This window comes from Sturnira hondurensis, unplaced genomic scaffold (assembly GCF_014824575.4).
Source record: "Sturnira hondurensis isolate 20B ecotype Veracruz unplaced genomic scaffold, ASM1482457v3 Scaffold0015509, whole genome shotgun sequence".
NCBI classification, from domain to species: domain Eukaryota; kingdom Metazoa; phylum Chordata; class Mammalia; order Chiroptera; family Phyllostomidae; genus Sturnira; species Sturnira hondurensis.
The window spans coordinates 690,789-762,877 of NW_028088140.1; the positions used below are offsets into that span (position 1 = coordinate 690,789).

A 72,089-nucleotide genomic window follows, 5' to 3' on the forward strand; every position below is an offset into this window, starting at 1 on the left:
GGTGTTAAATTTTGTAAGTACTTTATAAATTTTTGGATATTAACCCCTTATCAGACATATTGACAAATATGCTCTTCCATTCTTTAGGTTGTTTTTCTATTTTGTTGATAATTTTCTCCACTGTGTAAAATCTCTTTAGTTTGATGTAGTCTTACTTGTTTATTTTTTTTCTTTTGATTCCCTTGACTGGGAAGATATATCTGATAAAAAAATTTCTATGTGCAATGTCCAAGATTTTGCTACCTATATTATCTTCTACAATTTTTTTAAAGATTTCATTTATTTATCTTTAGAGGGGAAGGGAAGGAGAGAGGGAGAGAAATATCAACATATGGTTGCCTCTTGTGCGTCTCCTGCTGGAAATTGGCCTGCATTCCAGGCGTGTGCCCTGACTGGGAATCGAACCGTGATCCTTTGGTTCACAGGCCCACACTCAGTCCACTGAGCTATACCAGCCAGGGCTATCTTCTACAATTTTTGTAGTCACAGGTCTAACATTTAAGTCTTCAATCCATTTTAAAATTATTCTTATGTGGGATGTAAGAAGATGGTCAAGTTTCATTTTTCTACAGTATCTGTAACTTTTTCCAACATTATTGAATAAACTATCTTTAACCCATTGTATGTGCTTGCTTCCTCTCTTTAGTATTAATTGACTATAAAGGCATGGGTTTATTTCTGGGCTCTCTGTTGTGTTCCATTGATTTATTTGCCTGTTTTTGTTTTGCTTTGTTTTTTGTTTATGCCAGTACCATGCTGTTTTGAATACTATAACCTTGTAGTATCATTTTATATTGGGTTGCATAATTTCTTAAATTGTATTCTTCTTTCTCAGGATCATTGTTGTTATATGGGTCTTTTTGTGGCTCTATATAAATAGTTGAAATATTTGCTCTAGTTCTGAGAAATATGTCTTGATACATTGTGTGTTGATACAATAGACAGATTATACCTAATGAAATTGGAGCAATAATCAAATACTTCCAACAAACAAAAGCCCTGGACCTAATGGCTTGACAGGTGAATTTTACCAAACATTCCAAGAAGAACTATCACCTCTCCTTCTCAAACTATTTCATAAAATTCAAGAAGAGGAAACCCTCCCAAATTGTATTTACAAGGCCTGCATTATCCTAATTCCAAAATCAAATAAAGACACTACAAAGAAAGAAAATTTTAGGCCAACAACCCTGATGAACATAAATGTGAAAATCATCAAAAAATATTAGCAAACAAAATACAGCAATGTATCAAGAAGATTGTACACTGTGATAAAGTGGGATTTACTCTGGGAATGCAAGGTTGGTACATTTGCAAATCAATCAGTGTGGTTCACCACATAAACAAAATGAATGATAAAAACCACATGATCATATCAATAGATGCAGAAAAAAACTTTAGATAAAATCCAGCACTGATTTATGATCAAAACTCCGAGCAAAATTGTAATAGAGGGAACATAACTAAACATAACACAGGCCATATGTGACAAACTTACTGCCAACATCATATTTAATGGGTAAAAACTACAAGTGTTCCCCTTGAGATTGTAAACAACACAAGGATGTCTGCTTTCACGTCTCTTTTTCAACATAGTACTGGAAGTCTGAGCCACAGCGATCAGATGAGAAGATAAAATAAAAGATATCCAAATTAGAAGAAAAATAAAATGTCTTGATTTGTAAAAGAGATTGATTTTAAATGATTCTGAAATAAGACATAGTGGCAGATTCTGTTCCAAAAAAAAAATATGCAAACACTCCACGTTAATAATACAAAAAGAGAAAGACTACACATTCCACATGCTGATTTGTGAAGAAGAGAATCAGTGGTTTCCAAGAAGAAGAGAATATGTTCACAACCAGTGCTGCTTTACCTTCTATGTTCTTGAGATTACTGAAAAAAAAGGAATATTTAAAATTGATCAATGACACAATGTTATTTTTCTTAAAAGATGATAAAAAATTACTGACACAACCTCTACCCGACTCTACATTTAGAACCAAGTAGGATGTATCTAATATCACTACACACTAACAGAGAAACTAAAAACTATAAAATTCACTTAAACTAACAAATAAATAAAAATTATTTTAGAAAATAACATACTTTTCTCTAAGTAATTGGAGGCAAGAAAAAAGATTAATTTATTTTGCACATTAAAGCAAAATCTTCTTCTTCCCTAAGACCCATCTGTAAGGTTTTATTGAAAAAATCCATAAGACAAAAACAAGTTTTATTTTTAGTTTTTCTTACTGGCATTTGTTTTTTACCAAATCTATGTATTAAATGAAAACGTTTTAATTAAAAAGTTTACCATTGTCACTTTGTATTGAGTTGACAAGTCCATTTAAAAACCCTGTTTTTCTAAATATCATAGTGTTTTAGAGCAATGCTGAATTGTTTCTTAGTGATTTACAAATAACATAAAAGTGGGAGAGTTTAGAAGTTTTTATGGAAAAGTGAAATTTTTTATCTGTTGCATCTGAAAATAAAACATGTGAGCATGAATTGCACTTCTCTAGCAATTCATTTTTATTGTACTTTATAAAATCTTTGGCCTGCAATAGTTCGGAGGAATAAAAATGGAATGTCCCCATGGGTGTTTTAGAAGCATGGTTAAGGATAATGTTTGGCAGCAAATAGAAGTTGTTTTGAGTTCCATCTCTGCTAAATTCCAAAGTTTAAAGTTATACGATTAGTATTATTACTTTGTTTTAGACAAAAAAAAGAAGTTGTGGAAACTTTATTTTAGATGTCATGGCATTGATGTTGTGTAAGTTATTTCATTTCTCTAGGTTTCAATTTCCTCATCTGAAACATGAGAACCTACGTATGCTTGCTGTGTGTTCCATAACCAGAAACATCAAGATCACTCACATGCTTGTTATAAATGGAGATTCTCAAGTTTGCTTCAGACCTGCTATATTAGAATCAGCATTTTAATTCTTCATATCCATGAGCATGGTATATATTTCCACTCATTTGTATCTTTCTCAATTTCTTTCTTCAGGATTTTATTATTTTCTGAGTAGAGATTTTTGTGTCCTTGGTTAAATTTATTCATAGGTACCTTATTTTTCTGTGATGCAAGTGTAAATGAAACTGTTTTCTTGGTTTCTCTTTCTGATCATTCATTATTGGTGCATAAAAATGTAGCAATCTATAGATTCAACCAATTCCTATCAAAATGCCGACGGCATATTTCACAGAACTAGAACAAATATTTCAAAATTTTATATGAAACCATACAAGACCCTGAAAAGCCTCAGTAATCTTGAAAAAGTTGGAAGTATCATGATATCTGGTTTAAACTATACTAAAAGGCTATAGTAATCAAAACAGCATGGTACTGGCATAAAACCAGATATATCAATCAATGAAACACAATAGGAAGCACAGAAATAAACCCATGTTTTATGTCAATTAATATTTAACAAAGGAAGCAAGAAATAAAATGGGATAAAGACAATCTATTCAATAAATAATGTTGTAAAATTGGACAGACACATGCAAAATGCCACTAGGCCACCTCCTTACACTACACACAACAATAAACCCAAAATGGATTAAAGAATTAAATGTAAAACACAGAACCATAAGAACACTAGAAGAGAACATAGGCAGTAAAATCTTGGACATTTCTCATAGAAATATTTTTTCTAAAACATCTCCTTGGGCAAGGGGAAAAAAGAAAAAATAAATAAATGGGACTACATCAAATTTTTTTAAAAAGCTTTTTCACATAAAATGAAACCATCAATCAAATAAAAAGACAAACCACTGAATGGGCAAACATATTTGCCAATGATATATTTGATAAGGAATTAATATCCAAAATTTATAAACAACTTAACACACACACACACACACACAAATCTAGTCCAGTTAAAAATGGGCAAAGGACCTGAAAAGATACTTCTCCAGAGCGGACATACAGTTGGCCAGTAGACATATGAAAAGATGTTCAACCTCACTAGTCATCAGAGAAACGCAAATTAAAACTACAATGAGATATCACCTCAAACCTGTCAAAATGGATATCATCAATAAATCCACAAACAAGTGTAGGTGAGATTGTGGAGTAAAGGGAACCCTTCTGCACTGCTGGTAATAATGCAGACTCGTGCAGCCACTGTGGAAAGCAGTATGAAGATATCTCAAAAAAAATAAAAATGTACCTGCTGTTTGACCCAGTGACCCCACTTCTTGGAATATACCCCCCAAACCCCAAGACATTGGTTTGAAAGAATATATGCAAGTCTATGCTCATTGCAACATTACTGACAATAGCCAACGTGTGGAAGCAGCCCAAGTGCCCATCAGTAGATGAGTGGATAAAAAACTGTGGTGCATTTACACAATGAAGTATTGCTCAGCCATAGAAAAGAAGGAAATCTTACCTTTCACGACAGCATGGATGTACCTAGAAGGTATTCTAAGTGAAATACGCCAATCAGAGAAAGACAGATACCAAATGATTTCACTTATATGTATACTCTAATTAACAAAAGAAACAAATAGAAACAGAAGCATAGAGAACAGAGTAGGTGGTATTGGGAGACTGGGTGTAATAGATGAAAATATTAAACCCCTCCAAAAATTGCATGGACCTAGACAACAGTGTGGTGATTACAGGAGGGAAGGGGATGGAGACAGGTGGAAGAGGTTAAATGGGGGATAAATGATGGCAGTAGGAGACGAGACTTTGGATGGTGAGCACACAATGCAATGTGGAGATGATGATTTGTTGCAGAATTGTATGCTTGAAACTTATATAATTGTATTGACCAATGTAACCTCAATAAATTCAGTTTAAAAAAGAATCAGCATTTTAACAAGATCTCCAGTCCCCAGGTGATACATGTGTACAAATACAGTGTTTGACATAAAGCATATGATTAGGAACTATAAGCCCTTATTTATTCATAATAAGATATGTAAATATTATTGCTTGAAATAGAGGATGATATTCAGCACTCATGCAAGCACAGAGACATAAAAATCAAACAATTATCTTCCCGATATTTTACAAGTACCAAAAAAGAACAAAATAGAATGTAAATTCTGTGGACATTAGAAACAGAGAACATATACTTCTCATCATCAAAAATCCCATGTGATAAAATATAAGCCAGGTTCAGCCAGTGAGCATAACAAAGTATTCTGATTTGTTTGGATAGCCATAAAAAATTATTTCCAGAGAAAAATGAAGAAATCAAGACAATGCGGGACTTCCGCCAAGATGGAAGCATAGGTGGAAACACTGTGCCTTCTCCCACAACCAAGTTTGAATACAACAAAGGTTTAGTAAACAAAGATGCAGCCAAAAACCAGAAAACTGAACTATACGGAAGTCCCACAACAATGAACCATTCAACTAGGACTGGTAAGAGGGGCGGAGCTACAACCAAGATTGCTCTATCCAGCAAAGCTTTCATTTAGGATGGAAGGACAGATAAAGTGCTCCTCAGATAAGATCAAATTCAAGGAGTTCATCATCACCAAGCCCTTATTATATGAAATGTTAAAGGGACTTATCTAAGAAAAATAAGATGAAAAATATGAACAGTGAAAGGACAGCAAACTCACAGTTATCAACAACTATGCCTAAAACAAAAGCAAACCAAGAGGACAGCTAGATCAGGAATGGAACCATAGAAATGAAGAACACATGGAGGGTTAGCAACAGGGCAGTGGGAGGAGGAGAAGGGAGGAGAAGGCACAGAAAATAGCATAGATGGTAGGTAGAAAATAGATAGGGGGGAGGGCAAGAATAGTAGGGGAAATATAGAATCTAATGAACTTGAGACACGTGGTCATAAACTAAATTATGGGGGGAATTGTGAGGGAGGAGATGTGCAGGGTGGAGGAGAATGAAGGGGAATAGAACAACAACTGTAATGGTATAATCAATAAAAATATATATTTAAAAAAGAACTGCTATAAAGGACACATGGACAAAACCAAGGGGGAGGGTGGAAGCAAGGGAGGGAGGTGGGTTTGGCTGAGGTGGGGGGGAGTGGGGTGGGGGGAAAATTCAGACAACTGTAATTGAACAACAATAAGCTAATTTTTAAAAGTAAATTAATTAATTAATTTTGAAAAAGAAATCAAGACAATGCTACTCTTACACAAAGAATAAATTTTACTTAAAATGAGAAAGGAGAAAAATAATCAGTCTGTGCTCAGCCGATAACACTTGTGTATACTCAGTCACATGTCAAAAATAGCCAGTATGTTCAAGGATTGAAGTGATAGCTCCAGTCAGACTCCTTGTCCTTTAAAGTTACCCTGAGTGACTAGGCAACACAGAGGTCACCTACCATTTCAGCTGCAACAGCAAAGCTCAGTGGGAAATAAAGAATGAAACAGATTGCTACTTTTCTCTAGATCCTCTGTCTAGATTTCTGAGAAACCATACTAAGGAAGCAAATATGACTTAGTCATGATTTTTTAGAATCAACACAGGAAGGTTAAGACAGGTAAGAAAAGCAGCATATTGGCATTTGCCATTTTTACAAAATAAAGGTGCATCCCAATAATTTACATAATTTACAGCTCAGCCTAATGTTACCAGTGATGCTCCAGAGGCCACGGCAGATACCTAATATGATTAGTTTAATATCTAATACACACCTGAGTGTTCTCCTCTGTTAAAACCATGGGCAAGGCTTGCCCAGGGCAAAAAACATAAACACCGGTGAGTCACCATTTCACTTACAAAACTTATATTTTCTTTTCTATTCCATGTACTTTACTTTTGTAAAAGCTGAATATTCACAAATTGGAAACTTCAGTTATTAACAGAAAAGTATTTTTCTACTCTGCCAAATACTACCAACATACTTCCCAGGTATGGACAGAGACCTAGTGTTCCCTCGGGGCCACACATTACACTAGGTATGAAGACATGGATGCAGAAGCAACAAGAGGACATTTCTCTACCTGTGCTACTAACTGGAAGTACTCAAGGGGCCCAATACGTAATACTCTCACCGTGAGTTCAGGAAGCTGGTTCCTCCCCTCATTTTCCATCCACTTTTTGTTTTCTGTCATGTTTCAGCATAGTACAAATGTCAAGTGTCTTCAAAGTCTGAGCCCCACCAAATGTATCCATAGTTTGAAAACTCACATTACACTAAAAACAGTTGATTTATAAGTTTTATAAAATGTATTAAAATTAGATAAAATTCAGTCACTTTTTAAATGTATAAAAATCATATTTTCTTATAACATAAAATTTTTATATATGTTACAAGGGTGAAAATCATTTGAAAACACTGCAAGTCTTTGTAAGCCTGATTTCAAATATATTATCTTTATTATTAAAATGTGAAATAACAGCATATGAATGCATGTAAACAATTCAATAATTAGTTTTATACTCCATTCTTACCCTTAGTAATACAGTATCATTTAAAAAATGGTTCCAAAGTTTAAAGGTATATGATTAGTATTATTACTTTGTTTTAGACAAAAAAAAAAGAAGTTGTGGAAACTTTATTTTAGATGCCATGGCATTGTCTAATTTTCTATGAAAGAATCTTCCTAAAGTACATGTGAATAAATGTATTAAATTATTCATCATGAAAGTTAATTGGACAGTTAATTATAATAAATGAGAGGACTTTCTGAACATAATCCAGGGCTTTAATGCCTAAAGCAGAAACTACCTGACAGAACTAGTCCTTGACTGTGACCTCAGTGCTATATGCTAACCCTCAAATTAACATTTCGTACTTTTATGAACTAAAAAGAGTGATTATGTTTTTGACAACACAGAGCATGCTGATTTTTATCTTGGAGAGGAGCCTGGGATAGTGAAAGCTGAACATGTTTTGGACTGGGCTCCTAATTCCACTTTTCATTAACTGTGTGATTGGGGAAAATTGTTTGACTATCTGAGCTTCATTATTTTTTTTTCTAGCTGTAACATGTTGATTAAGTTATGCAATTTTGACTTTGTTGTGATGATTTTAAAAAGTGAAAAGCTGCTATATCTCTGCCTGAAATATGAAAGGCACTCAATAATTATTAGCTCCTTCTCCTTCTTTCTCTCCCTTCATATTGGAGTGAAGGGAATAATTGTAATACCCTCAGGTCCCTCAATAAAAATTTTAAATTTGTGTTTTATAATATTTATCAGTTAATTTTTTAACATGCATTAGCTCTGTTAATGTTTCCAGTAACCTTATGCTATGGAAAAAGCAGATAATTACTTCTTTCTTGCAGGTAAATAAAAAGATTCATGGAAGTTAAACAAATTAACCAAGTTCACATAGCTATAAAATGACATCAATGGGAAACAAACCCATGTCTGATTTCAAAATGATTCCCTATCCCCTAGATCAGTGGTTTCCAAAACCCAGGCCTCCACATCAGTATTCAATGGTATAAAATCTTTTCTAAACTGTAGAAAAAATAGGAAATTTGGTATAATTAGAGAGCTTTTCTAAAAGTAGAATATATTCATATTTTTTAATTCAGAGGTGATGCCCTTTTTACAAATATTTTATTTTAAAGCAATAGTGAGAGGTGAGAGTAGAAGGTGAATGTCTCTCACTTCTTATTTGAATAAAATGAAATAGTGCCATGCCTGTATGCCTCATTTTTTAAAAGTTTACTAGATTATGAAAAGTAGAAGTGTGGAAACCATATGCTACAGCATGCTACTTTATTACTCTCACTAGTAATAAAAACTGAGATTGCACTGAAATGACATGAGGCTTCCCAATAACGCTGGCTCTGGGGAGTGTAATATGATGATGTGGGTAACCTCTATTCCTGTCATCTATAGACTAGAAGTGCCAAAAAGGGTACTTTAGAGTATGTGATGATTACAATGGTGGTAGTTTCAGCAGAGCTGTGAAGTTTGGCAGTGTCAAAAGATTCAGTAGTAACAAGCTATATACTGGTTGAATAAAAGAGACTCCAGTGACCATGGCTGACTATTACCAGGCCTTCCCCTGACAAAGCCAGTGGACACACAGCTGCCACCGTACCGCAGTGTTTGTGATGACTTCCTGCAATGAAGAGCCAGGGGACATCAGAGTAATCACACCTCATTAGGGTTAGCAAGGCGCTATCATTGTACCACTCTGGTTTTCCAGATTTCTCTCTATATGTCAATTTATCTTTTATAAAAGGTGCTATCATTGTACTACTCTGGTTTTCCAGATTTCTCTCTATATGTCAATTTATCTTTTATAATATGGAATTCTACATCTTCATTCATTCCTAGCCACATCCTTGAAGTATATGGCCATACAAAATAATGTTTTAAGAGTCTGAGATTTAGTAACTTTGTATTAACAGTTTAGTATATATTCAATCTTCCTATCTTCCTCCGAAGCAAGGCTGGGATGCCCTGATACAATCAATGCTGCCTAAATACCCCATGCAAATTATTTTTATTGCACTTCCAATCTACATCACAATTTTCTCTTTATTTTCTGTGTTATTAGTACCTACAAGTTTCCTGGTACATGACTGGCACTCAGAAAGTAAATAGATGGACTAAATAATTAACTACTTAATGCTAGCTTGAGTACAGATACATCAGAGTAACTCTTGTGGCTTTTGTCTATAGAGATGAGATCCAGTGATTCATTTCTTGAGAGTCCTGGCATAGGGTAACCCCAACACATTTCAGCAGAACTTCAGAGCCAATGAAACACCATCAGAATTTGAACCCCCCTACTTCAAATTTGGTCTACATTTATAGAATTCAAGAGATCTTACAGTGATATATGATGTCACTGGTTTTATAATTGCATAATCTTGCAAATTAAGAAGAATACAGAAATATCTCATTTGACATCTTTACCAATAGGTTCTTCAGTAGGTTTCCTTGATGATGTAAAGAGCATTGTATAATCAAGTTTTTAATAAAATGACACTAAACACATTCACAATGAAGGATAAAACGCATACTATTATTTTGGTAACTTTACAAGCAAACCTAGAGATATGAGAGTAGTTGAGAACTCATATGGATGTAGTGTGTACTTTCAAAAGAATTTTTTTCTCAGAGGAAATTATAAACAGGAAATCTAGAAATTTAGGGGGGGTTCTTTGAAATAAAACTATAAATTAAAAACGACTTCACTCTAAGAAGACAACTAACCCAATTAAAAAATGGGGAAAGGACTTGAACAGACACTTCGCCAAGGAGGACATACAGAGGATCCAGAGACACATGAAAAGATGCTCAATATCACTAGCTATCAGAGAGATGCAAATTAAAACTACAATGAGATACCACTTTACACCGGTGAGAATGGCTATCATAAACAAAGCAATAAACAACAAATGTTGGAGAGGGTGTGGGGAAAAGGGGACTCTGGTCCACTGTTGGTGGGATTGCAGACTGGTACAACCATTATGGAAAACAGTATGGAATTTTCTCAGAAAACTAAAATTGGACTTGCCTTTTGACCCAGCAATTCCACTGCTGGGATTGTATCCTAAGAACCCTAAAACACCAATCCCAAAGAACCTATGCACCCCAATGTTCATAGCAGCACAATTTACAATAGCCAAGAGTTGGAAGCAACCTAGGTGCCCGTCAGTAAATGAATGGATCAAAAAACTATGGTACATATACACAATGGAATTTTATGCTGCAGAAAGAAAGAAGGAGCTCCTACCTTTTGCAACAACATGGATGGAACTGGAAAGCATTATGCTGAGTGAAATAAGCCAGGTGTTGAAGGACAAATACCATATGATCTCACCTCTAACAGGAAGCTAAACAACAAAGCAAACAAGCAAGCAAAATATAACCAAAGACACTGAAATAGAGAACAGGCTGACAGTGACCAGAGGGGAGAGGGGAGGGAATTTCAGGGGAAATAAGGGAGGGATTTAGAGGAACCTATATAAAGGATACATGGACAACAACTGAGAAGGGTGGAAATGGGAGGGAGGGGGGAGGATGGGGGTGGGATGGGATGGGAGTAATAGACAGAAAACTGTACTTGAAAAATAATTAAATAAAAAAATTGGAAAAAAAAACAAAATGACATATAAATCCCTGGCTGGTGTAGCTCAGTGGATTGAGTGTGGGCGTGTGAACCAGAGTGTCGCAGTTCGATTTCCAGCTAGGGCACATGCCTGGGTTGCGGGCCAGTTCCCAGCAGGGGACACATGAGAGGCAACCATACATTGATATTTTCTCCCTTTCTCCTTCCCTTCCCCTCTAAAGATAAATAAATAAAATCTTTAAAAAATAAATAAAATAAAATGACATATAAAAATCCAGGGTATAGTTTAAGTCAAAGGAAGTTAAATTGTGTAACCTGTGCTCTCATGACTAGATTAACGGAAGTCCTCGGGACAATGAAATAAGCTGCAATATACCAAAAGGCAGAATTCTAAACTATGATAAGATAAATACTTTTAAAGCAAAAATGCAGTATCAATGTTTATGACACTGAAGCTTTCTCTGACTGAAAAAAAACACACTAGAAACATTTTTTTCATTTAAGCAATGAGTGGAATATGCTTAATGAAATATGTTTATGAGAAAAATATTTCCACTAAGTAAAACATAAATGCCTCAGTGCCTCAAGTCATTTTAAAATTATAATAATTTAAAGGAATTAAGAGACTACAGATAGAAATAGGTACTGTAAGTTATTATAAAATTCACTTAATGGCTGATGCATGAGAAAAGTCAACATTCAGAAGACTTCTTAAGAAGACAGACAAGGAAGTACGTCAAGAGCTATGAATAGGAGGGAAGTCTTTCCACCCTCCTTCCTCCTTTCATTCTCCCAGTGGCAGAACCTACAGGGAAGCTGGTATCAACAAATGCTGTGCAGTTAGTTGGCAGAGTCCCAGTCTTCTGGTCCTAGAAGTATGACATTAGAGCTAAGAGATATTAAATACATCACTGGGAGAGCTGGCAAGGATTGTACGAGAAACTTAATGGATGTATATAGCCACCCTTTGACTTTTGTCTCCTCCATGTTGGTTTCATTCTTAGGTAAAAAGCTCATAGAAGCTTGAGACTCATATTTCAGGCTCAACACACACACAAAAAAGAGAGAATCTCAGGGACTTCTGGGCATGATGGTGGTGTAGGTAAAGTATTTGCCTCCTCCTACAACCACATCAAAATTAGAACAAAGCTATGGAACAACCATCATTCAGAACTGCCTTTAATCTGGCTGAATGGAAGTCTTATAACCAAGGAATTAAACAGAAACTACAACATTACTGGTAGGAGGGAGGGAGATGCAAAACAGGCTGCCCCCACACCATATGTTGCAGATAAAAATTGCGAAAGATATATTGGCTTTGGGGGTACCTCAAGAGGAGTGAGGTGTCCCAACTCTGCAATAGACCCCCAGTCCAAGTTTGCAGTGACAGGAAGAGAAGTCCCTGTAATTTCTGACTATAAAAACCAGCAGGCATTGAGGCTGAGGGAGACAGAGGGCTACTGGAGTCCCAGGCAATTCCTCTTAAACAGCCTGCATACAGGCTTACTTGGACTTACTCTCTGAGCTCCAGCACAGGGGCAACAACTTAGAAGGCATCAGAGACATACAGGGAGAAACTAAATTGCCCACCAACAGTTTGAGGACTCCATAGTAGAGGCAGCTTTCTCCCAGACAGAAGTGCTGGCAAAGGCCATTGTTCCTTTTCTGAGACACCCCTCCACAAAGCCAGCAGGCAGGAACCATATCTAAAACTCTATCGACCTGGCTCACACTGTTTGCCCCACCCTGGTGACTTTCTGAGGCATGTTCCATCTAATTTTCAGGGCCACCCAAGCCATGCCTGGTGGCTTTTCCATACAAATAGCCTGTCTTAGCCCACACTTCATATATTTCTAAAGTCTCCCAAACAAGTAATAGCTGGCTTTGGTTCAAAGCCTCACCTGGGTACCTCCAAGACCAGTGCAAGTAGCAGTCATCTGTAGGTCACTTTGTAGCCCATACCTGGTGGCCCCATAGAGAACACAGGTGGCAGCTGACTTTGGCCCATACCTCCCAGGAGGTCCCAGAGTCAGCACACCCAGTGGGTAGCTTCAGCCCATGTTAAAGCATCAACACCCAACCAAATCCACAAACAACACACTTAAGGGGCAGACTCAGTGGGTAATGGAGCCCTGCTGAAATAAGTCTTATTTTGTGGAGTGGGCCCCTGCACAGCTACCCTCCACAGTAAACAGAGGTGAGAAGTCGATGGTCACAGATAGTTCTTACAGCTGATCTGCCTTGGGATGAACACCTCCCATTGTTGTGCCAATAACAACCAAGGCTCAACTATAAGAGAAAAGTATACACATCCTACATGGGACTGCACCTCAAGCTTGGGTGAAAGGGAGGCTGTGCCACTGAACTCTTTACAACACCTACTACATTAGGCCCCTTTACCAAGCCTGGGAGACAAAGAAGCTCTACTAATACATAGAAGCAAACACAGGGAGGCTGTCAAAATGAGAAGACAAAGAAAAATGTCCCAAATGAAAAAAAAAGAACAAAAATCCAGAAAAAGGACTAAACAAAATGGGGACAAGCAATCTATTAAATTCAGAGTTCAAAACACAAGATAATAAGGATGCTCAAAGAACTTAGTGAGAACCACAACAGCATTAAAAAAAACAGTCAGAAATGAAAGACACACTAACTGAAATCAAGAATAATTTACAAGGAATCAGCAGTAGAAATGAAGTCAAGAATCAAACTAGCAATTTAGAATATAAAGGAGAAGGAAACACCCAATCAGAAAAACGAAAATCAGAAAAAAATCCAGACTTTTGGCCAAGATGGCGGTGTAGGTGGAAATACTGTGCCTCCTTGCACAACCAAAATTAAGGACAATAAAGATTTAGAAACAAAAACACAATCAGAACAGACAGAAAATTGAACTAACTGTATGGAAGTCCAACAACAAACCATTCAACCAGACTGGTAGGAGGGGCAAAGACGGCGGCTGGCGGTGAGGGGTCGAGACAGGAAAAGGTTGTGGCTGCCAGACCTGCAAGCATAGGCAGTGAGAGGCTAGCAGACCCTGGGTGCAGGGAGGAAATGAGTAGACCCAGTGAGGCATATAAGGCAGTTGGCTTACCATGGTCACACATTTGCAGATAAACCAGGCAAAAATGCACAGGGAGACAGACCTCGCAACCCAGGGCCCCAGTGATGGGAAATAAAGCCTAAAAGCATCAATTGAAAAGGTGCCAGAAGAGACTCCCAGTCTGAAAGGAAAATTCGATGGAGAGACCCACAGGGTCCTAGAACACACACAAGTCCACCCACCTGGGAACCAGCACCAGACGGGCCCAATTTGCTCTGGGAAGTGGCAGAGGGGACGAAAATCCCAGAGAGAAGAGAGCAAGCACCATTGTTCCCTCTCTGACCCTTTCTCCATGTACAACATTACAACCCAGAGACTGGATTGCCCACCCTGGTGAACACCTAAGACTTTACCACACACTACATAACAGTCATGACCAGACCAAAAAATTATGGCTTGAACAGAAGAACAAATCAAAGCCCTAGAGCCAATACTTTTAAGCAACCAAGAGATAGCCAACCTATCAGATGCACACTGGTGACCAGGATGCTCACAGAACTGGTTGATTATGTTTGCAAATTAGATGAAAAAAATGAAGGCTACACTAAGTAAAATGAAGCAAAATGCACAGGGAACCAATAGCGATGGAAACAAAACTGGGACTCAAATCAATGGAGTGGACCAGAAGGAAGAAAGAAACATCCAACCAGAAAGGAATGAAGACATGAGAATTCAAAAAAATGAGGAGAGGCTCAGGAACCTCCAGGACATCTTTAAATGTTCCAATATCTGAATTATAGGGGTACCAGAAGGGGAAGAGAAAGAGCAACAAGTGAAAAAGTTATTCGAACAAATAATAAAGGAGAGCTTCCCCAATCTGGCAAAGGAAATGGACTTCCAGGAAATCCAGGAAGCTCAGGGAGTCCCAAAGAAGTTGGACTCAAGGAGTAACACCCCAAGGCACAGCATAATTACACTAGCCAAGATTAAAATGAAGGAGAGAATTCTAGAAGCAGCAAGAGATAAGGGGATAGTCACCTACAAAGGAGTTCCCATCAGACTGTCAGCTGATTTCTCAAAAGAGACCTTACAGGCAAGAAGGGGCTGGAAAGAAGTATTCCAAGTCATGAAATGTAAGGACCTACATCCAAGATTGCTCTATCCAGCAAAGCTTTAATTTAGAATGAAAGAGCAGATAAAGCACTTCTCAGATAAGGTCAAGTTCAAGGAGTTTATCATCACCAAGACCTTATTATATAGAATGTTAAAGGGACTTACCTACAAAAAAAAGAAGATAAAAAATACGAACAGTGAAAGGACAGCAAACTCACAGTTATTAACAACCATACCTAAAACTAAAGTAAACTAAGCAGACAGCTAAAACAGCAGCAAAGCCACAGAAATGGAGATCACATGGAGGGTTAGCAACAGGGGAGTAAGAGGAGAAGAGAGGAGGAGAAGGTGCAGAGAATAAGTGGCATAGATGGTGAAGAGAAAATAGGCAGGGCGAGGGCAAGAGTAGTGTGGGAAATGTAGAAGCTAAAGAACTTATGACACATGGACATGAACTAAAGGCGGGAATGTGGGTGGGAGGAGGTGTGCAGGGTGGAGGAGAATGAAGGGGGGAAATGGGACAACTGTAATGGCATTATCAATAAAAGTTAAAAAAAATTAAAAAAGAAAGAATAAAAAATAGGATAGTTTAAAGAGCCTCTTGGACATCTTCAAGCATACTAACATTTGCAAGAAGGTGGTGCCGAATGAGAAGAGACAGAGCAAAAAATTGAAAACCTATGTGAAAAAGTAATGACAGAAAATTTTCCTAATCCGGTTAAGGAAATAGACAAACATGCCCAGGAACTGCAGAGAATCCCAAACAAGATGAACTCAGAGAGGTCAGCTCAAAGACACACCATAATTAAAATGCAAAAAGTTAAAGATGAATAGAGAATCTTAAAGGCAGCAAGAGAAAAGCAGTTAGTTGCCTACAAGGGAGCTCTCATAAGACTTTTAGCTGATTTCTCAACAGAAATTTTGCAGGCCAAAAGGGATGGGCAAGAAATATTTCAAGTAATAAAAAGCAAGGACCTACAACCCAAATAACTCTACCCAGCAGAGCTACTACTTAGAATCAAGGACAAAGCTTCCCAGAAAAGAAAAAGCTAAAGAAGCTCATCATCACCAAACTAGTATCACATGAAATGTTAAAGAGTCTTCTTTAGGAGAAGAATTTAAAAATAAATAAATAAATAAAATGGCAGTAAACACCTATCTACCAACAAGTGAATCTAAGAACAAAATAAACAAGGAGAACAGAACAGACTCGCAGATATAGAGAACATTTTAACAGATGCCAGAAAGGCGAGGGGTGAGGAAGGAGGGTGAAAAAGCAGAACAGATTAAAACGTACAAATTGGTTGTTACAAAATAGTTATGGGAATGTAAAACAGCATAAGGGATATAGTCAATAATATTCTAATGACTATGTATGGTGTCAAATGGGTGTGATATTTATCAGGATGATCACTTAGTAAGTAATGTAATGTCTAATCACTGGGGAGTACACTTGGAACTAATATAACAATCAATATATATCTATCGTAATAGAAAAAGAAAATAATGGGAAATGGAAAAAAAGACATAGTGTGACTGAATAAATGAGAAAACAAGTCCCATATATATTCTGCTTACAAGAGACCCACCTCAGATCAAAAGACACACACAAACTGAAAGTAAAGAAATGGACAATGTTATTTCATGAAAATGGAAATAAACAACAACAAAAAAAGATTGGATAGCAATATTTATACCACACAAAATAGACTTTAAGACAAAGGCTATATAACAAGAGATAAAGAAGGACCCAGTGATTACACTTCTGGGTATTTATCTGAAGATACCAAAAACACTAATTCAAAAAGACCTGCATCCATGTTTATCACAGCATTATTCATAATAGACAAGGTAGGGACGTAACCTAAGACTCATAGATACAGAGAACATTTTGGTAGTTGCCAAATGGAAGGGGGTTGTGCTGCCACCCTTCAAGGCCAGGCATGTTCATGGTATTTGTGTAGATGGAAAAATATTCACAGAACCATTGGGGTGTCTGACATGCCTTTAGTCACAGGTGGGCGAGCCACGCACATGGCAAACTGCGCGTCTATCTGCATGTCTCCTGTCGTGGCCCCTGCTCCCCAGGTGGCGCCCATCATGGCACCTGTCCCCGCGTGTCTGTCATCATCATCGCCCCCAGCAGGGAGTCCCTACCTGTTTAAGTACTAGAGGGGAACAAAGCCAGAAAACTGACAGAACATTACATAACATACCATAATTCTGCACATGCGAGCTCACTTCATGTTATGGGAACAGTTTATCGGACCCAGTCTCAAGGCTGTGAGAACACTGCTCCCCTTAACTACCCAGACACCTGGGTGAGGAAGCCAGACTGCCTCCACTTACCCTACAGGGGTATAGAGAGAACGTGTAAAAAAGGTGAAGGGATTAAGAGGTACAAACTGGCTGTTAGAAAATATTCATGCAGTGTAAAGTACAGCATTGGGAATACAGCCAACAATATTGTGGTAACTATATATGGTGTCAGATGGTTACTAGACTTATTGGGGTGATCACTTTGTAAGTTATATAAATGTTTAAGCACTATGTTATACACCTGAAACCAATATAACACTGTATGTCAACTATAATTGAGTAACAAAAGATTATTTTACAAATAAAAGAAAAAGAGTGCCTCTGTTTTTGTTCATGCATGCAATATTCCAGAACTAGCTTTTGCTAGATCAGACTGACTTGGATCGTGTGACATGCCTTTCCAATCATGTTGCTTCGAACAAGTTATGATTTGATTGGCCATGTCTAGGTCTCCAGGTAGAGCCAGTTCCATCTAATTCCACCCAAAGTACATGGATTGATAGTGGTACCCAGCTATACACTGGAACATATAAGGCACTGTGATGGATGTAAATGAGAAACTAGCTCCAGAACAGTTTTATATGCCATGCATTTTTCCAGTTTTAACTGTAGTAGATAAGAAACCATTAAGAGGTGTTCAAAAGGTTTCAAATTTGCATGTTAGGATAACTGTGGCAGCATTGTGGAGGATGTTTAAAGAGTTACATTAGACTTGGGGCAATGAGGTAGAAGACAATTCCCCTAATGTAAAATTAAAATGATGAGAGCCCCATCTAGGAGACATGTGTAAGAATGGGGGGGGGGGGGGCGATGATTACAGCCAGAGCAACAGTATTGCATATCAATTGAAAGTGTGAGGCAGAACAAGTGAGGAAAAGATCAAGAATAGGGATTTTAAAACCTAAACTTCACCTAAGTTTAATGATTTCTTGGGAGACTTGTTAACATGCCATCCTCAGATGTTTTGTTAAATCAGTGTAGGATGGGAATTGTGTTTGAAATGTTCATTTTTAATTAGTACGTAGGTTCTAAAGACCAGATTTTAAGAAAACAGGCTTAGACTGATTCTCAGTGTTCTGGCTTGGGTAACAGTTTTCAGGTAGTTACATTAACCAAGATAAAAAAATAACCAAGATAAAAAAAAAGGAAAAGGAAAAAGATAAAACAAAGGTAGGGTGACCAATCATTCCATTTTGTGTGTGATTGTACCAGTATCAGCACTGAAAGTCCTTCATTCTGGGAAATCCCTCAGCCCAGGGCAAAGCCAGATGGTAGTTCATTCAAAATTTGGAAGAGAAAAATGTAGTTAATTGAGCAAGAGCAGCTTGGAGAAAGTCTAAATATAGATGCATAATAGGCAAGTATAAACTTAGAAACTAAGAAAAAAATAGCCGGAAATACACATGTAGTCACTATTATACAGGTCAAATTTAAGTAATAAAATTAAGTGACACCAGTCAGAATAAACTGCATTAAATAATAAAAATGAAGAAGATGAGAATGACGGAGAGAGGAAGAGGACTTTTAAAAATTTTAATGAACGTCAATATTTAAATCAATACCTAAGAAAAGACACATGCAAAGGAGAATAAAAAAATACTTTCAATGATGAAGAGACTGAGAAGTGTGACAGAGGCATCAATGCAGGTGATAACACCTGGGAAAAGGGATGGCCCAGAATATCAAGTGCTACAGAGAGGTAGCCACTGATTTTGGCATTTGGGAAATCACAAGTGAGTTAGGCAGAAGCATTTTTACTTATATGCAGTTTTCTTTACAGTTTAATTTATGTGTCTCTGTATTGTAATGTTTTGAAGAATTAGTAAGAAGAGAGGAAGTACGGACAATCAGACTATTCCAAAGACTGAAAACTAGCCCAAAATAGCAAGTGACAGGCTGAATTCAGCCCACAGAAATCTCTTACCAGACCTGCAAAGTTTTTGGTTTTGGTTTTGGTTTGGCTTTATTCGGTAGTCAGCAGCATTTCACATTTAAGACATTTTAGATAAAATCCAGATGTCCAGATTTTCTCAGAAAATGAGAAGCTCTGGCATCTGAATCAGCATGTCTGCGGGACAGGGACCATCCCTACCAGGGCTGTGCAATATCCCATTGTCTCCCCCGGGTTTCACATCTCTCGTTTCCATCAACAACCAATGGCCTCCAAAGACATTTGAGTGTGAGACCCAGTTACAGCACAGAATTCTAAAAGGAAGAAAAGCAGTATCTATAACAAATGATTGGTCCAGTGAAAGTTTTGACTTTATTGTTCTCTTCAAAGATGGGATTAACTTGAACAGTATCTATAACATGATCCAGAAAACAATTTTATCTGCCAAGTAGAAAAGATGATAATGGACAGTCTTGAATTTTACTTATTTTACTTATGTAAATCAAGCTGTGTTTTGGTTGATCTTGATGTTAGATTGAGAACCTTTATATTAACTGTATAATAATGATGAACTATTTAGAACATGCATTTTTATTTGGAGGAGCCTAGGTGATATACTGATCCCATAAGTGGTTTAGTTTATAGCAATTGCAGATTCAAGCCTACTCTTCAGAATCATGTCACTGTCAACTTTTTCTAACTAATTCATATAAAACTGCAACTTAGGTAATACACTTTGTGGTTTCACTTGGCTCAATTTTCTCAACCAGGACAAAAATAAATTTTAGCTTTATGAGAAGGGTATGTATGTGCAAAAGAATACTCTCAGGCAAGGCTGGGAAATGGATCATTTTGTGCTGTAGCAGTCTTGATTTACAAAGTCTGGATTTATACAAACGTGTTTTCTCCAGTTCTTTGCATGAGGGCACATTATAGCAGTAAAGGGTTGCTGGGTCTAATTCACCAGAAACACAAAAACATGAGCTATGCTTGGAGCCTCTTTGAACACTGAATACTACTTTCCTGGCATGGCTGGAAAATGCTGGGGCTTTTATTTGTTTCTTAGTTGCTGAATTCTCATCAGTATAGGGCTACGATGAAGACTTAATGATTATCTATCTCAAGAGAGTTTAGTTAACATATTCACTATCATATTCTCAAATTATACCTTCATTACATATACAGCTAGGTTTACTGGAGGAATCCTTCTGCTTGTTCAAGGTTGATTTCTCCATCACTGTTCTCCATCACATCCCTTCCACATGTTGACTTTGATTCAGTAATTATTCTCTTGCTTGGAGTTAGCATAGAGATAAGCTCAAGTTAATCCCATCTTTGAAGAGAACAATAAAGTCAAAACTTTCACTGGACCAATCATTTGTTATAGATACTTCTTTTCTTCCTTTTAGAATTCTGTGCTGTAACTGAGTCTCACACTCAAATGTCTTTGGAGACCATTGGTTATTGATGGAAACGAGAGATGTGAAGCCTGGGGGAGACTCATGCTTACTTTGTGGCAGTTGTTCTTTTTCCATAAAAATGATGAGCTCAATGTTTCATTTGCCTTAAAATCTCTGTTGGATCCACATTACGGCAATACTGCATCACTACAGATTTAGACATTGCAAAATTAGGGTTTAGAGGTATAAAAGCTCTCCCAAAGAAAGTAGTATGTAGATGCAAGCATGAATAAAATACTATAATTCTTCCAACTTTAGAGAAACTAACCCTTGATATGTATTTGCACACGTATTTGAAAATGGAAATGCATTATGACCACTGTAGTAATATTAAAAATGATTATATCAAAATGTCAGTTTTCCGTAGAACTATGACCCCTTAATAGAAAGATTTTTACAGCAGAGAAGAAAAGTATATATGTTGAAGGATGTGATGTGAAAGTGAATTGAGAGATTTTTTAATCAATTGTCTACTCATTTTCAAGTAATTCTCTTTAGTCACACTGAAACCATGTAGATCAGCCTAATGTAATCCTACCTGGCAGTTTGCAAACGAATGATCTTAACATTTATCCATTTATCTTGTATGTATGCCTCTGAAGTTTTTCTGAAAAGATTTAGCAAAATTTGGGGCACAGCATGCATTTATTCTTATTCTCTTTCACACTGATTCACAGAGAAGGTTAAATTGTCTCCTGTGACCCAGTGTGCACAGCAGGTCAGAGAGGCTGAGAAAAAACGTGAGATGAGACTAAGTCCCTTGCTCTTCAGTGTACCTTTTTACAATTTCTCTCAGTTCATTTTAATTTAAACAGAATTTCATACCCTCATTCTTTTCTCAGTACAGTAAAATTTCTTTACAAAGGCTTTATAATTCTTTACCAAAGATGAGAGAGCCATGAGAAAGTTATTGAAACTGAGGAAGAGTTATGATCCTTCCTAGCCTAGATAATATTCTATAATTCTCCAGTCAGATATCCTAACACCTACTTCACAAGTGTCATAACTTTCTAGCTTTCTCAGAATCAATAGCATCAGTATATCCATTTCCATCTCAGGAAGACTAACTCAAAAAGAACCCACTGTTATTTATCTACTTCCTTTCTTCCTGTTCAGATTTTGACTGTGTTACAGTTTTCCATTGCTGCTGCAACAAATTATTACAAATATTGTGACTAAAAACAACACCAGTTTATTATCTTACAATTTTAGAAATTTGAAACCTAATGCAAGATCTCCCTGGCTAAAATCAATGTGTTGGGAGGGGTCCTTCTGAGAGCTGTAGGGGACTTTCCTAGCTTCTGGAGACCCATATTTCTTGACTCATGGCAACTTTCAAACATTTTTAAAGGCAGCATGGGCTTCTCAGCTAGCATCATTCTGACCTTGCTTCCATCATTCTCTCTCTAACTCTCTCAGGTCTCCCTCTTCCACTTTTAAGGCCCATGGGTTGGGGGAAGGGGGGGCCAGGGTAATCTCTCTGTTTTAATAGCAACTGATTAGAAATCTTAATCCTATCTTCAATTTTAACTGCCCTTTGCCATACAACCTAACATACTCACAGGTTCTGGGAATTCAAATTTGATCATCCATTGACAACCATTATTCTGCCTACTATAGTCTCTGAAAGTTTTTCCATAATTTCCTCCTGAAAATTCATATAAATGCAACATTTATTCATCAACACACACTCCATTTTTTAAAACTTTCCAAGATTTTAGGTTCTTGGCACCATGCCATTGTAAAAAAGCATTGAGTGGTATTCACAAAGCTTACACCCAAGTCCTGGCTATTCTACTAATTAGATCAAGATAATTAGTATTTTTGAACCTTAACTTATATGCTTATTTAAAAAGTAATAAATGGTTCAGAACTTGACTAGCTCATAAAATGTTGTGATGACAAAATGCATTGGTGATTTGGGTAGTCATTTAAAACTATTAAATTAGACAAATGGCAAGTCAAAGAACAGTGATGTAAACTTTAGAGATACACTGGCCTGTGTTGAAATCTTGGCTGTTGCATGTGATCAAGCACTAGCTTTTTAGAGTTCCAAATTAGTTTGCCACCTACAAAATAAAGCTACCCTCTCAGGGGATCATTATAAATCAGATAAAACATGTAAAAGTGCTTAAAACAGTGCTGAAATTATATTCTAAGAACTTATTAGTTTTTTAAATTTTTATTATATTTATTGGGCTTACATTAGTTAATAAAATTGTATAGGTTTATTGTTGATAATTAATTAAATGATTAAACTAACTTGCTTATTGAGTTTTCTAAAACTTCAGTTTTTAAGGGGAGTGAGATTTCTTATTGTGCAATCTAGTTAGTATGTGGTTAACACATACCCTATGAGTCCTGAAACCAAAAGAACCTATGCACCTCAATGTTCTTAGCAGCACAATTTACAATAGCCAAGTGTTGGAAGCAACCTAAGTACCCATCAGCAAAAGAGTGGATCAAAAACTATGGTACATTTACACAATGGAATTCTATGCAACAGAGAGAAAGAAGGAGCTTATACTCTTTGTGACAACATGGATGAGTGGGAGAGAATTATGCTAAGTGAAATAAGCCAGGTGGTGAGGGACAAATACCATATGATCTCACCTTTAACTGAAACTTAATCAACAACAGAAAAAAACAAACAAAATATAACCAGAGTCATTGAAATTAAGAACACTCTAACAATAGCCAGAGGGGAGGGGGAAGGGACAATTCGGGGGGGAAGGATTTTCAGGAACTACTATAAAGGACACATGGACAAAACCAAGGGAGAGGGTGGAAGCAAGGGAGGGAGGTGGGTTTGGAGCAGGTAAAGGGGAGGCATGGGAGAAAATATAGACAACTGTAATTGAACAACAACAAAATAATTTAAGAATGTGAAAAAAAAGAGAGAAACGTCAATGTGAGACAGAAACAGCAATTAGCCATCTTCTCATACAGAGTCTGACTGGTGATCAAACCCATGACCTGGCTGACCATGTGGACTGGCTGGGAATCAAACCCACAACTCTTCTGTCCATGGGAAGACTCTCCAACTGAATCACACCAGCCAGGTCCCCACTCCTATTTTAATTTAAACAGTATTTTGTTCCCATGTTCTTTTTTCAGCACAATAGTATTTATTTACAGAGGTTTTCTGGTACATCAAAATGCTTTAGGCTCACATTACCACTTTTCTGTCACAAACCTAGAATCACCCATTTCTCCACAAAACTCCTGGCTTATTTTAATGTTAATTATTATTTAGCAATGTAGATCTAGGTACCAAATATTCTCATTGTCAATTACTTGTTATTGATTCTGGTCCAGTTCCATGGATGAAGTTAAAAAATAAACATATATTTATAGTCCACAGGGTTTTCTTCACCTGGGGTTTTCACCTATATTTTTTCCACATAAGAACCCTGATTCTTATTACATCAATATACTTATTTATTTGTTTTATACTTCCAGACACACAGAATACTTCCAGAACTATTGACTATTAAACCAATATCATTATTATCAACAACAAACCTATTAAGTAAAATACAGAATTTGCGGGGGAGTGCATTTTTATCACAAGCCTGTAACTCACTAAGGCTGTTCAGAGAAATTTGTTCAAGTTTCTTGAATAACTCCTATTCCAGTCAGGTCCATTTTCCCTGGACATGTTTAGTGTTCAATTTTCCTTGAGCTTTTCACAAATTATTTTGAAATAATTCTCTTTTATTTTCATTTTTGAAATGATATTTTCCTCTTCATTTCTTGAGTTTAGTTACCTCAGAATGTTTGGTAGTTTTTCTGATATTTTAAGTATTTTTATTTCTGTAGAATTTTAAACTTTTATTGCCTGCTTCCTTCTTTTCTTTCACCAACAAAACTCCAAGGGATACTCCCTTCTCCAAGTCTCCCAACTCTACCCCAAAAGAGGTGTTTTTTCTGAAATTCCACCAGTGATTTGATGCACTTCCGTGTCTTTTCCTTTTTTAATCTTCCAGTAGCTAGAGCTCTGACCAACAAGGTCTCTGACTTGTTCTCAGCATGTCTTCATTATAGTTTTTGACTCTTACTTACTGTGTGTTACTTTATCAACGTTCATCACTGTTAGGTTCCTATCACTTTTCCTGTTTCCTATCGAGTCTCTACTGGACTCTACACAGCTGTGAATCCTGAGAATGAATGTGTTTAACTTGTGTGTTCATTTCACTACCTACACATAGTTTGGGATTTGCAGCAGTCTTGGTGTTCTAATTATGCCATATGTATCCATTATAGCTAATTTTATTTCTTCTTCTCATTAATTTGCATGTGTGGCCTTTGGGAAAATGGTTAGGAATTTTTATTTAGACAGCTGCCATTATCAATAGGTAGCTAGAATTTATAATCATCAATTCTCATTCCTTGCAACTATTTGATAGGACAGATGTAATATTAAGAAAAATAACTGGTTCAGAAGTCTAACGATCTAGCTCTTCTTTAAGAATATATTTTTTAACTATAACATTCCTTATGGTTCCCATCTGGTATGCATTGACCCAAAGCTCATCTGTTACTGCTTTTCTTGCCTCTTACTGATTTCTTTAGCCCTTTAATTTCAGGTGTTCCTTTAACATTTATTTCCTGAATACACCTTTCCTCCATGATCTTAATGTTGCTTGAATCCTTTTATTTGTTATTGAAATTCTGCCACTCAGTTCATCCTTCTCATTACTTGAGAAAGATTATGTACTCCTATAATATTATCACTGATCTGTATTGCTTAAAAGCTTAAAAATAAATTGATATTATATAAGGACTTTCAAAGTCAGAGTGCTTTGAAAAGAGAAGAGAATAATATTTATCATTAACCTTACTCTATCTTAGAAAAAATACACTGAGGTGTCAATTGCTTAGCTCAAGGTGATACAGCAAATTTATATGAATTTCTAGTCCTGGTTACTAATTCTTTGCCTTATGTATCTTAGATATGGACATATCCTCTATCTCAATTATCTTTAAACTTCAGCTGAAGTAGGGTTCTTCAGACTCTAAGACCACCAACTTGCAAATACTTTTACTAAATATTTATGTCAAAAAAAGTGAGTATATTTTCTCTTTTTTTGCATAATTCTTTTATTTTCTTGGTTTCAAGGTGCCTTTCATGCCAGAAAGGTGGAGGTGATATGGCAATGAAAGTTAAGTTCAGAATCAAAATTCCATGGTCCCTGGTAGTTGAAGGTACAGTGCAGAAATAAGTCAGGAGAGCCAATAAAAAGGAGACTGTGTGCCCTCCTGAAGACCATTATTTTAACACAGCAAATTTATATGTAAAAAGTAAGCCACAATCTCCTCTTTGAATTCCTCATGGGGCATCATCTCATGAAAATATTATGTCAGGTTGCCTTCTAATCATTCACAAGATTGTGTAAACACAAGCTGTCTTCACAGGGAGAAATTAAACCACAAACACTTGTGCCAGGTGGGACTGACACATCAGTTTTCTAAAATAATATGTGATGTTCCTTTTTAAAGCTTTCACATTGACCTGGTTGTACGCAGCTGCAGCTATCTTGCCAAGTACAAAAAACAGCATCTTATTGATTAGAAATGTACACAGCGGGTCCAAGACAAAAAGGGCTTGGTGCCTTCCACACGTCTGCAATTTATGTCTTGCAATATCCCAGATCTTCCCCACATAAAACTGACTGAAGGCATGCATGGTGTTCTTCACGCCCCAGTCCATTTTAAATGAATTAAGCAGATTCAGATAAGTAACGTAACACTTGCTTCCACTGCTGTTGGTGGAAGCAATGACATCGTTGTAGGAGAGTCGGCTTTTTTTACAGAGGAGTACTGGACAAGCTTCACTACGAGCCTTGACCAATGTGTGTGTGCCACATCACCAAGAAAGTTGTTGTCTTGAGTTTGTCTCTTCTGGCATAGAACTCTTTGAAAAAACCATAGTCTCCGCTTTCTAAGCTAGTACACAAAAAACATTCTCCTTTTAACGGGAGCAAGGGGAGCCCAATTCATATTCTTTTCAGTGGACTTTTGATATTTGCACAAAATTATGTCATCAAATTTATTATTCAGCTTGACCACATGGAAAATTGTGTTTCTTAAAATTTCTCACCACCAACCCTTCACAGCTTTTCTCATCTTTCTCGGTTTGTCTCGTCTTAAATCATTTTGAAATAACCAAATTTAGAACAATCTACCTTCTCTTCAATTTTTTTTAAAAAGGTCAACAGTCTATTTTCCCTTCAGTGTTTTAAAAAAGTGTTAAACAGTTCTATTACTAAAAACATTCTGTTTCTTTTTAACTTAATTGAAATTCTGGGCTCTATAGAACAGTCAACTTCCTCTTTAAAATTTAAAAAAAAACATTAAAGTCCATAGTCCCTTTAATTTTTAAAAAAATGTTAAAAATAATATTACTAAACACATATGGTATCTTTACAACATAATTATTTTTTTGCTCTTCAGAGCAGTCCCTTTCCCATCAACTTTGAAAACAATATTAACAGTCCATTTGCCTTCAATTATTCAAAATAAGTAGAACCTAATCATGAAAACAAACAACCAAACAAAGTATAACCAGAGACATTGAAACCAAGAACAAACTGACAGTAACGGGGATGGGGGGGGTGAGGGGTGAGGGGATTAACTGGATAGGTTACAGGGAAGGTTTTTGAGGAGCACCCAAATAGGAACATCTATACAGACAAAAACCAAAGGGAAAAGTGAGTATATTTTCAACTTTCCCCATTAGTATCCATCATTACTCTGTCTAACCCATTTTTACCTCTATTAATGTATTTATTTATTCATTTATTTATCTGTGTTACATTTTGTTAGAAAAACTCACATAAATGGATCAGAAATTTCTCAGTACAGGAATTTAGACAATGCTCTTAAATTCTCTAAATCTCAATTTTAACGGAGCTAATAATGTCCTGCCTGCCTGGGTTTTTTTTTCTGATTTTTTTAACAAAACAAACAGGCAAGCAAAATGAAAACTAAGACAATGAAATAGAGAACAGGGTGACAGTGTCCAGAGAAGAGAGGGGAGGGGTTTCAGGGGAGAAGGGGAAGGATTTACAGGAACAAGTATAAAGGATACATGGACAACAACTAAGTGGGGTGGAAATGGGAGGGAGGTGGGGAGCACTGTGGGGGGGGGGGGGCTGGGATGGGAGTAAAAGACTGAAAACTGGGCCCTGGCTGGTGTAGCTCAGTGGATTGAGCTCGGGCCTGCAAACCAGAGGATCACGGTTCGATTCCCCGTCAGGGCACATGCCTGGGTTGCAGGCAGGTTCTCTGCAGGCCAACTCCCAGCGGGGGACACACAAAAGGCAACCATACATTGATGTTTCTCTCCCTCTCTCCTTCCCTTCTAACGATAAATAAATAAATAAAGTCTTTTAAAAAAAGACAGAAAACTGTACTTGAATAATAATTAAATAAAAAATTTAAAAATAACCCATTCTTATTTATACTCACTTTATTCTTGCATCCAGCTGTGCCTATATTAATATCTGCATTTTTCCAACAATTTAGACAATCTTAGAAAAAGTTATTTTCTTCTCAAATTTTTTCTGTCTCACTGTTTTTATTTTTAACTGCCAAGTTCAGTCAGGTATTTTTCATATGCTGAAAAACTCCTGAAAGTACATTTATAACTGGGGGAATTCCTACTCATTCTTGACTTTCCTGTTACAACACACCCCCATGGTGTCCTCTTTTTAATCTCATCATACATTCTTTCAGGCTTTCTGCCTATTCTAATGCTCTCTTCAACAAGTATAGTAGGAAGATCAGAACATTAATAAAGATCAACAGAAAGTTTCTAGACCAATAAATTTATATTCTCTAATATCTCCTATGCCATGAGAATGTGTTCAAGAGCAAGAAAGAAAAATTATGATTTCAACTCCAGAGGTCTCACTGAATCTTAACATCAGACTAATTTGTGAGAGGGATGGGCATTCCAAGGCTAGCAAATTGGAGAAGACAGCACATGCACAAATCTACCTGGCACTCTGACATTTAAAAACTGAGAAATTATTATTTGGGAACATGTAAAAGCATAGTAGTCACTATGATTACATTATCCCATTTAAAGATGGGTTATGCTTAAATATTCTAGCAGGGGAATGAAAAGAGCATGAGGATTTTTCCAGTGGGTATTGGTATGTGGAAGCAATTTATTTCTACTTGACTCACACTGAGTAATTGTGGTCCTGCATAAAAAAAGTTAACATTCTTCTAGTCTCTAACAGGGAGCTAACGTACTTGATAGAACACCGTTTTCCCCCAAGATAATGCACAGTTGGCATAATTGCCAAACTATAAAAATAATAGTTATTGCAGACTCTCTGCTTCTATGTTCACCAATTGCTCTAAGACTTAGAAATACATTAGTCCAGTTCAGTTTCAATTATTCTGACTTCTCATTAGAGAAAGGATTGATAACTACAGATTTGCTAATAACATAAAAAGCTTTCTGTGATCTAGATTTAATTTAGGCCAATTCCCAGCACAGTGTGAGCTACTACTGTACAGTCCATGCAGTGAGACAACCTAATTTTCTCACTTTATGCTGTTAGCTCCACAGAGGCTGTGCCACGAGCCATTTGCCATTCACCAAGGTGTGTAGGTCTTCATTTGTCAGTTCGAAAAAATCAAAGTTTGCCTGTTTACAGAGTCACATGTTCAAATTAGAGGTGGGAAAATGTGATAAAAAGGAAACTCTACTATTTTTAAATAATAATGAAATAAGCATAACTCAAGCTTCATTTTTATTTACATCAAACTCTTCCATAAGTATAATCATTTAAATTACGTGAATATACTCTATTGCTTCTCATCTAAAATGGTCTTTTCCAAAGGATATTCCAAGAAACACTTTTTCCATATATGTTAACAGATGTTATGCAAAGCACAATGGAAATGTTATATTAAAATAAAAACTATGCTTTCCTTTTATAAAAATTCTCATAATCTTTTATATGATATTGCATATTATTAATCTTTAAGAATACTGTGGAGTAAGTAGTGTTTCTCAGCTTCATTTGGCAATGGTCTTCTTTTTATCATTGGTTCTCTCAAGGACTACAAATTATGAGCTGGGAAATTCTGATCCAGTTAAAACAATTTCACCTTAAAATATTTGAGAATGTGCCAGGCCTCTCTCTCATTCCTGCAACAGACGTTCAACCTCTAGGTTCATGAATGACTAAGCAACATCTAAGCCAAACTCAGACCTTTATTCAAATGTGTATGATTAAGTATTATCTTTTACGTACAAACCATACTGGGCCTTAAGATTAATGAAAAATTAATATAAAAATTGCTAATATGTGATTCATATACGAAAAGATACAAAAGGAGAGAGGTTGAGGCGATCTTTAGAGAGAATAACATATTTTTTAATGTTCCAGGTAAGGTTCATTTTTTGATAAGCACACTATAATCCAGAATTACCTAAGAGACAGCAAGCTTATGAGACATTGGGAACTTGGGTCTGTTTCCCAGGGAATAGAGTGTTAGCAAATAAAGAATAAAGGAAAGGTGCAGAGCACGGACCATTGTGTCAATATGCTGAACTCATCATAACAGGCTCTATGAAGGCAGGAGTACCTCTCAAAATGTGGCTGCATGGGTGTAGCAAGGAGCAGCAACCAATGCAAGAAAATCTAAAACAATCTGCTACTTTCACAGTGTCACCTATGAGCAGTATTATGAAATAGAAAGAGAATTTTTTTCTTTTTTAATTCTTTTCAAAAGCTAGAGGCACCCACTCTTACTCACTCTCCATCTCATTTCATCTCTCTGGATATACACAATATCTTATCAGAGGTCCAGAAATCTAGAAAGAGATATAGAGAATGTGATAATGATAGAATATGGCTTATAATACCCAGATGGCTATAGTGGCAAGAGTTACAGAAAATACCTAAGAATTGAAAAATAGGTAAAAATTATGATAACAATTACCACCTCAGAGATAGCATATAAAATCTGCTACATGGCATGAACTTTTGTTTTTAAATATATTATTTAAATAAAATATATATTAAATAATTAACTCTTAATATGGCTCTATGAGGTAAGTACCTCCATTGCTCCTGTTAAATATAAAGAAATGAATCCCAGACAGATCACATATATTGTTTGAAGCCAAAGATAGTATATGCATAAAGAGAATTCAAACCCAACTGTCCAATTCCATAGTCTTTGCTCTCAACAACTAAAATTGTTCTAAAATCTTTTCTGAAATTTGTTTTAATTCTTAAATTTTAATTTCCAGAAGTTGATATATCTAATTAAAGTATTTTTTAGTGGTAGAACTTATTATTTATTTACAGGGCATGTAAGATATAAAATGTCACATAGAATAAGAAACCCATTGAGAGGAGAACTTTTATACAGTGTGTACAGTTCAGAACTGTTCAAGTACAGTTTCACTGTAAAAAGTGCTACAATAACAAGCCACATTTAAAAAGAGTTCTTAGGAGAGAAACAGTGAGGCAAACTTATACCAAACATAGTACACAACAACTGACATTTTATGCCTCAGTTGCACAATCTAAAAGTTAAAGGCCCCAGAAGTGCCATCCTGAACTTGGAACCTATAGCCATCAGAGGTAGTTTCTGGCACAACCTTTTGATCTTCCTCTTCCCCTACAGAGAACTACTTCTCAGTCAAGTTTAATGAAACTTTGTATACAGATTCGTGTTCATAGTTTTGTAGAGCTTTTATTTTATCTAAACCTCCGCATTATTCAACCATTATACTAAGTATCTCAGCTTCACCTCATTTCTCAGCAGTCTGGAAGACATTATAAATGGCACCCAGAACAACCAGAATGATTTTGGTATCTTTGACAGTTAAGAGGTTCATTATGCTACAATGAACAAGGTATACCATCTTTTTAACTGTTCTACCACGTGTACAGTTGGTCACAGCCCATACAGCTTCCTTTTGTGTTTTAAAATCTGCCTTAGGGAGAAAAACAGTGAGGAATGGAACTAATCCATGATTCACTACTTGCTGTATCTGATCCTGGGGGCCAGCTGTGATGTTTGACATTGCCCATGTACTTTCCTTCTGGATATCAGTCTTAGAGTGCATTAGCCGGCTGGGAAAGATGGCAAGGGCTCCCCCACCTATTACAGCCTGAGTCTGTTCATCTGTCCCTGTGACAATATGTCCTATGGCTCTTCATGCAGGAGTCATGGTTGGCAATTGAGTAGCTCCCAGGAGCTTCGCAAATTAGGGCACGGTTCCTGTTTTCAATCCACCCATTTGGACCAACAGTAAGGTAGAAAACGGGCCAGCAGCTACCTGCTAATAATACTTCTGGGTCATCATGATGCAGGAGATAAACCAAAGTAGAAAGAATCTGCTCAACAGTGTCTGATGGGCGTACAGGATTCTTGTTGTGACAAAGGTTTGACAGTGTCCAGGTAAGATTACATAAGTAACCACATGCTAAAGATGACATATCAGGAACTGCAACAAAAGCCAGCAGTGGATCAACTGCACCATACTTGATAACCAAGTCTCAGAAAACTGAGCCATCACCTGTGATGTTTCCTACAGCCCACAGGGCTCGTTCACTGATATGAGCATGGGGAGATGCCAACAGAGAAATGAATGCCAGGATGGCACCTCCATCTACTACACCCTTGGTCTGTTCCAGTGTCCCAGAAGCAATGTTAGTGAGAGCCCAGGCAGGTTCAAACTGAATGGGATTACAGTCCGTTCTGTCCAAGAACATAAATTTGGAAATCAAACCAGCCTGGATTATGCTGTCCTTGGGTGTCTCTTTTTGCCTAGAAAGCAGTTCCCCTGTAGCCTGAGTATCTTGGAGCTGGCTTTCCAAATTGTTGCTATTTATGCCTTAGACAGTGTCCTCAACAGACTAATTTATAGTGCCCTGGTTGTTGCACTTTTCCTGGAGTAGAGAAGTAGCATCATCAGGAAACAAGCCTACATTTCTCCTTTTCAGCATCTGTTAATCCTCCTTAGCTTTTCTCAGCTCCAGGTTAACTTCTATTCGCCAATATCTCATTTCTGTACTGTCTTTCCTCTTGTTCTTAAATCTGTTAAGGCAGGCAGCTGGTGACCTAGCATTGCCATTGGTGGCTACGGTTATGAGACAGAGGGAAATAGCTACACAGCTGGCTCAGGCTTTTCACAAGAGATGGTGCAAGGGCAGACAGGCTATGGTTCGGTAGCTTTGCAAATGTCCAACACTGATCAGCTCAAACACCATGTGGTCAAGTAATTAATTTTTAAACTCCCAATTGAATGATTAATCATGCACCTTTTGCCTATAGTCAGTTCACTACTCGCCAGTTTTCAAAAGCCTATTCCAAATGGAAAGGCAATGCCCAAGTGCTGTATGGCCATATGCTGTGATCTTTCTTGGAGTGGAGAAGCATTTTTCTTCTGTCAAAATGAAGCTAAAGTAAAAAGACAGGAAGGGAAAAGTTTGATTTGGGTTTCATTTATCTCAGGAGCTCTCTGACAATCTGCTGAGCTGCTGTTTTATGCAGTGAGACTTTGCAGACCATGTCAAGACAGCTTGCAGACAACTCATTTTTTATTTAGGAAATGTGTGCTTAATGGCTTCAGTGTCTGAAGTTCCTTTTGAATCAAATTTTGTAGTGTGCTTGCTTTGGTTCCATTTCATTTGAAAGTTGGCAGAAGAGGCATTGTGAATGAAAACTTTCCTTATTTATGTACTTTTCGCTGCACACAGAAGAGACAGAACATGAATTAATTATGACTCCATGTGAAACCAATACCTTGGTTACAGAAATCTTGATGTGTCTTAATGTACTTTATTATGATATTATATATGTAATGATTGTATTTTCACTATTTTTTAATTTACACAATGAACAAGAATAATTTATATTGGAGTGATTTAATGTGTTCTCTTTCAGGTGGGGGGGGTAAGTTTATCTTACGCCAGTGTTTGTTTTTTCATGTTAGCACTGAAGATACAGAGTTTACAGAGCCAGCATGTTTCAAATACAAAGATTAGTTTTTCTTTCACTTATTTTCACCATAAATTTGCAGTATTTATTAAAAGAATAATAATCACAGAATATTCATATTAATTATATAACCAGCGTCTGCTAAATACATATGGATGTCCACACTAATGCCAAATTCTATATGGATTTTATCTAAGCATCAATGCCTGTGAAATATTAGTAAATCCATCCCTTGCATCTTTTCTAAGACCCTCAAATGAGCTTTTGAAGTCAGTGAATCCTGAATTATAAATCATTTTTTCAGAAATATAATAGATAGGAAATGGTTTCAGATACATTTGGTATTAGTAATCATGGCTTTTCATGATCATTCAATTATGTGGATGAAATCTTACTTGGCAGAGGATATTTTCTTAGGGTAGTTGATGTGATTCCCTCACAGCAGGATCCCAAGTTTTGAATGCCTGATGTGAATGCTTTGATTTCTTTTCAAAGACAGGAAGAATCTTTTGCTATGTGCCATGCAGTTGTAAGCAAAAATGCAAAGATTTTAGGAAGTGGGTAATTGAGTTCTACTATCATAGGCATGTCTCATTTTATTGCACCATTAGGAACCATTACTCTACAGGCCAAGGAATCAATTTAAGGGTTGTACCAGTTGCTGAGTATGTCTTTTGACCAATGCTAAAGACCTCAGCAGATAAAAACATACTGCTTTGACCTGTTAGGGTTCAGTGACCTAACCTCTTTCCATCATTTCTGGCAAATAAGTGCCACTACTTTGTCCCTGATTTACTGAGACAACATCATCTTCATTTAATTCAGATCGTCCAGTTCAAGGCAGCAGTTCCCCCATCATACATGCACATGGAAAACAACACAAGTGAGCTCCTGAAAAATGTCAGTGCTCCCTTCATTTGTACATTTCTCAAAGTTTAGGAGAATGGACATCTACATGACCTCCCCAAAGGATATACTTAAGAAGTTGGTGAGTAGATCTTACATAAATCCATGTAGTGCTCTGATGTCTCTGAGCTTTTTGATAACTTTCTCTACATTATTCCATGGAAATGCTGCTATTTTAAGTTTATTTCCATATAGTCCAATTTTAGGTCCAGATATCAGAGAGTCGCAGAACAAACTCTTAAAGCGATTCCTATATACTCCAGTGAACACAGTGAATCCAGAATCTCTGCTTAGAGTGTCCATGTCGACTCACGCCAAATTAGATAGTACATTCCTTCCATTCTCACATTCCCTTGAGATCCATTCTCACACATATTCCTCAGGCATTTGTTGATGTAAATTGAAAAAAATCTTGCAAATCTTTAGGTGTTTATGACATTGTCTCATTGTTTACAATTTGTGTCTGACCCTCAGGAGCCTGCCAGATCTTAAGTCTGGCCATAGGTCTAGCAATGAGAGGTGGTAGGGGTAAGTCCTTAAAAAGATCAACAATCTCCTACAAGGCAACTATAATAGGGAAGACTCTTATAGCTTTTAAAGGTGAAAGAGATTAAACTCTGCAGACCAGATAGCAAGTCACACTTTTGCAATAGGAAAAAACTCAACTTAGTTTATGGGTTCAAGGTAACCTATTTCACTGGAATCTTCCATCAATCCCCAACTTAATTTTCAGTGTCCCAATCCTCTCTTACTGCTGCTCTAAATATTTTTAAAAGATACCTTATGAGATTGTACATTAAATTTGTATTGTAATTCAGACCCATGCAGAATTAGACTTTGGATTTCCTTTTCAAAAATCCACCCCACAGATACAAGAGTTAAGCGATTATTTTAGGGAAACTATTTAAACTGTCTGGTTCTATATCCTTGACCTGGAAATTTAAAGCTCTGAGGGCACCAATTTTTTTCCACAAGATCTTCCAGCATACTAAGAAGAAATAACTAGCCCATTTATACTCTTTATTTACACTAAAATGTTCTTTTGTAGTAAGTACTTGGCCATACAAAAAGACAAAACTTCTATAGCCACTATGGTATAGGTGTTCACAGGTGGGAATTTAACTGTTCTGTTACCAGTGATCTTTTACCACTGGTGAACAGTTCATCAATGCCTTTTAACTGATAGTACCAGAGAAGCAATTCCAGACTTTCGGTCCTAAAGTTTTGTAAGCTTAAAACCATTTCTGATACCAATAACTTTATCTATTTTGGCTTAATCAGGTCCACAGTGAACATTATGCAATTACACTTCACATAACTATAGAGGAGGCTAGGGAAGTAAAATTCTGAAAAATTAGTTGAAGAATCAAAGAATATTCACTAGTGAGTCCTGATACAATCGAATGAGCTGAAGCTTGAAGAGTGTGGAAGCCTGAAACATCTGGCTCTTGGAAAAGTTCTAGTGAGAGGAGCTAGTAAAGCTTTTCATAGGACCTTTACTTTCTGTGACTATCACTTTTGTGAGTTCATAATCAGTCATATTGTGGTGGGCTGAGCTGTTGTAGGTGAGGAAGATAGACGGTTGGAGGAATTCTAGACATGGTGTGGGCAAGAGCAAGGACAAAATGAACCCAGTCCCCAACCAAGCCAGTATTCATCATCTAACCCACAATGACCTTCAGAGCACAGCTGCAGCCTCACTTCGTCTCTCAACTATCATGCAATTTCACTTTTAGCCAAGATTGATCTGGTAGAACCCAAGGACAAAGAGTCTGGGAAATATAATTTCTAATGTAACCATGTTAACAACAGAATAATTTTGGATACTAGGTTAAGGGACTTTAGTATAAAGCAGAGACTGTGACAAACTTTTCAATATGAATTATTCATTTAATCTTTATAACAACTATGTAATTAGTGCTATGTTTATCTTGATGCTTTTACTTGAAAAATACCAAAACAAATATGATAATAAAATTACTCATGAATTCACCACGGATACATACAAACATAGAAAAAGAAAAGATATTACCTCCCTACCCCAATTCCACCTTCCACCTTCCACCTATGTGCCACCAACCTAAATATAACTACAGTCAGCCCCCACCATACCCATGGGCTCTATATGTCAACCAACTACAAATCAAAAATATTCTGAAAAAAATTCCAGAAAATTTATACCTAAACAATACAACAACTATTTGCATAGCATTTACATTGCACTAGGTATTGTAAGTAATCTAAACTGATTTAAAATATACAGAAGCGTGTATATAGGTTATCTGCAAGTACTATACCATTTATAGAAAGAACTTAAGCATCTGTAAATTTTGGTATCCTCAGGGGGTCCTGGAAGCAATCCCCTGGGATACATAGGGATAACTGTCGTGTTCACCACTTGTGGTATATCCTTTCTGACTCTTTTCTCTGCTTGTGAGAGAACAGGATTTTTAGAGAAATTTTGAGGGCTCGGTAAATAAAGAACCTCCCAGATTGTTTGTAATCTTCGGTGAGAGAATGGGAAAACATGAAATATGGTTGTGATGTAAATCCCAACGTGATGTAGGAACTCAGAACCTAATATAGTTTAATTTATAAAAATAGAGAAATGTGTGTTTTGTTTATACTTGTGTTTATAAACTAATATCTATCCTGATTCCTTCAGCTAGGATTCTTGCCCTAATTCCTTTCAACTCTCTTTTCCTGCTGAACAATATATATGGTAGAAATTATCCTAGTCAGTTAGTTTATGTAAAGCAGGTGACTCACTGTACTCTGGACCTTAGCTAACCCTTCAAGTTTAGCCCTCTGGGTCTCACACCTTTGTAATTTAGAAAGACCGGGAAAGAAAAATCCAAGTAAAGAATTTGTTGCATTATTACGCTTAGATTTGACTGCAGTGTTTAAAAATTCCTCCTTCCTTTCATCTTCCTTGTGGAGGAGGAAAAGTGTGTATACTTTTCCATTCCATTTGGGCTTGGCCATATGACCTGCTTTGATCAGTGGAATTTGAATAGAAGTGATATGGTATAATTATTACCAGAAAGCTGATCTTGACCTAGAGATTGAAGCAAAGTCACTCGGGGTGACTTTTTAAGCCCTGAGTGGGAAAGAAACTTCTGTATTAAAAATCATAAGAGTTTGCAGTGGATTAATATGTAATATTATTAGAGCAACAACTAGTTTTTCTAACTATGGGTACAAAAGGGTAAAGGTTCCTTTCTCTAAATGCATGGGAAAAATTCAATATCAGAGGTATGTATTTGGGATATATGCTAATGATAACATGATCCTTATTATGTTGATGATAACATTCAGGAAGAAAAATCCAATAATAAAGAGTAGATGAAGCATAGAGATTACTTTAAATAAAGCACTATTTGCCAGATTTTCTTTAATTCTTGGATGAATATAATAGCTGCTGGTAAGTTAACTACCAAAGTATATGGTTTATGGCCAAAGTTATAATAAAGTGAAAATGAATAGTAGTAAGCATTTCGATTATTAAATTAAAAAGAATAAAAACAGGTGTATTAATTTAAAAACACCTACAACTTCATAATTAAGAGTGAAACACTAAGAAATCCCCATTAAAATTAGAAGTGAGGGTTTACCCAGTATCATCACTAAAATGAGACATTGTGGGACCCTTGCCCAATGATTAATATAAAGGACAAAGGAAAAGCCAGTCCAATTCTTAATAAGGGTTACTTCCCAACAAATTTAAAAAATACTCTTCTAGAAAAAAAATTTTAAAACTAAACTAATGAGTTAAATACAAAGGTTATACTAAATAAGCATAAAAACATTAGTATTATATAACCGAGACAGAACAAACAAAATAAACATTTTAATTAGAATATTAACAATTCAAAATTGCTTACAAAAGTATACAATACATAAAAGTAACCTTAAAGTAAAATATGCTGAACATATATGAAAAAATTTATAAAATTTCACTGAGAATCCGAGATAGGACTGTGGAATAATTACAAAACCACACTATGCACCCAGCTGAGATGATAATACATTAAGAGTCTTCTGTAATTACTATGTAGGCCTAATGCTATTTAAGTCATATCCCAAAGTAAATGGTGCAGCTCTAAAAGGTCATAGCATCGCTTACTAAGACTGGTAAGAGTTGTGTACATTAGCCAGGCACAGGAAAAACAAATAAGATCCCCAGGGGGAACCAGTTCCGTATTGCAGAACAGCAGAGTGCCATTCTAAAAGTCAGTGCATTTGGAAAGAGAAATGAGAAATAAAAACAATGAGAAGAAAAAGACAAAATAATTATTGTTTGCAGTAAATATGATGTATTTAGAAAACAAGAAATGAAATAAAAACCTATTAGAAACAATTAAAAAATGGATCAGGAGACTAATTACAAAACCAAAATATAAAAGTAACAGCTTTTCAATATATAAACCAAAGTAAGTTACAAAATTCAATGAATAAGTAGACATTATTTTCAATAGAAATAACAAAGTAAGATAAAACTTTTAGGGAGAAACCTAACAAGAACTGTGTGAGTCTTATACAAAAACAACTTTAAAACCCTATTGAGGCATCTTAGAAAGCCTTGATAAAAAATGAAAACACATAACTTGTTTGTGGAAACCAAAATTTCACACTGTAAAGTTACTCTATTGAATCAATACTAAATTGAAGCAAAAATAATTTAACAGAAAAAAGTTAACTTTAATCTGCTAAAATAATATGCAGAACTGGTCAAGAAAAAATAAAATTGATGAAGGAGATCAAAATAATATTAAAATATAATAGAGTTACATAAATCGGAGCAGTTGGGTAGAAGCAAAGTAATATACCCATGGCTCTCAAATAATGCAGAAGAACTAACTACCTAGGGTGTATGTTAAGTCTGAAATTTCCCTGTGAGCCAAACATACAAATTCTGGTTTTCTAGGTCAGGGTTAAGCTGTGGAAATATGCATTTTTATAACAAGTTTCCCAGATTGTAACACAAGTACAATTATCCTTCCCTTAACTAATCTGCCAATTTGACTCTGTCTTCACTATGAAACATAATGAGACATCCAGTGCCCTCTGCACACTGAAAGCACAACCAACTGGCCACACTCTGGCATTAGTTCCCATGGTTGAGTCTGTTCTTTCTCAGAGCTACGACTAAAAACTATGAACTGTTTATTCCTGCCTATTCCAAATAATCTCCTACTTTAATTAAATATTACATAAACTCATGAAGTGAGTGTTCAAAAATAAGCTTGTTTATGTTAAAACTACATTAAATGTTTTGCAAAAATACAATAAAAGTAAATTGCTGAAAACAGTCTTTTGCACAAATGTGGATAAGAAAATGGTAACAGATTAGTACAAAAACTATAAAAAGCTAGAAGAATTCACAGATTACACACAAATATCTTTGAGATCTTGCTGCACTTAAGAGAAAAATATAAGCATCATTAATGCAAACATGATAACAAAAAAAAATAACAGAACCACAGTCAAAGAAAATGCCTGAGACCTAATTCAAGAGAATAGAAAATAAATGTGCATTCATGTTCTTAATTAAAATATTTAGGGTATTATTTTTTAATGATTCTCCACTTTCAGCAGGTTTTTGATCAACAGAGAAAACACTATCTCCAATAATTTTGGCTGGGATTACATCTTCTCTAATGAAAAAATAAAGCATAATTAGAGAAATACTAGGGAAATGGATCAGTGAAACAGTGTTCATAGATGGATGGGTTAAATTGGAAATTTAGAAAATATCTATTCCAAATAGATGGGGGAATGAGAAATCAATAAAGAATGTTGACAAATTCAACTAGTCATCTGGAAAAATATTATACAGCTGTCTCTCTTTTGTATGCCTCCCCCAAAAAATTTGAAAAGGAAAACAAATATAATAAGGTCAGAAACATATGAAAATGCGCTAAATATTTTAATATAATTGTGATGACATAGTTCTTTTAAGCATGACATTATATGTAAATCATAAAGGTGTTAAAAACTGGACAACCAAAAGGACAACTTATGCTAAACCCCACACCATGAGACAGAGGCAATTCCAGTTTCAGCTCTCTCAGAAATGGCATCTTAAATGAGTCAACCAGGAACCGCCTGATCAGTATTAGTTAAACAATCTGCCTGTCAGACCCCTGCCATTCTCTACAGGAAAGTAACTTCAGAATAACCAACCTGCTTTTTCTCCTAGTATGTATAACTTCCTTGTTCCTGTTCTCTTCTGCTTGTCTTTTTGCTTGAACAACTCCTCAGAGATCCTTTCTACCTGCTAGAATGAATGTGTTCAATTCTAATTAATTTTTGGCCAAATAAACTTAAAAAAATTTTAATATGTCTGTTTATCTTTCTAATTTTCTTAGTGTGGAAAACAAAACCGAAATGACTGCCCCCCTCCCCTCTCCCAGTCCCCAGAATCAAGAAGCATCCGGACAGGTACCTGTTAGGCCCCTTGAGCTCCCTGCTTTCTCCCTACCTCAGGTGGGAAAGTTTCTGGGAGCTGCACAGCTTTCATGTCATAAGCTCTCAGACTTTAAGCATTTTCCCCCTAAATTTGGTCCTGAATCCACTAGATTCAGCCTAAGTCTAACTTAGAAACTGGACAAGTTTGGGGATCAGATGGGGTCCACTTAGAAATTACACTGAGCCAGACATAAACAGGGCTGGGCCCAGTGTGCGGCCTCAGGTGAATAAAATTTTGTCTGAAGGTTGAACAAGAAGATTAACTTTACAAAGATAATCATCAATTACAGTGGCTACAGCTGAGAAATTTCAACTTGGATAAGCTCATCTATTTACAAGGTACCCTAAGAAAAATGGGTTTCAGCCAAGCATTCAACATAAAGGGTGAAGGGAAATTTTTTTTCTCCTCTAGTTACATGGGATCAAGATAAGACCACTGGAACACCTGACTAGCTCCACGGCTTGCAGACCAGATCCTGGGAAAACTGGCAGAACCAGCACAGGGTGAGAATACTTGTTAGAGTTAGCTTTCCCAAATCTGCCTCTGTGATGTCTGGTCAAGAGAGAAAGGTAAAATTTCACACCATGCCTTCCTATCCAAATTTAGATTGACAACCAAATAAACAGTGAGAATTAAATCTTCAAATTGTGACTTGCGAATTTGATTTCAGGTACTGATGGATTGTCCATCTGATCTTTCCCTTCCAGGGACAGCTGTTGCTGCATTTTCGGCCTCATTTTGTGCCCTGAGAACTTGTCCTGGCAGCTGTCAGAGTGGGAGCCCCAGTAACACAGCAGGACAGAACAGTGGGTCTAACTCCACTTGCAGTTTGGGTCCTACTGATGTTGCTATCTCAGGAACCTGGCATACATAGTACGTGCAAGTAGAAGATTCTCTAACAGCAGGTTGTTCATTAGTCCAGAATCAGAGCAAAACCACTTCCTTTTTATTAAAAATTTTATTGTATTTTTCCATTACCATTTATCCCCATTATACTCCCTTCCAGCCTGCAATCTCCACACTGTTGTCCATGTCCATGAGCCCTTTTTCCTTCTTGCTCAATCCCTCCACCCTCTACCCTCCCCAATACCTGTCATCCTGATCTCTATCTATGAGTGTCTCTCTTTTGCTTGTTAGTTCAATTTGTTCATTAGATTTCACATGAGTGAGATCTTATGGTACTTATATTTCTCTGACTGGCTTATTTCACTTTGCATAATTGCTCTCCAAGTTCATCCTTGATGTCATAAAAGGTAAAATTTTCTTCTTTTTTTTTTTTACAGCTGAGAAGCATTCCCTTGTGGAAATGTCCCATAGTTGTTTTATCCACTCATCTACTTGTGGGAGGTATGGAAGGAACTCTGGCCCACAGCATTCCTCCTGTCTACTGTGGATGAGAAATAAATCATCCCGGATGCAACCTTGCTGTTCTGGTGGGAAAAGGGGTGGTGATTCTCTCTAGTGGAAAATGCCCCGAGCCCTTCTTCCAAGTGGCTTTTATTGGGAATGGTATGTGTAGGTGAATACAGCATACAAGCATAGGTCATCAATCAATATCAAAAAGGTTATAGTGTTACAAAAACAGGTATTATCTATAGATAACAATTGAAGGAACACAGAGATTTGTCATAGGTCAGAGTCTGTTAGTCATGCTGATGCCAGAGGGTCTTTAAGACATGTTTCATGAGATAAGGAGTTTACGCCTTATGCCTTGAACTTAAACATCTGGTTTTTATCACCAGGGATATACAAAACAAAGCAGAACAAGCTTCAAAGGATACAACATATATATTAGGCCTGATTCCCACAGGAACCCTTGGTGTTAGAATCAGGTCATGTCTGCAATCTGCATTTTTACCTGGTTTTCCAGGAAGACTTACTAGTCCCATTCAGGGCTTGCTGTCATGAGGCTACAGTCTTGGAAACAACAGAGTGGTCCCCAACAACCTACCGATGGACACTTCGGCCGCATCCATTTCTTGGTGATTGTAAATAACACTGCAATGAGCATAGGTGTGCTTATGTTCTTTCAAATTACTGCATCTTGACATGAAAAATACACTTCCATGTATAATGCACAGCCACATTTTTTGGCCCAAACTTTCAGAAAAAAATCTTTAATTTTTTCATTTAATTAATTATTTATTTATATTTAGAAACAAAACCCATTATCATATTCTGGGGTATTATTTTGCAGACAGATATCATTATTGCTTTCAGAGTTATACTTTTAATGCATGAGCATGTATAAAAGAAGTAAAAACATTTATAAAGATATGAAATTAGCACTACCCGTATATAATACACATCCTTATTTTCCCTCAAAAACTTGGGCAAAAAGATTGTGCATCATACACGGCAAAAATATGGTAGTGTTTTGAGTTCCCTTGTATATATTTCCCAGAGGTGGGATCACTGAGTCAAAAGGCAGATCCATTTTTAATTTTTTGAGGTATTTCCATACTGCTTTCCACAGTGAATGCACCAGTCTGCATTCCCACCAATAGTGCAAAATGGTTCCTTTTTTTCCACATCCTCACCAGCATTTGTTGTTTGTTTATTTGTTGATAATAGCCATTCTGACCCATGTGAGGTGATATTTCATTGTCCTTCAATTTGCATTTCCCTGATGATTGGTGACATTGAGCATCTTTTCATTTGTCTATTAGCCATCTGTATTTCCTCTTTGGGGAAGTGTCTTTATAGGTCTTTTGCCCACTTTTTTGTAATTGGATTGTTTGAGTTTCTTTTTCTTTTTCCTTTTGGTGTTGTGTTTTATAAGTTCTTTATAAATTGTAGATGTTATCTCCTTATCAGACGTATCAGACGTTCTCCCATTCTGTGGGTTGTCTTTTCATTTTGTTGATGGGCCCCTTTGCTGTGCAAAAACTTGCACTTCCTTTTTGGGACCTCCCTGTATCCAGTTGTATCTTGGAGTTAAGGATTCTCTATTGAAGTTCTATTTCTTATACTTAGACAACAATATGTTTTCATGTATTTATTAATGTTTATAAAACAACACTATCACTGATTGGACTGACTTCAAAAAGCTGAGTTTTAGGTTCACTTACAGATAATTTAAGGATTGCAAAAAGGGGAAAATCAGTTGCCTTTTGGAAAAGATGACTTCAGAAGTCAGAAAGGAGGGAGAGAGGCACTAAGTAATTGAACAGCTTAAGTGAAAGTTATGTGTCCTTATTAAGTTTGGACTCAGTAACCAAAACTTTATTAATCAAATCACTCTATAGCGTGTTTAAAAAGTTTAGTGTTGCTATATTTTTTGACACGAACCCCGGCTGGTGGGGTTCGAAGCATTATGGGTCAGACAAGACAAATTCACATGGACTATTGAATCCTGTGGAGGAAAAGGGACAGCACAGCCACTCTCTAAGAGGAGAAAAAGCCTCAGCCCTTGCCTCAACAAGATTTTAGTGCTTTTCTGGGCATATTACATGATGATCCTCATTTAGTATGCACAGGTTCACTTTAGGTGGTTACCTTTTACAGAAAACAAAGGAGCCAATACCGATAATCACATCACAGAAGAAGGATATTCACAAATGCAAAAGGAAAAGTGGTTGAAATTGTTACACTGGTCCTTGGAAGGTTTAGCATGGATTTTAGGAAGCTGCTTTAAAGATACGCAGCAAATGTTTCTGCCTCAACTCAGGGTGAGGGAGTCTTAGCAAAAGCAAGTCTCATAGCAATCTAGCTACAATGCAGGCCTGATTCCCCACAGGAGAACCTATCCGTGGGCGTGGGTCCTGTGCATCTCCAAGTGTGAGCTGGGCCCATACCATACAGAATGGTCTCCTATAATTTTTAATTTTTATTTTATTATCTTTTACTACTTTAATTTTGGCAAAAACATGCGAAATTAATTGAAATTTTTTATTGTTATTTAACTCAAATATTGACATTTGCAAGGTTAGAAATAAGTGACTTGAAGAAATTTAATGTGCATTAATGTAAAGCTATATATTATATCTTTAACTTAATATTATTATAGCTAAAATAAAAATCTGTATCTATGCTTACATGGTGGCTTTTAGAACATTTCCAACTATGATAGATAATTAGTTGACCAGTGTCTGTTGTTTGAGGAAATTTGCTTGAATCTTTTTTTAATCAACCAGATACTGGGTTTGGCATAATATTGGAAATCCCTAGTTGGTGAGGTCCTGGGGAAGAAGAAAGGCAGATTTCATCTTACCCTCCAAAAAGAATGGCAGTTCCAAAACTTACTAACGCTCACTGTGCAGGAACTAGAGACAGCTATTTGTTGGTAGTTGGAAGGACTATTTAATAAGTTGAGGCCCAGGTATACAAGGTCTATCTGGAAAAAACCCGGCCATTATTGATATAATAAGAATTGTTTATACAACATCGACATAACCGGACAGCCAAGGAGAGTGGACTGGAATGCGCATGTGTAAACAATGACAACCTGTACTAGTCAGTAGGGGCAGTAGACACAGTACTCACCACTGAGTAAGCATAGCATGTGTACTGTGTGGCTATCACATTCAAAATGACTGCGCAAACAGCAATGAATCTGCATTAAATTCTATGTTAAGCTTGACCATTCCTCCATGGAAAGCATTCACATGATTCAGAAGGCTTTCAGGGACGATGCAATGAGTGCAGTGCAAATGAAAGTGTGGCACAAATACTTCAAAGATGGTCAAGAATCTGTTGAAAGTGATCCATGTTCTGAAAGGCCTGCCACAAGCAGAACACCTGAGAATGTTGAACATGTACAGGCTGCAATGAACAAAGATCAGCAGCTGACAGTGTGAGCACTAGAAGGTAATCTGGGCATTTCAAAAACTACTGTGTCTGAGATTTTGACACAGGATCTTGGCATGAAATGTGTTGTGGCAAAATTCATTCACCCCACAGCTTCAGCTATCAGAGCAGAAGGAACATCGTGCAGCAGTTGCTGTGGTCTTGATGCAAACTGCCATCGAAGTACCAGGTTTCTTTCAGGAGTTTATAACAGAAGACGAATTGTGTGTCTATGGCTATAACCTTGGAAAGGAAGGCCCAGTCATCTCAGTGGTAGTTGCCAGGCCCGAAGAGGGTATGGCAAAATGACAGCAAAATCAAGACCATGTTAACTGTGTTTTTTCGATTTGGAAGGTGTTGTGCATCATGACTATGCTCCTTCTGACCAAACAATTATGAAGATGTACTACTTCAATGCTCTTCGTTGGTTGAAAGATGCAATACAATGAAAATGACTACAGCTACAGGCAACTGGTGATTGGCAGCTTCATCACCACCATGTCTGCTTATGCATCACATCTCATGCAGAGATTTTTGGCAAAGCGTCAAATCACCCACATGATTCAGTCCTGCTACAGCCCATATTTAGTGCTCCACAACTTCTGACTCTTTCTAAAACTAAACTCACCTTTAAAAGGGAAGAAATTTCAGACTGTTGATGAGATTCAAAAATATAATCCTAGCAGTGGAATTGCCAAGTCAAAATATAGTTCCATGTTTAGTTTTCTGAGGAAATTTCATACTGTTGTACATTCCTACAAACATAATCAACAAAACAAACAAGCAAGCAAACTATAACCAGAGACACCGAAATTAAGAACAAACTGACAGTAACCAGAGGAGATGTGGGTGGGGATAAAGGGGGGAAAGGGCAATGGGTTTTCAGACACAACTATAAAGGACACATGGACAAAGCCAATGGGAGGTGGAATCAGGGGAGTGAGGTGGGAATGAAATGACTGGGGTGGAGGGGAGAGGTAGGGGGAAAAGGAATAAAACTGTACTTGAACCACAATATAATTTTAAAATAAATAAAAGAAATAAAAATAAATATATTTATTCATCAGGGCAGCTGATGTTGATTGGGAGAACCATACGTATGATGTCCCAAGATGCCTACTCTGAAGGGAACTGAAGTGTCATTGTCCATATGTACAATATTTCTTGCATTTTGTATCTTCCTCAATACATGTCTCTGTTTTTCGTAGTACATGCATGGATACTTTCTGGGCAGACAAAAGTGATAAAAAATTTTCCAAGATCTCTGTGAAATGTGATTTATTCAACAAAAAAGGATATAGGTAAATTGAAAAGAACCAGAAATTTCAGTGAAACTGGGAGTTCTCCAAAGAGATATTTTTCTGTCTTCCAAGAAATAAGTTTGCTATTTTCTATGATCTCAATAAATTTTCCTTTTTCTAAAGCCTTAAACAGAGGATGAATAGGGCAATGTCACCGAAAGCCTCTTTGGGGATTTTGCTAATGATAATTCAGTCTGAGCAGGAGCTCATCATTCTTATTATGTTATTTTTTTTTCATGGCACCACTTTGCATTTGCACTGTAGTATAGCTCTCTGTTTTCAGATAACCAGTGGGAACCTGGTTTCTCTTCATGACATGAGTGCCTTAGTGTCTTAGTATATATGGTAATTCCCTGGGGAAATATTAGGGCTACATCTAGCAGCAGTGAATGCTTAGTACATATAATACTAAAATAAGGTATACATTTCTCTCTGCATTTTTCCCAATAATACACATTTATTCAGGGGAAAACAGAAACCAGTCATCTGCAATAATAAAATAATACACACATACATACATGAACACAAATGCTTCTCTTCCTTTTACACACACAGGCACATACATAAACAAAACACATCTTCAGGGTTTAACAGGTACCAAACCTGATATTCAGACCTGACATACATCAAAGTGTCATAAGTTTTGGCAAGTCACAAAGTTCTAGTGGTATGAGAAGAGAAGGTGTCCTCAATACAGAATAACAGTTGTCAATTAGCTGTAGCTCCTGACCTACCTCTCATTTCATGGAGAGAAATTGCAAACATAAATAGACAATAAAAAACTTTTCGCAGAAAAATGTGCATGACATTAGAGCCCCAAACTCACAGCTTAAGTAAGCTGAAGAAAACGTAAATTTAAGGCCTTAGAGCAAGATCTTCCCTTATCTCCAGCACAGATTATATAAGGATGTTCATGCTTCAGGAGTTCCAGAGGGTGCCCTGTGGAGGAGAGATGAGGGTTTGTTGTGAGAATACAGTGCAACATGCAATAACAATCTATGAGAAGTAATAATAACAGACAACAAAAAAAGCTACTAGAGCTCAGAGAAGGAGTCAAGTTGTATCACTTAGTAGACTATAAAACTTGGCATCTAGATACACATGAGAATCTCCACAGAGTGTATTGGGGAAAAACATAGTGACATATGGCTTGGAATATATATATATATATATATATATATATATATATATATATACACACACACACACACATACATGCATACATACATATACGTATGTATAGTGTGTGTGTGTGATGCTGGGTTAAAAAGTAAAATTGTGTGTATGTATAATGCAACATAAATAGAGGAGAGCATATAGAATCCACATGTAGACAAATGTGGTAAATAGTAAGAGTGGTTAACAGTGATGACTAGACGTGTACACTTTTAATATTCCTTTTTTCCGCCATATTTTATCTGATATATTTCCCCAGAAAAGGGAAACAAAAGAAAAAAAATAAGCAAATGGGATTACATCAAACTAAAAAATTTTGCACAATAAAGGACGCTGTCAACAACAAAAAAACACCCCACAGAATGGGAGAATGTATCCACTGATACATCTTATAAAGGGTTAATATCCAAAATTTATAAAGAACTTAATGCAACTCAATACCAAAAAAAGCAAACAATCCAATTTAAAAAATGGGCAAAGGACCTGAATAGACACTTCTCCAAAGAGTACATACAGATGGCCAATAGACATATGAAAAGATGCTCAATGTCACTAATCATCAGAGAAATGCAAATTAAAATCTCAGTGAGAAATCATCTCATAAAGAACAAACACGTGCTGGCAAGGCTGTGGAGAAAGGGGAACCCTTTGGCACTGTTGGTGGGAACGCAGACTGGTGCAGGCACTGTGGAAAGCAGTATGGATTTCCCTCAAAAAATAATTTTTCTATAATTTCTGTTTTCTAATTTTCCTGTGATTAAGAAGCATGCCTTATAATATGTAATGTTTTTATATGAAAAGTTAACAGTGTTAAGATGATTTTTATCTATAATTTAGTGGTAAAATAATGAAAAGAAATTGGTGCATCATCAAAATCCTTAGACAGACATCCAGGAACACTAGCTTTAGAAAATTTAGAGGTACGAAATTTTTTGTTTAAATTAATGCTTTAATGCATAAGGTTCACTGTTATGTTCAATATTGGCTCAAATTGATAAAATAACAGTACATAGTCTCTTATATTGTTGGAGAACATATCCACTGATTGAACTTATTTTTTAAAAGATAAAGCTGCTTATTTTTTTCAAAAATAAAATTGTAATATTTCACTGTAATCATATTATTGTATAAGATTATGTAAATACTTCTCTAGCTGAATTTTATAATTTATTTACTATCTGGATGCAATGAAGAAAAATGTAAAAGGTAAAAATGCTAGGCTTTATAAAACTATTGCTAACATAATATTTATTTTCCATTTAAGTAGCAATGCAGATGTACTGCTGAAGAAATATTTCCATACCGCATGCATAAACATCCTGGTTATTGATCCCTTAAGAGTTTTTGTGTTGTAATAAGTTTGATGACTGGGGGAATGTTTCTATAGCACTTCTCACATTATGACATTTTTCCTATTATATTAATTTTTCATTATTACTTTAAAATATAGGAGGTAACTACTACTTTGTTCTTTATTGTGTTCATTGGGGTGACATTTATCCCCCTTTGCTCTCTTCCATCTCCCCCCACCCTCTTTCCCTCTGGCTGTCCTCATACTGTTGTCTGTATATATACAGTTTTCTTGCTTAATCTGTTCACTTTTTTGACCCAGTCTCCCAACTGCCCTCTCCTTCTAACAGCTCTCAGTCTGTTCTATGTATCTATGCTTCTGTTTCCATTGTGTTTGTTGAATTATTTTGTTCATTAGATTCTACATATATGTGACATTATATGGTATTTGTATTCTTCTGCCTGACTTTTTTTCACTTAGCATAATATTTTCCACGTCTATCCATGCTGTTGTGAAAGATAAGATTTCCTTCTTTTTTTTGTAGTTGAATAGTATCCCACTGTGTAAATGTGCCGCAACTTTTTTATCCACTCATCTACTGATGGACACTTGGGCTGCTTACAGTTCTTAGCTACAGTAAAAAACAATGCAATGAACATAGGGGTACATATATTTTGAATTAGTGTTTCAGATTTATTCATATCTATTTTCAGAAGTGGAATTGCTGAGTTAACAAGTATATTTAATATTTTGAAGAAAAAATACTGTTTCCACAGTGGCTGCACCAGTCTGCATTATTACATATTATGTCCTATACTACTTTTAACTGCTGTCAAGTGGTTGAATGTTTTGTACTGTTTACCTGTTAACCTAGAAAACTAATACTTAAGCAGAGCCAAAGATACATATTGTATATATGTTTGCATATAGGCATGCTGTATGTATACATATACACCTATGTACACATAGGATATTATGGGATTCATGCTAAAAAAATTAAATAAATTATGGCAGACTGAATACTAGATAGAAAGAAATCACTGAGAAAGGAAGGTGCTTGCCCAAAAAGAATCAATGTCAAATTCAGAAAAACAAGTAAGGAGTTTGTTTTATTCTTCACCTCACCTCCACTTTTTAATACAGCCCTATTAATATAACATTTCCTATTGTGTTTCTCAGAAGCTTAATTTCTGGAAATACTAGTGTGGAAAAAAAACATTTTGGTCAAGAAATATAGGAAAGGTAGAGGGATTAAGAAGGGGAAAAACCCTCATAGACACAGACAATAATATGGTGATTACCGGAGCGAAAGATGGGTGCGGGGAGGTAGAAGAGGGTAAACGGGGAACAAATGGTGATGGAAGGAGACTTGACGTTGGGTGGTGAACACACAATTCAATACACAGATGATGTGTTATAGAATTGTACACTTGAAACCTATGGAATTTTATTAAACAACATCACCCTGATATATTTAATTTAAAAATGGGGAAAGTGCATAACAGCTTTCAGCAAGAATCTGCAAGGTACATTAGAATATTAAAGACTCTGTCTAAGGCCATACTACCCTAAACACATCCAATCTCATCTCAGAAGCTAAGTAGCAGCAGGCCTGGTTAGTACCTGGATGGGAGAATATTAAAGGCTCTGAGACATCCTCTGGTAAATAAATCTGTCCAATTTTATCCATTCCTATATTGCAATAAAATGTTTTAAAAGTAGTATTCAACAGAACCCACAGAAACACATTATCCACTTCCTACCTCTCACTGTCCCATTTAGTTTTGAAACATTAAATTTATAAATGTTCTAATTTTCAATGTTATACAGTATTTTTCTGAGTTTTTCTCACATGCTTTTAAAAAATTCTTTGCATCTTTCCCATATTTCTTATTTTTTTGCTTGCTCTCACATCTTTATTTTACTAGTTTATTTATTCTTTAATGCTTATTCAAAACACTTATTTTATTATATTTCTTTAACATATTTTTCACTCCTCTTCATTCTTTTCTTTGTTTCTAATTACCTTTTTAAACACCCTGATTATTTTCATGGACCCTTCCATTTGTTTTAATTATCTTCCCTCCAACTTCTCTATTCTGCAAATCCCTACTGTGTCAGGCCCTCACGTATACATGCCCACAGAGGACTGGGTATATTCACTATGTGCTACCTTAGCACTGTCAGGTACTTGTCCTTCATACTGTAAGCTCTGAGAGTTAGAATCTACCATAGTGCTCAGAGTATATATGATATTTAATTGTTGAATGAATAAGTGAATGAATGGATAATGCTGTTTACATGACTATTCTTCAAAAACTCTTGAACATATTTCTGCAAAGTATATTACAAATATTTCACTGTTTGAATGCAGTTGTTATTGTTGAGTAGGTCTGTGTTTTCCCTGATCGAATAGAAATTTGTTTTATGGAGACCATTGATTCCAAAGAGACAGGTAACATCACTTAGTAGTTGGGTTTAACAAATTCTTTTCAAATATTTGAAACCTGAATCAAGTTACTTTTGAGAAGTAACTTGGAACTGATTGACATACCTAATCAGAGGAGTGAAAACATCAAAACCTGTTTTGTGTAAAAAGAAATCTTTTTTAAAAATTTATTTAATTGTTCAAGGACAGTTTTCTGTCTTTTACTCCCATCCCAACCCACCCCCCCCAGTGCTCCCCAACTTCCTCCCATTTCCACCCCCCTTAGTTGTTGTCCATGTGTCCTTTATACTAGTACCTGTAAATCCTTCCCCTTTTTAATCTTTTGATTGTTAATAAAGAATACAAGATCCCCAAAATCCTAAACAAAAATAAATTTTAAATCATCTACACTTGAATAACAATCAGGTGGTTATTAACTATATTTTATGCTTGGTTTATTTAAAACAATATATAAAACATGATATAAGGACCAAAGTCTATTTACTAAAAGTAAATTATACCTAATTACAATATAAAACACTAGAATTTTAAACATACAGAAGAATAATATAATTTTAAAAATCATGAAATGCATCACTTCACTCCAAGAGATATTAAAAATTTATTATTCTCTGATTGATTGATTCATTTGAGGAGTCAATAATTAATCACTCTGAAAGCTTCCAATCTTTTATAAATATCAAAAACTTAATAATTGCTTCAGAGATCCTAAATAGACTAGAATCCACAGACTCAATATATCAAGGGAAATGAATACATGTTTAAAAGATGGGTGCTTTAAAATAAACAAGCTAAATCTCAAATGTTCATATTTTGAAATGTTTGTTTTTATAAAAGAGATCAGTGTGATGACCGGAAGATAAAAACAACACTGTTTCTAGACATAAACGGAGCCATATGTATCAGCAAAAATGCCAACATAGCAAACTCACTGCCAATTTTTCCTTTGAAAATATTAAATAAGTGTTCAATTCAAATTAGTATGGATTGAGGAGGAAGAAGAAAATACATAAATTAAATTCACAAATTATCACTTCAGCCATTTGTATTAACTCTATTCTCCAACTAGATAAGAAATGTTAGGATTAATTACATTGAGTTTCAACTCCTTTATATGCTCATCCTTCTATTATAATAGCCATAACTTTTAGAATTATAATAATAATGATGATTAATGTTGGTTTTATATTTATTGGATGTATATGCCCTATGCCACAAACTTTATATATACAGTCTTATTTAAAATTTTAATAACTTACTAATAGATTTTATGATGGCAAAACCTCACCATAATGTAATAAGCAATGTATAAAACTTTCAACTGCATAATGTATGAAATAAGGTTGTTGTAAGTGTAATTAAATGACTGGGTTGAGCCTGCACAATATTTGAGGGAACAGGGATTTTTGAGATGCAAAGATACAGCTTTTTGGTCCCAACTGCAGCTTGGTATCACCCAGTTGTTTCTTTAATTTTTGTGGATTTAATATATTGTTTCTAGTATTTATTTTGCATTATATAAAAGTTATGTGTATATGCCCTGGCCAGTGTGGCTCAGTTTGTTGTAGGCTGTACTGTAAACTAAAATGTCATGAGTTCAATTCTCTGTCAGGGCACATGCCTTGGTTGCAGATTTGGTCCCCAGTTGGGGTGCGTACAAGAGGCAACTAATCTATGTTTCTCTCTCACACATCAGTATTTTTCCCTCTATCCTTTTTCTCTCCTGTCTTTAAAATAAATAAGCATGTCATCGGGTAAGGATTTTAAAAAGTTACATGTATTTATTATGATATAAATGTACATTCTTCTTGCAGAAAATTCAGAAAGTACAAACAAGCAGAAAGAGGGTGAAAAGTCACTCATAGTTCTACCACACAAAGATGGCTGCTTTTAACACTTGACCTCCAAGATGGCCCCAGTAATCATTGCCCTTTTTGGCTTAAATATCTCCATGTGCCTTGAAAATGGTGGCTAAGACCTTCAGATCACAGGCAGCAGTTCCAGAAATTTTTAAAAACCCATTTTGTCAATCAGGTATAGGGTGACTGAGCTGAGAAAATGTGAAGGACTTGGGAATTCATCCACTTTCCCTCTTCCCCAAATGGTCTAACCTGTAATCCACGCATCTGGCTTTTGCTCCTATCCAAATATTATTATGGCTTCCTATACATGTAGTATGATTAACAGAAGTTTGACAAAGAAAAACCCAATACTAACTGCATTATCAGAATTTTTATTATCACCAGGTGTTATAATTATATCAAACCTGTTTTAAGGAAATATCAAACTAAAATTTAAAGAAGAACTTGCCCAAAATATTGAGTAAGTAGAAATTGAGAATTAGTTCTAGAATTATTTTCTTTAAAAGTAGCAGAAATCAACACCCATTAATAAGACACAAAAAGATAAAAACTAGTTTATTATAAGGATCCAGGTATTGTCTCAACACTCAGAATTGGAATACAATGAGGATTAACCTGGAACAAGGAGATGGGCTACTATCCAGCAGAAAGAAATGCCTAGTTATTTGCTTCTCTCTGTATGTCTGTTTCATTCTGCTGTTGTTGCAAAACAGCTTTCTTTGCTTCCCTTCCTTGTCACAGAAATCAGTAGCATCCAGATATTATTTTTCCAGTTAAGAGATCAAATAGAAAAAGTTAGAATCTTCAAGAAATTTACTGAGTATCTCTTACATTCCAGGTAGTTTCTGGGTGCTAGAGACACAAAAATAAACAAGACATATTCTTGCTCTTGAGGAAGCCAGGCTTTAGAGGAAAATAAATACTACATATTAGCAGATAATGTCAACAAAATATGGAAAGTGCTAAAATAAAGGGTTTGCTTTTTTTGCATCCTACCCACTACAATCAATATACCTCATAGTTTACAAAACTGATAATGGAATTTCCCAGTTTAAATCTTCCAAAAGTTTATCATACACTTTGATTAAAATTTAAACTCATTACAGTCTAAAGTTTCTACAAGATATAGCTCTGCTTATGTTTCTAACTTAATCTCCTAGAATTTTATACCTTGCTCCTGCCAGAAGCCAAGCTCATTCTTACAGTAGAAGACCTTTGCCATGGTCGGTGTGGCTCAGTTGGTTGGAGTGTCCTCCCATAACTGAAAGGATGCAGGCTCAATTCCCAGCAAGGGCATGTACGTAGGTTACAGGTTTCAGCCTCAGTCCTGGAGCAGGTGCATGCATTACTGGTACAATACGTCTGATCCCAGGTCCAAGCAGGTACAGAGACAACCAATTGATGCTTCTCTCTCTTCCTTCCTTTCTCCTTTCTAAAAGCAACGAAAAAAAATGTCCTCGGGTGAAAATTTAAAAAAAAAAGCTTTGCCCTCACTAATCCCTCCGAATAGTGCCAACGCTAGATCTTGGCTGATTTCTGCCTCTAATTCATTTCATGTCATATGTCACCTCCTCAGAGAGGCTTTCCATAACCAAGATATAAAAAACCACCCTTTCTCTAGTTATTCTTTCTTATTGGGCCTCATTCGTTTTGCTTTCTCATGGCACTTATCTGTAACGTGTGCTTGTTTTAATGTCTGGTGCTCCAAAGGAGTCAGTTCTGTAAGAAACTGACTATTATTCAGTCAGTTCTATTATTATGGCTTCCTATACATGTAGTATGATTAACAGAAGTTTGACAAAGAAAAACCCAATACTAATTACATTATCGGAACTTTTATTATCACCAGGTGTTATAATTATATCAAACCTGTTTTAAGGAAACATCAAACTAAAATTTAAAGAAGTAACTTGCCCAAAATATTGAGTAAGTAGAAATTGAGAATTAGTTCTAGGATTATTTTCTTTGAAAGTAGCAGAAATCAACACCCATTAATAAGACACAAAAAGATAAAAACTAGTTTATTACAATGATCCAGGTATTGTCTCGACACTCAGTGGTGAAGGATTCTTCCTTCACCACTTTTTGCCTCAGAGTGTAGAACTGCTCCTGGCATATAGCGTTCTTTCCATACAATTCTTAGTCCAATGAGTGATTTAATGCACCATGTGTGGAACAGAAGAGAAGCAGTTGGACAAGCACAAAAATTCATGGAAGACTTCCTAGAAGAGACATTTTTTCAGTATTTTATTCTTTGCACTCAAAATTTTAGGTGCTTCCAATAATTTTCATAGCAGGGTTTCTAGACCTCAAGCTTCACAAGCCAAATGGCTATCTGACAAACTCCAGTTATCTGTCTCTCAATTTACAACAAAACTGAAAGTGATAATTCCAAAAGAGTCTGTCTAGCACAGAGAACACTCAGATATATACTTCTTAGAAAACATTCCTTGAATTTCTAATCGCTCAAACTAGAACTTGGCTGTTTCTTACATTGCATAAACCAATAAAACACCTTAGGCTCAAATTCAGGTTACCGTGAATTAAAATAAATAATCACTATACTGGTGCTCAGCTTTATTCTGAATAGTGACAATTCATATCCATACCCAGATACTGATGTTTACCTTCATCCCATTACATTTCATCTCATTCATGTCAGCTTCTATTCTAACCTATTGAGATAATTTTTTCTCTTTTATTGTGGAATAATTGACATATAAATTAAAATTTTCAGTATACAGCATAAGGATTTTCTATATGTATATATGACAAAACAATTACTGTGATAAGTTTATTAACATACATCATCACTTATACTTTCATATTTTTTCATAGAATGAGAACTTTTAAGATCTCCTCATAAGCAACTTTTAATTTTATAATATAGTATTGCTAACTATAGTCACCAGGCTGTACCTTAGATCTTTGGGATTTATGTATATAGTTAGAAGTTTGTACCTTTTGACCACCTTCATCCATTTCTGTTGAGATCATGTTCATTTTATTACCCATCACATTTGTTACCTCACCTAGCTTTTTATCAGCAACAAATTTTAGTAGCATTGCTTCTTTGTCCAAATTATTGATTAAAATGTGGATGCTTAATCAATATTTTCTACTGCTAAACCTGCTAAATCAGCTCTAAATTAATCTTGGATCTGACCATTATATCTATTTTTCTACAATAATAATGGAATAGATTTTGTCATAGTCTTTTCATATCACCAGCCTCAATTCTTTACTGAAGTTTCTGTACTTATCAAGGTAAAGTTTTTATAATTGATAAAAATATATAGAAACCCAACAAATGATAACATATTTAATACTAAAAAATGTACTTTTATACTACTAACTATAAGAAATAATTTTAACTTCATTTTGATCCAAAATATACTGATACAGAGGAAATTATTTCAATTAAAAAAGACAAATTTGAACTACTTTTTATTAGTAAATATTCAAATCTGAAATACATCAATAATTATTGTAGAAAATGCAGCTACCAAAACTGACAATAAAAGAAGTTAAAGGTATTAGCCAAAAGACATACATGGATAACCCATAGACACAGACAACAGTGTGGAGATGGTCAGAAGGAAAAGGGAGGCAAGGAGTGGGTGGAGACAAGCAAACGGGGAGTGGGGTGGGGACATTTATAACAGTGTCAACAATAAAAATAAAAAAATCTCCCCTAAAAAAGTAATTTAAAACTGTCAGAGATACTTGATCTTCCAAAATAAGTGTCAGTCCTAGATGATTCTGTAAGGAAAAATTACCATGTAATTTAATCTATCCAGGATAAAGATAGAAGGTAAGTTTTCTAATTTTTATCAGCTATATCAGAAATCAATGTTCTTTGTGTAAACACAGAACAACTATTAGAAATAAATAATGAAGGGACTTCCAGCCAAGACAGAGGCCTAGGTATATATGCTTTGATTCCTTGCACAACCAAAAGAAGGACAACAACCAATTTAAAAACAAAACAACAATCAGAACTGCCACAAAATCGAACTATATGGGAGTCCAACAACCAAGGTGTTAAAGAAGAAATATTCTTCCAGACCAGCAGGAGGGGTGGAGATGGGCCACCAGGCGGAGAGGACATATGGCAAGGCAGTATGTAGTTGGAGGATGAAGCAGGTGAGGTGGTGGCTAGTGGTCCCACACTTGTGGGCTGATAAACCAAGAGGAACAATTGGGGAGTGAGACATACCACTCAACCTAGGTATCCAGTGCAGGAAACTAAAGCCTCAAAACTTCTGGTAGTAAAAACCTGTGGGGGTTGCAGCAGTGGGAGAAACTCCCAGCCTCACAGGACAGTCCATTGGAGAGATCCATGAGGTCCTAGACCATACACAAGCCCACCCACCTGGGAATGCACTAGAAGGGCCCGATTTGTGTGAGAGTAGCCAGGGAAGTCACTGAAAACAGGGCAAGAGACCAGCAAGAGGCATTTTTCCCTCTCGGACCCCTCCAGCAAACACAGTGCCGCAATGAAGTGGGGTGGGCTGCCCTGCCCTGGAGAATACTTAAGGGTCCACCCCTTTCAATGTAACAGGTATGCTGAGACAAAGATAAGTGGCCCAAATGAAAGAATAAATAACAACTCCAGAAAATGAATGAAGTGATAAAGAGATAGCCAACCTATCAGATGAAGATTTCAAAACACTGGTAATCAAGATGCTCAAATAAATAACTGAGTGTGATCACAAAACAGAGGAAGAAGTACAGGCTGTGCAAAGTGAAATAAAGAAAAATATACAGGGAGCCGCATAGTTAAGGGAACGAAACCAGGACTCAAATCAATGATTTGGTGCAGAGGGAAGAAATAAACATTCAACTGGGACAGAATGAAGACACAAGAATTCAAAAAATGAAAAGAGCCTTATGTACCTCTGGGACAACTTTAAACATTTCAACATCAAAATAATAGAGGTGCCAGAAGGAGAAGAGTATAAGCAAGAAATTGAAAAGTTATCTGAAAAAAACAAATGAAGGCGAACTTCCCTAATTGGGCAAAAGAAATAGACTTCCAGGAAGTCCAGGAAGCTCAGAGAGTCCCAAACAAGTTGGATCCCAGGAGAAACACACCACAACATATCATAATTAGATTACCCAAAATTAATATTAAGGAGAGAATCTTAAAAGTAGCCAGAGGAAAGGAGAAAGTTACCTACAAAGGAGTGTCCATAAGACTATAAACTGATTTCTTAAAAGAAGCTTTGAAGGCAAAAATGGGCTGTAAAGAAGTATTTGAAGTCATAAAAGACAAGGACCTACATCCAAGATTAATCTATGCAGCAAAGCAATCTTTTTGAATGGAAGAGCAGATAAGGTACTTCCCAGATAAAGTCAAGTTAAAAGAGTTCCTCATGTTCTGCCTGGTGTAGCTCAGTGGATCAAGTGCTGGCTGAGAATCAAAGGGTCATCAATTTGATTCCCTGTCTGGGCTGTGGGCTGGATCCCCCTATGGGGGCCATGTGAGAGGCAACCACACTTTGATGTTTCTCTCCTTCTCTTTCTCCCTTCCTTCCCCCTCTATAAAAATAAATAAATAAATAAATTTTAAAAAGAGTTCATCATCACTAAGCCCTTATTATATTAAATGTTAAAAGGGACTTATCTAAGATAAAGAAAATAATCAAAACTATGAACAGTAAAATGACAACAAACTCACAACTATCAACAACTGAATCTAAAAAAAAAGAAAAAAATCTCAGCAAATAACTAGAACAGGAACAGAATCACAGAAATTGAAAATCACAGAAATTGAGATTACATGGAGGATTACCAGCTGAGCTGGGGCAGGAGAATGGGGAAAAATGTACATGGAATAAAAAGTATAGTGGTAGGTACAAAATAGACAGAATAGTATAGGAAATGGTGAAACCAAAGTAAAGAACTTATATGTGACACAGTCACCAGCCCACGGTGCCCATGTCATCGTGAATGAAATATGAGACAAATTCACATGGACTACTGAGTCCTGTGAAAGAAAAGGGCCAGTAAGGCTATTCTCTCAAGGAGGGAGAGCCTCAGAACAGCCTGGCCACTCTCTCAAGGGGAGAGTGCGCCAACGCTTGCCCGGACAGGCTTTTATTGGGTTTAATTTGCACAGGAATACAGGTACAGCTCATTAATTATTGTCAGGCAGTAAGGATCAACCAGTTGATAGCATACAAAGAACTATTAAGGCTTATTCTGAGTCAGGATCTATCAGCTAAAAGGCTACAAAACTTTGGGAAACAAACTCATTTCCTGCTCAGGCCTTTATCATTTCACTAATAGCATTCTTAGCAAAGCAGATTTCACAGGATGTTACCTATCCTTTCTCAGGCCTGATCACCCAGGGAACCCGCCCTTTCCAGCGCAGGGCTGCACCACCCTCTGTCATTGTTTCAACCTAAGTCAGGCAGAGGAGGCAGATAGCCAAGGAGTTTTCAGTGACTTCTTGCAGACTCAGGGGAGTCAGTCTTCATCAAAGCTGAGGGGTGAAGGTCCATCACCCCCTTTCTCCATAGCCCCCCAAGTCCTTCCCTGGGTCTTCCACATGATCATGCCTGTCTTAGGTCATCCCCCCTGGGGAATCTTACCCATCCTTGGTTAACATTAATCAAGCATTGGGGGCCAGTTATGAAAAAAGGAGCAGAAGCGGTGCTCCTGCCAGGGAGATAAGCTTTGTCTCCTTAGTGGCTTATGGTGCAAAGGTCGCTCACTCAGCCTAAGCCATGGGGGGTGGGGGGGTTTACAGCTCCTGAAACCAGGCAGGGTGGCTCCCAACATATATGTACAACCCATGGACATGAATTAATGGGGAAGAATGCTGGTGATATGGCGGTACAGGGCAGAGAAGTATAAAGGGGAGAAAAATGGGATGACTGTAATAGCATAATCAATAAAATATACTTTAAAAAAGGAATAAATAGTGGAAGAAACAACTGCAATTAAAATACCAGCAACCAATCATATATGTAGTTATAATCTTATCACAAAGGTTATGCTTAGAGTAATAAATGTCCAAATGTCATTTGTTTATAAGAACAGATGTTTATTCTTCTTTCTATGTTCTTGGAGAGTTGCTTGCTTATATGTTCCACATTCTCTTCATTTTGGCACTCAAGTTGAAGGAGCATCAGCTATCAAGAACATGTTGGCCCATGGTAAAAGGAAAGACTGATGGTTCTTAAACATTCTATTAGTGGGTAGCATATGTCACAGCTGTCCATATGGCCAAAGCAAGTAATGAGGCCAAAACTAGTATCAATGGAATGAGAAACTACAATCCTTCACAAGAATGAGTAGTGAATAATTGGTACAACAACAACAAAATCTACTACATGAATTTGTTAATTGAACCCTCACAACAAACCTAATTGAAAAAGAAATAAAAATATTCTTTTTTCTCACTTATATTGTTGCAATACAACTAAAAAGATTATTGAAAGTTTAGTACTTTATAAACAAGTGGGATTTATGCTATTCAAAGATAATTTAACAGTAGAAAGTATTAAAATCAATCTTGTGAGTGCATGCAGATGAAAATATGATCAAGTCCATAGACAATGAGAACACATTTGAAAAAAATTAACACATTTTTATTTACAAAAAACTTCATTAAAATAAAAACTGATGGATACTTCCTTACAACAATATGCTGGCATTACACTGAATGAATACTCACTGCAGGTTTTTAAATTAAGAAATTGATATAGCAAACAGCATTATATGAGGTCTTTCCAGAGGAACCCAGCCATGTAATATGAAAAATAGAGATATTTATTGAAGAAGACACACAAAAGATTGTACACAGGACAGTGACCCCTCAGGCCTCTTCAAAGTGCACCTCTTGGAACCTCACACAGTTCTCCCATTTGCTATAGCTGCCCAATAGTATTTTCCTGAATCTCATCGGTGATCTAAAATTTCTTCCTTTTCAAAAGTGATTTGGGTTTTGGGAAAAGCCAGAAGTCACAGGGCACCAAATCTGGGCTGTAGTGGGGCAAAGTTACTTAGGGGATCTGATGTTTTACCAAAAATCTTGGCATTAGACGTGATGCATGTGCGAGCTCATTGTTGTGTTGAAGCTGCCAATCACCATTTACCCATAGTCTTTGCCTTCTGAATCATCCAAATAGTTTCCATGGAGGAAAGTTCAAGCTTAAGACATAATTTGATGCAGATTCATTGTTCTTCTCACTCAGTCATTTTCTTAAATTTTTTTTATTTTATTTAATTCTTGTTCAAGTACAGTTTTCTGTCTTATATTCCCAGCCCCACGGCCCCAGTGCTCCCCACCTCCCTCCCATTTCCACCCCCCACCTTAGTTATTGTCCATGTGTCCTTTATACTTGTTCATGTGAGTCCATCCCCTTTTCCCCTGTGATTCTCTCCCCTCTCCCCTCTGGACCCTGTCAGCCTGTTCTGTATTTGAATGTCATTGGTCATATTTTGCTTGCTTGTTTGTTTTGTTGTTTAGATTCCTGTTAACAGTGATATCATATGGTATTTGTCTTTCACCGCCTTATTTTCCTCGGCATAATGCTTTCCAGTTTCATCCATGATGTTGCAATGGGTAGGAATTCCTTCTTCCTTTCTGCAGTATAGAGTTCCATTGTGTAAATGTACCATAGCTTTTTGATCCAGTCATTTGCTGATGGGCATCTAGGTTGCGTCCAACAATTTGACTATCGTAAATTGTGCTGCTAAGAACATTGGGGTGCATAGGTTCTTTTGGATTGGTGTTTCAGGGTTCTTAGGATATACTCCTAACAGTGGAATTGCTGGGTCAAAAGGCAGATTCATTTTTAGTTTTCTTAGAAAATTCCATAGTGTTTTCCATAATGGTTGTACCAGTCTGCAATCCCACCAACAGTGAACTAGGGTCCCTTTTCCCCCACAACCTCTCCAACATTTGTTGTTTGTTGCTTTGTTTATGATGGCCATTCTGACTGGTGTAAAGTGGTATCTCATTGTGGTTTTAATTTGCATCTCTCTGATAGCTAGTGATATCGAGCATCTTTTCATGTGTCTCTGGATCCTCTGTATGTCCTCCTTGGCGAAGTGTCTGTTTAAGTCCTTTGCCCATTTTTTAATTGGGTTGCTCGTCTTCTTTGAGTGGAGTCGTCACTCAGTCATTTTGAATGGGATGGCCACACAGGACACATGCTCATTCAACAGCATCTACCACCCCCACTGACTACTAGTACAGTGAAGTCCTCATTGTTCATACATGCACATGCCAGCCCACTCTCCTTGGCTTCCAGGCTACATCAATGTCACAAAAACCATTGTTATATTAACAATGGCTGGACATTTTCCAGACAGACCTAATAGACCTTTAGTAGAATGTATCATTCTACTAAAAGTGTTAGCCAATGCATTGAGATAAAAAACCAAATTAAAGATATTAAAAATTAAAAATAGAAAGATTAAACTATAACTACTTGCAGCTATAATTATTGTGTACCTGGAAACAGAAGAGAATCCACTATAAAGACTCTACAAAAGCAAGGGAATTTAGTTTAGTACTTGGGTATTTAGAAAGCAATTACCTCTATTATACACAAGGAATAGTCATTAGGAAACAAAGCCATAAAGGATGCAAAGATTATAATTATAATAGTGGGAAATTGATAAAATACCTAGGAATAAACTTAATAAATACATATAAAATCTATGTGAGAAAAAGTAAAGGGCCACAAAAGTACATTTAAATAAATACTAAGATTTTCCACATTTATAATTAGGAAAGCTCTATGTCATGGTGACATCTTAAAGGTTATATATTTAATATGAGCCCAATAAAAAAACCCATACATTTTAATGGTACTGTATAACTTAAAGTTTATACAGGAAAAACTAAAAAAAAAACAAAATTAGCAAGTCCAAAAATAGAAGATCAACTGGTGGGAACAGTCCTATTGGGTATCAATATATTATAAAGCCTCAAAATTTAAGACAGTATAATAAAAAAATCTAGAAATGTATCCAAATGTGTATAGAAATTTGAGATATTAATGAATGTTGTTGGGTAATTGAGTAGTCACCTTGAGAAAGATAAAGTTGGATCTTTACCTCACACTGCCTGAATGAACTGTAAATCAAAAATCAAAGATTTAAGAATAAAAATAAAACCACAAAATATCTTTGTATATTTAGGATATGAAGAAATGGTGACTTTAACAATTTGGGGGGTAGGGGGCAGGGGGTGAATAGAGGTTGACATAGTCAAGGTACATTAGGTAAATAGAACCTAGATAGCTAGAGCATACATATATACTTACAAATGTGCATAGACTTGTTAGAAGGAACTGTTCACACAGCTGTGGGGTATGGGGGACTGGCTAGGTAAAACCAGTCTGGAGGACAGTCCATCAGAAAGGGCAGGCTGGAAGCTCTCAGACAGCAGCTGAAGCTATAGTCCAAAGGTCCAAATGAATTTCTCCTGCAAGACCCATTTCTGCTCTTAAGGCCTTTTGATGGATGGTTTCAGGCCCACACAGACTTTTGAGGATAATCTCCTTTACTTAAAGTAAATTGGTAATAGGCTGTGATTGCATCTACAAAATGCCTTCAAAGCAACATCTAGATTAGTGTTTGACTGATAAACGAGGGACTGTAGCCTAAGCAAACTGACAAAAACCGCCCATTACAGGGGAAGAAGTGATGTCCTGCTAGCAGGGCTGCTATCGGAAACACCATGAGGCAACCGATTAAAGTTCTTTTAAAAAATTTTTAAATTTTGTTCCTTTCAATGTGTCACAACTTATTCTTAGAAAAGTATGTTGGATAAAAATTCAAACAACTGAGCAAAATGTGGATAAAGAAACATGCATGAAAGATTTCCACTTCAAGAAACAGACTGAGTGCATCCATTTACCTTCCTTTCTTCTTCACCAGATTAGCATTACAAAAAAGGACACTTAAAGAAACAAGTCCAAGAATGCATCAGGAATACAAACAACTCTCTAAGCATGTTTTGTCCACAAACTCATCACTCCTTGTACCTCCTTTAACACTTGCTCAAATATCCTCTAGTTAAGAAGGTCTTTTCTAAGTACCCCATTTTTTAATACTGAACACAATCACCAATACTCTCTTACACTCCCTCTCTACTTCAGAGCAGATTTCTATTTATTATACTGACTACTGTTTGTTTCCTCAGTGCCTTCAGTGGTAACTGCAATATAGTGGGCACTCAAAACATACATGTTAAGTAAATTGATGAATGAATCGATGGTGTATAATTAGTGAAATATCCATTTTAAGAACATTTGACTTGGTGAGAAACAGGGATCATTATTTTGGACCAATGAAGCTGAACTTGTGATCCTTGCATCCACTACAGGGACCAACAGACAGTAATACTTACTTTATAAATATAATGTGAATGTTATATCCTTGTTTTTATATTTTTACTTATTCTGTAGATAAATTATATAAGACAACTAGGAAATAAAATGTAAATGTTATTAATCTCAGCAGTATAAAAATAGAAGCCTCACTAATAGATATCAGAAAAAGAAATGCGGAAGAATTAATAATGACCTTATTGTGCATAGGGGTAAAAAGAAAAATGAAAGGATTGTGTGAAGCCAGTGGAACAAGCAATGAAAGATTGTATTAAATTATAAAGGTGACTTGTGGGGAAAATGAAACAATAACGATCTGTACCTTGGAGGATAGCAAAGGCCAGGGTGGACTAAAACAGGCAGATGCCTGAATACTGGGTAAATTTCCTTATTTTGCAGGAAGTTGAAAAGTTGTGAATAAAGTAGCATATATATATGCTACTTTATATATATGCTATATATATATATGCTATATATATGCTATATATATATGCTATATATATATAACTGTATACAGTTATATATATATACTTTATATATAAATTATACATATATATATATTTAGATTTTCAAATGTTGCCATCAGAAGAGCCAAAAAAGAAATGGTTAAAAGAATTTCCCTCTAGCGTAAGGGCCTGAAAAGAAGAAAAGGTACTTGTTATTCTCATAAGCTCCATATTAAAATTTAATTTCATTTACCATATCTATAATTTCATTATTTTTAAAAACAGTAATACAAAGTGAATGAGGGAAAATTATTTTAAGTGTAAAATAAAGCAATATAAAGTGTTCATCCTATGGATAGTGAAATTAATTTGAACTACTCATTTTACTAGACATTGTTTATAGTTCACAGATAAATTTTCATCATTAAAATAAATAAAAATAGACTTGTCTGTGAGCTACTTAAATTGTGTGATGCAGAAGGGAATTTGGGAAAACAGAACATAGAGTGCCTCTCAACATCTTACTAGTCTTTGTGGTGCTCACAGACGTCAGAAGACTGAAGTAATGCGAGGAATCCTGTGTAAAATGTCCCAGTGCTCTTGCTGGCAAATTTTACTGTGACCTCTCTCTAACTCTAGTCTTACAGTTGTTAAGTTATTTGAGTTTGATTTTGTATAAACAGGAATTCAGTCTGTGAAAACTGAACTTGTGGGTCAGGAAGCCAGCAGATGTATTTATTTCTAATTTTGAAGCACAAAACATGTTTTCTGGAATTTCAGAGAAAAAATAATTTATTCTACTGGGTCTTATGATGTTCAATTGACTTATGAACCTTAGAAGAGTTGACGGTATCCTTTCTTCCTAAAAGTTTTGTTTCTGACTTTGCATTTAAGCCTACCTCCTAAAACTCAGCGTAACTGTAAATTTAGGGAATGATTCAACAGACATAAAGAATATTTTTAAAAGCAAGAGTAATTGAAATGAATAGGAAGTAGGAAATGAGTAGGAAGAGAGAAAAGTAGCAAAACTGCTTTATCTCCAGTCAAAACATATGATTAAGAATTAAGGCCCTGGCTGGTGTAGCTCAGTGGATTGAGTGCGGGCCTGCGAACCACATGATCGCGGTTCGATTCCCAGTCAGGGCACATGCCTGGGTTGCAGGCCAGTTGCCAGTTCCCAGTTCCTGGTTCCCGGCAGGGGACGCATGAGAAGCAACCATACATTGATATTTCTCTCTCTCTCTCTCTTTCCCTTCCCCTCTAAGATAAATAAATAAAATCTTTAAAAAAAAAGAATTAAGGAAATCACAAAACTGATGCACCACTAAATGCAATATGGTATCATGGAACAAATCCTGAAACAGAAAAAAAAGACAGTTGACAAACAGGTGGAATCCTAACAGAGGCAGACATTTAGTTAATAGTAATATAGCAACATCCACTTAGTTTTGACAAATGTACCATGGTCATGTGAATGGTAACAACCGGGGGAAACCAGGTAAAAGTCATGCGGAAACTGTTTGTACTGCTGTCAATTCCTGGGCTGGACATAGTGAGGTCTTGAAAAATTATTAGCGTGGCTTTGTAAATAAACTACCTGATACAAGGGCAAAGTAATGAACCTGTTGAGTCCAGTAGAAGCAAGGAACACAAGATGTCTTGACTTGGGCAGGCATTTACATCCACTCCACTATCTTAGTCCATTCAGTTTGCCAGAACAGAGTATCATAGACCAGGTGACTTATTGTTGTGGACCACTCTGCCTGGTTCTAGGAATTGTAACTCGACCCCCCATGGCTAAGGATGAATGAGTGACCTCTGGAATTCGAGCCACGGAGACAAAGCTTGTCTCTGGTAGCAAATGCTGCCTCAGTTTCCTCCCTGCCCCCAAAGCATGGTCGGAAGTCATTGACGGGTAAGACCCCTCCCAGTAGGGGGGCAGCCTAGGCCAGATACAACCACTTGGGAGGCCACCATGGAAGGACTAGGGGGACTGCAACAAAGAGCAATGGACTCTTGCCCCCTGGTTTTGAGATAGCCTGAGTCCCCATGTTCTCTGGGAAAAGCACTTCCTGGCTCTAATCCCCTCAAGCCTGAATACCTGATGGGGAGGGGTGCAGCTCCTTGCCTTGCTAGAGCGTGTCCTGGGGGAAAATCTGGCATCACAAAGACTTCCTGATAAACCTGTGAAATCTGCTCTGCTGAGAGTGCTTTCATGCATATGTTAAGGGTCTGAGAGGAAATGAGTATGTCTCCCCAAAGTTCTGCAACCCCCACTAAGACCTCAGATTCCTTTGAAATGTTATCTACTGTTTGATCCTTGCCGCCTTGTATTCCCATGCATTACAACCCAATAAAAGCCCTTGGAGGAAGGGGCTCAACGCCCTTTCCCTGGAGAAACTGGCCACTGCTCAAGGCCTTTTTCCTCTGGGAAACTGGCCCCCTCTCCTCCCCAAGCAGATCGCATCATGTCTCAGTCATGTTTACTCTCATCCGTGGCAGCTGGCAGACTTGCAAGGAAAGTCACCCCCACAGTGTATAAACAACAAATTTATTTTTCCCAGTTCTGGAGGCTGGGAAGTCCAGGATCAAGGCACCTACAGATTGGGTGTCTGGTGAGTTCTCAAGACCTGGTTTACAGATGGTTGTCTTCTGCTCTGTCCTCACACGGCAGAGACTAGGGGACTCTCTGGGGACCCCTTCCCAAAGGCCTTAACCTCATTCATGAGTGCTTCACCTTTATGACCCATCACCCCCCTAAGGTTTCACTCCCAAATGCCATCACTTGTGATATTAGTTTTCAACATATGAATTTGTGAGGGGACACAGTTGTTCTATACCACCCACTTAGTGTATACAATAATAACATAGAAAAACAAAAGCTCATGGATAGAAGCAGTCATTTATTTTTGTGCAGCTGATAAGCTTCATAACTCTAGGTCTTGTTCATAGTTACATCCTTGGTATTAGGAATATAGTAGGCATCTGGTTAACATTTGATAAGTAAAGAATAAATAACTTCTGCCCTGGCCAGTGTAGCTCAGTGGATTGAGCGCAGGCCTGTGAACCAGAGGATCGCGGTTCAATTCCAGGTCAGGGCACATGCCTGGGTTGCAGGCCAGTTCCCAGCAAGGGATGAAGTTCCTGGCGGGGGGCACAGGAGAGGCAACCATACATTGATATTTCTCTCCCTTTCCCCTTCCCCTCTAAAGATAAATAAATAAAATCTAAAAAAATACATAAATAACTTCTCTTTAAATAATTGCTTTTGTGTTCATGGAATATTAAAACTCTAATATATCATAACTGAATTGACTAAATAGAACCAGACTGGTTTTGATTCATACAGTCATACCATGGAGTTAGTTACTATGTATTATAATTATCTGTGAGTTCATATCTAAGTAGGGTGGTATTATTAGGGTTGTTAATAATAGCAATAAGACTACATGCAGGAAAATATTTTTCTACAATTCTTCAGTTGCTACTTTCTCCATAGAAAGTCAGTAGCAAATAGAGTCTATTTGTCTTGAAAAAAAGCTCTTCCTATTATAATGAAGAAATATTAATAGTTTCTAAATATAAAAGGTTTTAGCTTTGTACTATACCAAAAATGTATTACTTTAGGCTAAATATTAACACATTTCTGAAAAGTAGCTCTATGTATTATTACCCAAAATGATATATCTACGACTTGATAAACTTTGTTAAGAAAGCTGACTCTGGGTTCTGAAAAACCATTTCTCTATTACGGTTAGACATTCCTACACTTAAAGCTATAGCATTGAGTTTAAGAAATTTCTTATATATTTAAGAAAATTATAGAAAATATCTAGCTTTGTAACCATTAAAACAATTTAATTATTCATAAGATTTTGAACAGTGGAAACTATTTCAATGAAGTACAGATTATTAAATGTTATAATGAAGTCATTCATTTGGAAAACTTTCATCTTACTATTAATTTTTCAGTTACCAAATGTTAAATTAATAATATGTTCATTTATTTTTATATAATTAATAATGTAACTGGAACTTACAAGGCTCAATATCTAATGTGTATATTTTTTCATGGTATACCTTCTGATCGGGCCAAGATGCACGTATGTAGGTATGTAAGGAAAACCCGAGGAATATACTGCTAACTGAAGAAGGAAGCTGTCTCTGTGCTTTTTACTTTCTTGACTTAGAGAAGTCATCTGTCACAATATTATCTTATTGTTGTCTTTAAAAGTTATGCTCTTTGAAAGTTACTCTATTTGAAAGAAATATTGCTATTATCTTCACTTCCAAAGTTTGGATTTAAGAAAAATAATTGGCACAAAAATTTTTGATAAATATTTTATTAATATCTCTTCATGTTTTTCCTCTAAGTGGAACAGTATTCTTTTTCTAATGTAAATTCTATACCTGGTGAAATGCAATATTTTCAGTGTTGACATATCAAATAACCAATTTTGATGTTCTTTGTCTTTATTCACTAAAAAATAATACTTAATAAGTTCATCCCTAGTTTTTCCTAAATGTACTAGAAGAACAAAGCTCTACTCAATCACTGGATAGCATAATTGCATCATATACATTTTATGGACCACAAGTTAAAGAACTCAGTACCTCATTTATTTTTAAATCTGCAAGTGTATAATATGGGATGTAAGGATATGTACAGATTTTGATGGAGAAAAGTGAGTATGGATTGCTTACCGGGTTTAAGAGATTTCAGCATTGACAAAAGGCAATAAACATAATTCGAAAGTGGGATCCTCCTTTAATCCCGAGATTTAAAGCTATTTCGAAATAAAGTATAAATGCTGAATGGCAAAGAGTTTCCAGAGTTTTAGGGGAAAAGTAGTAGAGAAAAATTTAGAATTATCGGTGCTTTATTAGTTTTGTAGGGATGGTGTAACAATTCATCACAAATCGGCCTTTAAAAAACTGGAATTTACTCTCACAGGAGGCAAGAAGTTCAAATTCAACTGTCATTAGGCCCTGCTCCTACCTAGAGCTAAAGGAAAGAATACTTCCTAGCCTCTTCTTTATTTCTGGCAGTTGCTAGCAATCCTTGGCTGTATTTCTCCGGTCTCTGCCCCTGTCACAGCCACATTCTCCCCGAGTGCATCTGTGTCTGATGGCCTCTTTCTTGGTGTCTCTTCTTATAAGGACATGAATGACTGGATTTAGGGCCACCCTAATCCAATCCAGCATGATTTCACCTTAATTTACATTATACTTACACCTGCAAAGACCACATGTCTAAATGAGACAAGTTCACAGGTACTGAGGATTAGGACTTGAACATACGCACCTTTTGGGAGGATGCAATTCAACTCATTATAGGCTATGAAGGAAAATAATATTGCAGAGATTTTTCTTAAGAAAAAATATAGTAGCATATAGAAATAGACTTAGGTGTGAGAATCAGTCTGTCAGGACTGTTCTTCAGCTATAAAACCCAACGTGGGCATCAAGAGAGGAAGTGCAACTATTTGGTAGTCCAGGGATCCCCACAGGGCACAACTCCAGGGGTATCATTCACAGACACTGGATCGTGAATGGTGCCCCCCCAGAGCTGCACCTTGAAGGCTGTCCCCCAATTTCAATTCTTTTAAAGGGCCAGAGAGGTAAACTAAAGGAGTAAGTCCAGCTAACTGTAAAGTAATAATGGATAGTGTTGGGGACTAGAGAAGATTCAAGTGTCCATGCAGGAAATACAGGCCAAGTGCTACTAAACAATCCACTTTGTTTCAATAAATGTGAAATTTGGTTTTAATATAAAATCCTCTGATATTTAAATGAAGAAAACAATTTTAAAATGTTTACACTGTGAGAACTAAAAAAATCATCTACCGGGATATATTTAGGTGGTTATTACTAATTTGCAATCTTTCTGATTTGGGTCCTCCTGATTCAGATGTATCTCCCTCACATTACTGTACACCTGACACTAATAAAATGAATTGTGTGCCAACTGTACTTAAATGAAAAAAAAATCCAGACTCATTGCCCCAACACCTCTACTTCTAGGAATTACTCTAAAAATATAAGGTGATATAATATAATATAAGGTGAAAAGACATACATAAGGATATGTATAAAACATTAATCATGACATCATTTATAGTAACAAAAAAGGTAAGAATCATAAACATAGAAGAATGTTTAAATAAATCCTGGTAGAGTTCTCCACCCCCCAAAATGGTGGTCTTTTAGACTGAAAATTCCGAAGAAAATTTTTCCTTAAAA

At 36.3% G+C, this 72,089-nt stretch overlaps 1 pseudogene; it reads right to left on the reverse strand.

The window, feature by feature from the left end:
- Positions 1 to 31,375: 31,375 nt before the first annotated feature.
- On the reverse strand, positions 31,376 to 35,007 carry LOC118999884 (importin subunit alpha-1-like; annotated as a pseudogene).
- Between the last annotated feature and the right edge of the window lie 37,082 nt (positions 35,008 to 72,089).